The sequence below is a fragment of the Liolophura sinensis genome, chromosome 9 (assembly GCF_032854445.1).
Source record: "Liolophura sinensis isolate JHLJ2023 chromosome 9, CUHK_Ljap_v2, whole genome shotgun sequence".
Lineage (NCBI taxonomy): Eukaryota > Metazoa > Mollusca > Polyplacophora > Chitonida > Chitonidae > Liolophura > Liolophura sinensis.
This window is the reverse complement of record NC_088303.1, coordinates 21778501-21830629: the sequence shown is the minus strand read 5'-3', so window position 1 is coordinate 21830629 and position 52129 is coordinate 21778501. Positions and strand designations below refer to the sequence as shown.

At 39.7% G+C, this 52129-nt stretch overlaps 3 protein-coding genes and 1 long non-coding RNA gene across 4 annotated transcripts; 2 read left to right on the top strand and 2 right to left on the bottom strand.

Annotated features, from left to right (window-relative positions):
* Positions 1-12640: 12640 nt before the first annotated feature.
* LOC135475968 (endoglucanase E-4-like) lies at positions 12641-25386 on the bottom strand. The gene is made up of 13 exons (XM_064755947.1): positions 25369-25386; positions 24151-24335; positions 23214-23469; positions 22546-22614; positions 21934-22104; positions 21100-21284; positions 20700-20859; positions 19277-19388; positions 18496-18655; positions 16938-17082; positions 16015-16180; positions 13285-13475; positions 12641-12729 (listed from the first exon to the last, which is right to left on the bottom strand). The coding sequence occupies exons 2-13, from the start codon at positions 24328-24330 to the stop codon at positions 12683-12685; spliced, it is 1842 nt and encodes a 613-aa protein (XP_064612017.1). The 5' UTR covers positions 24331-24335; positions 25369-25386; the 3' UTR covers positions 12641-12682.
* An 851-nt stretch (positions 25387-26237) lies between these two features.
* On the top strand, positions 26238-28701 carry LOC135475969 (uncharacterized). Its single transcript, XR_010445081.1, has 3 exons — positions 26238-26293; positions 28111-28310; positions 28585-28701. It is a non-coding gene; the product is annotated as an uncharacterized LOC135475969 (long non-coding RNA).
* Positions 28702-28749: 48 nt separating this feature from the next.
* LOC135475695 (endoglucanase E-4-like) lies at positions 28750-35039 on the top strand (the record flags this gene model as incomplete). The annotated part of the gene is made up of 10 exons (XM_064755627.1): positions 28750-28894; positions 29424-29594; positions 29829-30013; positions 30535-30694; positions 30802-30913; positions 31968-32127; positions 33183-33327; positions 33753-33918; positions 34471-34661; positions 35029-35039. Coding segments are annotated over 10 exons (1446 nt in total), but the record flags the coding sequence as incomplete, so codon positions are not given.
* Positions 35040-39854: 4815 nt separating this feature from the next.
* LOC135475694 (endoglucanase 4-like) lies at positions 39855-49019 on the bottom strand. The gene is made up of 10 exons (XM_064755626.1): positions 48900-49019; positions 44564-45521; positions 44059-44232; positions 43440-43624; positions 42919-43078; positions 42427-42538; positions 41781-41940; positions 41020-41164; positions 40608-40773; positions 39855-40068 (listed from the first exon to the last, which is right to left on the bottom strand). The coding sequence occupies exons 1-10, from the start codon at positions 49017-49019 to the stop codon at positions 39855-39857; spliced, it is 2394 nt and encodes a 797-aa protein (XP_064611696.1).
* Between the last annotated feature and the right edge of the window lie 3110 nt (positions 49020-52129).

The window sequence follows — 52129 nt, the reverse complement described above, 5'->3', positions numbered from 1 at the left end:
GTATATTGTAACAATTTTCATTATGATTGATTATGTGTGATTGTTGTCTTCAAAAAAATCTTTTCCCAATTTCCATGGTATTTGTTACGTGTCTTATCTGTATATCTGGCTCTAGATTCTTGTGTTTTCTGATGGATCTGTAAATCAGCTATGAGTTGATATAATCAGATTCCAAACAATTCCGATATTGGTTTTCTTTGTGAAATACTCAGAATCCTTTGCATGGCTACAGAATTTCCCTGGGGGTAAAGAAAGTTTGCCAGTAAAACAGTTCTCACTGCAAAGAGGTGGTCTAGCAGACATGACTGTATGCAAACAACGCGGAAAACCACACAGACGGACAGAGTGCTGAACTAACACCGGTGTTTGTTTGTTAGCCATCCTTCGCTCGTCTGCAGTGCCTTCCGACCCCAAATCAGCCGACAAATCAACTCACTGACCTCTGTACCATGTACATTGCACTACTAGGCCTTTTAAGACCAAACACTGGGGAATTTTCATTTCTTTAAAGGGATATACTACCGACGTGGAAAAACGGGCTGTTATTTTTGATATCATCTACATAAAGTTGAGGCTTTCAGATGTCTACTGACATTTATCTGATTTTGAGTGAACAATCGCATGTTCAGTCTTATTCGGGGTTTCCCTTCAACCATTACGAATTCCTTATACAGCATTATCGATCGAAAGTAAGATCGTATTTGGTTTACTGGGCTTATAATTCCCTTTTAATCCATCCTATTGTTTATATGTGCGATTCACGAGCGAACGTTTCATACAGCGTATATGCAATCCAGTTAACTTTTCTTTCCAGGTGTAGGTTATCCACTACTAGTCTTTCTTGCACATCTGGGCCTGGCTGGCAAAAGGGCACAGTTGATTTTTACTCGGAAGCTGCTACCTGTCCTTGTAATCTTTTGGGAAGCAGAACATTTGACCCTAAATCCGTCCATAGAATGACACCAGCAGCATATTCGTGATTTACTCTTATCCCAAGGGTGACATCGTAGATCTCAGTGATTCAGCCTAAAGCTGGTAAAAGACTGGCACCCTAAAAGACCCTTAATATATTTTCACCACTACACATTGATATATACTGATACCGTCATACATTGTAAAGCTTGATTTATTAAATTTGGCTGAGTTCAAGTCCAGTTCACAAGGGCTTCCACTCTGGTCATACATGGGAAGGTCATCCAGCAACCTGCGGATGGTGTTTCTTCAATACGGAGTAAAACTACAATCCAAAAGTAAATAAATATTAAGTTTGGCAGCATCAGAATATGATCCATATACTACATACTATGTAGTTTTGTTCCAAGTGCTTTGAATGGCAGCTTTAGAATATTCATGGTAAATGATGCTTGTACTCAATTGTCCCACGAAATTTCCACCGACGACAAGTACATTCTGCGCACCGACCCAAAACCCCCAAACCTCTGACCCTTGGTACATTTCCACGTCACACAGGTAATCCAGTTAGGATCTTCCCCCAAGAGACGGGAAGCCTGAACGCTTCTGGACTGGCACGGACAGTCAACAGGAGGAATTGCCGCCGGGAATTAAGTTAACTTGTCCGGATACTCCAGACTATTTGTCATCAGAGTTAAACTGTTGTCAAAGATGCTCGCTAAAGAAAACCGTAAAACCCGTAAAACTGGGTAAGCAACAAACAATTCAGTCGCGTGTAACCTAATGGACCATTCTGTGGTGGCACAGTAATATTACTATTATTGTATTATATTACAACTAGTGGTTGTAGCATAATATTACTTCAAACGCACAGGTTTCTCAATGTTCTCGACAAGAGCACCGGCTCACAACAAACTGGTATCATTTTGGTATTATTTTATGGAAAGTGACACTTTTCTTGATTTGATTATCATTCCTTGCATCCCCCCACCCTTTCACTTCATAGGGGCTTCTGATTAGTCGACTGTCAGTGTAATGAATATTTTTTGAAGCTCATGTACATATTTGCATTACCCAAAATTGATACTCTAAAACTGAGGTCGTTGATACCTGTGCTATGACGAGTACGGAAGTGTGGACGAAATCTGCAGTCGTTGATACCTGTGCTATAACGAGTACGGAAGTGTGGACGAAATCTGCACTCGTTGATACCTGTGTAATGACGAGTACGGAAGTGTGGACGAAATCTGCAGTCGTTGATACCTGTGTAATGACGAGTACGGAAGTGTGGACGAAATCTACAGTCGTTGATACCCGTGCTATGACGAGTACGGAAGTGTGGACGAAATCTGCACTCGTTGATACCTGTGTAATGACGAGTACGGAAGTGTGGACGAAATCTGCAGTCGTTGATACCTGTGTAATGACGAGTACGGAAGTGTGGACGAAATCTACAGTCGTTGATACCCGTGCTATGACGAGTACGGAAGTGTGGACGAAATCTGTAGTCGTTGATACCTGTGTAATGACGAGTACGGAAGTGTGGACGAAATCTACAGTCGTTGATACCCGTGCTATGACGAGTACGGAAGTGTGGACGAAATCTGCAGTCGTTGATACCTGTGTAATGACGCATACGGATGTGTGGACGAATCTGCAGTCGTTGATACCTGTGCTATGACGAGTAAGGAAGTGTGGATGAAATCTGCAGTCGTTGATATCTGTGTTATGATGAATACGGAGGTGTGTACGAAATCTGCAGTCGTTGGTACCTGTGTTATGATGAATACGTTGTTATAGACGACAAAAGGTCCCACTAATCTGTTGTCTTGTCAGTATACTCAAGTAGCTATTCCTCGCGAATCATCTCACGTCACTGGTTCAGAATTACTCAAATACCATGTTGTCATCAGATTTAGTAGACAGTACAATGAAAACAACGCAAACGGATCAGACTGAGAGACAATGCGAAGAGGCCGGGCTTTACTGTAGTAATAGGTGTGACCATTGCCCACCATCACACTGTCGTCACTGCTCTGATTTTACTCTCTAGACATATATATTGGAAATGCTTCGTCCACCAGTAGAATCATGGTTTGTGCGAGATTACCTCGTGCGAATACTAAGCCTTTTACCAAAGTTGACAAGTGACATTTACCAATAATGTGGATAGCAGCTACACTCACCGGGTTGACTGTAGATAAGAAGCCAAAGTGTGTCCGACAATTGCAGTTGCAGTGAACTACATACATATGTATAGGTATATCAACATGCAGTGAAATGCCAAAGTGTGTCCGACAATTGCAGTTGCAGTGAGCTACATACATATGTATAGGTATATCAACATGCAGTGAAATGCCAAAGTGTGTCCGACAATTGCAGTTGCAGTGAGCTACATACATATGTATAGGTATATCAACATGCAGTGAAATGCCAAAGTGTGTCCGACAATTGCAGTTGCAGTGAGCTACATACATATGTATAGGTATATCAGCATGCAGTGAAATGCCAAAGTGTGTCCGACAATTGCAGTTGCAGTGAGCTACATACATATGTACAGGTATATCAACATACAGTGAAATGCCAAAGTGTGTCCGACAATTGCAGTTGCAGTGAGCTACATACATATGTATAGGTATATCAACATGCAGTGAAATGCAGCCAAAAGTGGCTCAGTGACCAGGGCAAAGCAAAAAAGGAAAAAGAGAAACGAACTGATGTTGGAGTTAAGAAAAGTATGACATTTAAAACGATATTGCTGTCCAAAATGGCAACGACTTTAGTGGTGATAGATTGTCGTGTTCTGGTATATGCTGTGCAGTGAAAGGCTGGCTGTCTGACGTTAGCTTTGAATGTGTTTCATCCCACCTTAGGCAAGACAGTTTATAGACAAGTTACAAAGAAAAACCTATACACACTTTGGAAACGGATTATTTGTTTGATTTGACAGCCTTTTTGTCAATATTAACTCGGCCATTTTAATGTTTATATTTCCTGTCTGTTGGGCGATTCGGTTTTTAAAACGATCCTTTGACGTGTAATAATATTCATTGCTGCAATGGCGGGCATACTGGGAAATGTTTTTCCTCTCTAGGTGTTTGCACTTGGGACAAACCTTCACTCTTCCAGCAATGTCCCTACCGGATACCGGTCAAAAATAGTTTCTCGCAGGCTTCCGGAACGCATTATTATGCTCATAGGACGAGACTATATTTATTGAAACCCTGGGTTCTACGAAGACAACACAAATGAAAGGCTACAAAATCCGTCCGCACATAATACTTGGGCATTTTCCCAGCTGGCCAAAGATTAGATGATTTCATCCAACATTTCGTTTGTAAAATCAGTTTGATTTATTAATCCTGTTGTACACGTGACTAAATATCATTTTCGCGGACATTCATTCATTGACATTTCCGACTTTGCAAAATAAGACTCATTGAGAATAGCCATTTTTTTCTTGATAGACGCAACAATCGGTAGGAAGGTGGAGTGAAAGGGTTGAGGTGGGATTTGACGGGCGAGTCAGTGTATCAGGATATCAGATATAATGAATTAGGGGAGAGCTTCAACTCCTGAGGTGATCATATGTGGTTCAGACTGATGTCCCATATTTGTTGATCGATCAGTTGTGGTTACAAGACTGACGGGCCGTTTTCGGAGATAGGATAAATATTGCACCTTTCATGTGGGTATCAATTTTTGACCTGATAACATGATCAGTATCTTTAATGGTCCATTTTAGAGGGAAATCCATGGATCTTTGACATTCTATAGAGGTGGTATTGGAAATGTTGCTGGATTGGGCAGATAAACGAAGTTCGAGAAACAAATGTCTTGGTCAGTCTCCTTTTCTGGAGCAAAAAATGATGTCGTTATGTAACATCTTCATAAACAAACGTCCAATATGTCGACCAATCTCTGCATGACGAGTTTCCTCTTCGGAATGTCAAACGGAAAAGCCAGATGATTGCGTCTCAGTAACGAACATATTTACCACACGAAAGCTTAACCTTTGAGGACGCAATGTCTTCTTTTCGAGGTGGGATATGTCAAATCGAATTTCAGACCGCCTAGGTTTCCTTGAGTAGATTATCTATGATACATATCCAGCTTCACGACGTCAACAAACAATATGGCAGTTTGATCTCCGGTAGCGCTCTAAGTGCGTGATATCGATGCTTCTCTGTCTTTACCCGTGTTTGAATAAGGTGTTCGTAGTTGGGAATTCTGTTTGAATAGATATTTGTCCCCGAGTTTCAACCAGTAACCAGCCTTATCAAGTATTTCATCTAACAGAAGGAAGAACTTGGCAAATGCAATATGCATAGTTCTTTCCTAACATCACAAATACCGCTGTGCCGCTGTATAGGCGGTTCGAACCATCTACATCATATGGAATATTTAGTTTATCAAACAGCCTCCCTTGTCGATATTATCCAATCTACACCCACATTAGATACTGGCTTTATATCACGTATTATACTTTGTCAGACAAATGGCACCCACTTTATGCACTGGAAGGTTTTTCTGGTTCCGCCTCTCATCTGACTTACTTCGATGTATGACTTCTCTGTGTTTTCTGAAATCGTCGTATTGTGCTGTGAATGAAAACTATTCTCATGGACCACAGTTTGTAAATTTCTAGAACGGTAGTAAATATACTATGCTTTTACATAACTTTTGGCACTCCAAACAATTCCATTTCACAACTCTCACGTCTGTACCTCCATCATAGTTTGGATTTCATCACAGGGCTGGCAACTGGATTGTACAACTTGCGTGCTCTGTAAATACCAGAATCAAAAAACAGCTATACTATCTGTGTTAGCCAACTAGCCTTAATTCTAACATTGGTAATATACTGTGAATAATATATTACATACAGCTAACAGAAATTTAGAGGTGAAAGTCGACGCTGATTTCATGGCACTACTCCTTTTCACATAAAATCTGGTCCCTTAAGGGTTGGATCAGCTTTCTTCTCTAATAATGTAGACACCAAGAATCCATGTAAACTAAACGCTGAATTAAACTATTTTCTTGTTGTTTTTTTACACCACCACTTCATGTGTCACCGAACACCAAACATGTAGACATGTAAAACAATTGTCGTCTATCTGCTTTTGATGATTCGATTCGTTAGTGCTAGTCTAGCATTCTCATAATTAGTTTCACGGACAAAATTTATTAAGTCTCGCAGGCTCGATACCAGCTCTTGTAGCTTCAATACGGGAGTTTCAAGTCCGAACTCTTTTGTCCCCGAAGCTAAAAACAGTTGTTTCATGAGACTTGTGAACAATAATAGGCAATCTATGTAGACATTAATTTACCGATCACTTATCTCACCGTGTTTCAGAGGTACAAATGGCACCTATTTCTTTTAGGAGCTTCCCAAGTCCACAAAAGTTCAGCCCTTCAATTTTCTCCATCTTTTGTCCACTTGGACGCGCATGTTATAGTAAATGTGATCCTAACATTTTTGAAAGGTCCCATGATACAGTAGGACTTTTTTTACTTTTTACTTTTTATTTTTTTTATATCTTATTTAATATGGCGTTAAACATCAATTAAATAAGTGAAAATAGCCGTGAATAAAAAAATAAATGATTAAAGTAAACTGGAAATGTCCTGATCAGACCAGTAAACGGTAAACAGGCAATGTTCTGATAAGAGCAGTAAACAGTAAACTGGCAATGTTCTGATAAGACCAGAAAACAGTAAGCTGACAATGTTCTGATAAGATCAGCAAACAGTAAACTGGCAATGTTCTGATAAGACCAGTAAAATGAAAATGGCAATGTTATGGTAAGACCAGTAAACCGTAAACTGGCAATGCTCTGATAAGACCAGTAAACAGTAAGCTGACAATGTTCTGATAAGACCAGTAAAAATGAAACTGGCAACTTTCTGATAAGACCAGTCAATAGCAAACTGGCAATGTTCGCGAACACTTCCTGACACGCCAGGGTTCCGATGAAGTGTGGTGCACAGCAGTTGTAGTGATTCCAAAGCGGAAAGCCTATCTATAGCGCATTTGTGAAAGGTATACTCTGTGTTTAAATTCATTTAAATGTACATTTCCGGATATGTCAGTTATCAATGTAATGTAAATTCACATCAGAAAGCGTTAAGAAATAAATACTGTTCGAAAATCTCTACTTCAGGTAAGTTTACAAAGTAAGTATAAAGTCTATCGCCGGATGGATGACGGAGTCTTAATGTGGACAAAGCTTCGGCGCCCTGAGGTTAAGTGTATAGAACAGATACCCTGATTTTCTGTCTACAATCTCCACTGATCTTAGTGCAGCTGACATACAAATAGACCCGTATCTATGTACATGTGAAATAAAGTCCGTTTAATACGTAGATAGACAAGTACCAGTCGCTCTAGGTCGGGCGGTGTTTGTGGAGAAAGGCCGATTTGTTAGCCGCGTACCAAGCGTGCAATTCTCTGCAGTGTCTCGCACAAATTGGAGTCGACGCGAAATTGTAACAATATTGAGTCACGGTTGAATAATTCGACTTCTAACTTCGACTTCAGTTAGAGCTGATTAACAAACTAACAATCACACATAAAGACAACGCCCTCAAGGGATAAAAACACATTAAAGGGAATTGTACGTTTTCCGCTGGATTGATTCGACCGTTAATAGATGGAGCGATTGAGCGATGTCATGACACGATGGACAGATGGAGCGATTGAGCGATTGAGCGATGTCATGACACGATGGACAGATGGAGCGATTGAGTGATGTCATGACACGATGGACAGATGGAGGAACGGGGCGATGCCAAGGCACGATGGACAGATGGAGAGAATGAATACAGTGTTCCAAAGGTTTATCCTAAGACTTCATATCTGACATTACAGTTTGTAATCTAATATACAATGTGGAATTTAGAAATTAACTGAAAACTAGTTCGTGGTGTTTGAGAAAACCCACCGAATCTAAACTAAAGGGGGATGATTATTGCCAGTGTATACTCTCATATAATATTTAAAGGGGTTCTGTGGTTCTTATCTTCATCTTAAGCCACATACACCAAAGCACACATTTTGTTAGGTGGAAGTCTCGTGGGATTCTAAATACGTCACAGTTAGCTACGTTATTTACAGTTAGAATTTGTTCCTTATTTTTCACGTGAATCTGTTACATTTATAAAATCGTGTAAAACATGTAAACTGTTAATGTGCATAAGACACAGTATAATCAATGTCAATGATCAATTTACGTGTTGGCGAAATAACAAAATACCTGAAATTCAGACCGAAGAACGTCCATCTGTTGACAAAGGAGCAGAAAACTATGAGAAAGAATGTTTACTGATAGTTTTGTTCACTTAGCGCGATCAGTATTTTAATGTTCATTTGATCAGTCAGCACGCAGTGCCTAACTGTAGACAATATATTTGGTCAGCCAGACTGGTTGGTGTATGTTGTCATTAAGGCCTGTGCTACTTATATAAGGCCTGTGAGCTTATATAATTCAACAAATAAAACTATATATATATATTGATTTTTTCCTTTGATCATATTTATTTATTTGTTTGGGGTTTTGTGCCATATACTTAAGATTGTTTCACCTATACGACGGCGACCACCATTACTGTGGGACGGTTGCTGACAGACCTTCCCAGTACGGCAGCAGAGGAATCCAGCATGAGCTGGACTTAAACTTACACCGTCGACATTGGTGTGAGGCTATCCCCGCTCCGCCATGGAGGCCCCTTTTCCTTCATCATAAATGCTGATCTAAATACTTAAATAATAAACCCTTGTGCAAACGAAAACAGCGGTGGTTATTACTGCATACCCATTCCATAAACATTACACTTTCTAATACAGCGCGTCCAAATTCCACCATAATGCTGGTCACCGTCGTATAAGTTAAATATTCTTGAGTACGTCGTAAAACACCAAACAAATAAAAAAAAAAAATAAATCTAATGCAGCTCTCATTTGCTCGCTTGAGGATTTAAGCCAGGAAGTTTGTTAGGTACCTGGCGAATGGAGATTGTTTCCTTAACGATAAATCTGACAGCCTTCACATAGGTGAAATATTTTTTGGTACCGGTACGGTGTGATACTCCATTCATATAAATATTTCAGCAGTAAACAATATCCTTTGCAATTTTTTTAACCTCATACAGAAGTCCAACATATACTTGCTCCCTTTTGAATTTCCACATGATTTCCACGAGTGAATTTCTGTATTCAGGAATAAAAATCGCGAAAAGTCGTTAGCCTGACTATATAATTCTTCTGCGTAAATCGACAGTGAGGTAAACATGACTTCCCAGCGAATCCTCGAGAATTTAACCCTGGCTTTAGAATATTATCATCGGAATGACTTTCCTTGCTCCCCGGAATTTTGCGAGGTTCAGAAGATTGCTGTCTAAGTGTCAAGGTCAAACCTTCCCAACATGTAGCAGAGATTCGGCAAAAGAAGAGGATTGTCACGGCAGTTTGTGAGATACGGAAGTCGCTAACTGGATCACTCACACGGCTTCATTACAAGCCTGCGCCTATATTTACCAAACATTTTAAGACTAAAGTAAGAACTTCAAACAATGCTAGAATTAGAATATTTTGCTCTAGAAAATTTGAAATTTGTACACTGAATCTTTACTACAGAACAATGTAGCCTACGACCCACAGTATCAACCCTTTCCTGTTCTGAGTTTCGTTTTAAGCCCTAAGTTTATAGCTTTAAGTCTAAAGTCATTAAATAAATACGAGCCCTTGAAGCAACTGTGGCGATGCGATGATGCATTCTATTTTTAAAAGACAATATGTAGGGAATGGATAAAAGATGTTAAAAGATTTTATGTTGCTTGTTTCTTGCAAAAATATGAAAAACTGTGCCATTATGTTCAGAAACGGTCGAGTCGATCCTAAACACTTACTCATCAGACGATCAAACCGATATTCATTTGAGAATCTTATTATTATGACAAACACTTTCACATATCCATTGTTTTAAAAGAAAAACAGAATCAAAACCATAAAAAGAGTCAGAAAGTATAATTGTAAACGAAAAATCGACAGATATTATAGGAAGACAAAGTTTCCATGAAAAGTCGCCTGACTTTATTGATTGATCCTAATCACGCGGCTGCCGTCGTTTCTTGAGAGTCACATGCGCGGCTGAGAACGTCCGACAAGCCATTCCTAAACATAATTAACATTTCTCCGAGGTCCTTGAAACAAACATTGACAGAGATGATTCGCCATGCGCACAAGGTGTGTTTAAACCCGACCTGAAGCCCCTCAAAGCCGACGCCTTCCGAAGGGGCTCGGGATGTATCTGTAAAGTAGTCAGAGCTAGTTAAGCCAAGTAAACGCTGGAGGATTGTGAAGTCCACGGCTCGAACTGTCTTAGCAGCCTAACGGACATGCGCCGCGACATGCAGGGAAACATTTCGACACTTGACATGACAGGAAAGTGTTTTTATGCGTACTGTCTATGCATGGTAAACCAGATGAATATCCGACATGCAGCAAACAAAGCCGTCTCGATGATCCGAAAGTATTTACCTGGAGACATATAGCAAAATATTCCTCTCACGTTTGAACTATCGTTATATAATCACGTGATAAGTTTCATCTCGTCTTTGCATTGAATACAAGGCCGAAGAGCCTAATCTCGCGAAGGCACACTTCCAACGACATCTTACGAAATAGGACTTACGCTTCATAGCCAACTTTATAATCCTCAATGACGGACTTTCCAAAGGAATCGCATTTTTATTATAATCTTCAGAATTTTTTCAACAGATTACGCGAAATAAAGTCTTGCCAAGATTACGTGCATGCTCAGACCTCCCCCATGGTCCGAACTTAGACGAACTTCTTTGTTATGTAAACATGGGTTTCCCGTGTATTAAATAAAACCATGCTCTTTTGTCTTGCACTTCTTTACTAATCCTATGTCCATGTATAACGGATTTATTTATACCCAGTTTGTGTTCAAATGAAGGATTTAGAAACTTTCCCAGACCCCATGTGCTTAATCTCACTTTGAGTTAAGGTAGGCAAAGGTGTTTGAACGCTCTTTGATAAAAGTAAAAAAAAACTTTTGAATCATGGGGGGTGTCATGAATTAGCTTAGTTTGTCAGAAAGAAAACATTAAACATCGATGGGTAAAGAAAAAACAACTCTGCTACTGTTCTCGCACGTTTTGTAGCTCGCTATAGCTAAGATGAGCATTCAATAGTTCAGCATAAAGTCTAAATCCTGAATTTAATTGTCTTCCTTTAGTTTTTTTTCTATTCAAGCGTATTTCTCAAAATGCAAACTTCCAATATGGAGTAAATATCTGTAAATACAATTTGACTGATAAGGAGTTACTTTTCTGTAGCTTGAAATGCTCACAAATGAGACAAATAATTAGACGATATTACACTTTGACCGATAGTCTGACTCTGGAATCAAACCCGGATCTGGTTATTAAAAATGGTACTTGTTGATGGCGCTCAGCACGGAGAGGTTAGAGCAAGGAAACAGGACAGGTTGTCCCAGTGTCAGTATAATGTGAATGAGAGGGGTGTCGTGTCTGGTGTCTTCGGCATGATACTTCAGTGGCGGCGGCACTTTGGCGGCAATGGACTCGCCGTGCCATTAGAAGAGACAGTATATGTACACACACCAAATGACTCTTCGTCGCCATATGAAAAGTTGTTAAGTATGACTTAAAACCCAGAGCTTTATGTATGCATACGCTTCTACCTTTTGGCGAATTACAAAGGGAGCGTTAACAACCACACCTGGCTAAGATTTCCCCATAAAACCCCCTGATCATTAATGTAAATTTTCGTTTTAATCTCCATGCTGTCTGTCTTTAATTATATTGTATTCTTGTATAAACCAGGATTCTGCTAGTGGCAGGGGCCTGGTCCCTTTGCGCTGTTTTGATGTTCTCGTATGTTAAATGTGATGACAACAGAGCATTTGAATCATTCTAGACCAGTGACGTCTAATAGGTTGCAATAAACATCACTGTATATTTTTTTAGCTAATTCTACTGAAGCCATTGTGCTAGGGGGCGTGTAATTTGTTATTATCTAAGTATCTACAAAAACAGTTAGAATAAAACCCTGACTGAGGTAAACTGACAAGAGACCGTATTTCATGGGTTACGTGTTACCATTTGCCAGCTATCACACTATCGTCGCTACTCTAACTTTAGTCTCTATGCTATACGTCTCAAATTATATTAAATACATGCATAAAATAGATAAAACTGTCGACGTTGAATCTGAGGTATGGCACCACCGATTCCACAGTCGTAGCATCCAGCTTCAAACTTTCTTTTTGAAAGAAATTTAAAGTTTTGTGTAAACAGGTACCAGGCCACCCACCCGGGATCACGAAGCGATCTTAGACTTACCGGTAAGTCATAATTTTTAATCATTAAGTTTGTCATGTTCTTTTCTGTTATTTTACCTGGAATCTGTTGTATAATAACTTGCCCAGAATTTACGTTGCCAGCAATATTTTGACTTTGTTACATCAGAAATAACAATTTTAAAGTGATTCTAAGTCTAAGCGTAAGTCTACGATCGCTTTGTGATCCCGGGTCAAAAGGCTCGGAATAATTTGGGTATAATCTGGCCCCGATCTTCTGATTCCATCTAAACTGTATAGAATTAAACACAAACTGTGGAGATATCAAATACTTACAACATCAAAAGTTTAAAATGAAAAAAAAATTACAGCGAAACAATGGCGCAATTTCTGTTGCAATTTGCTGTACGATGGCTCTCTTAATATTCTGATGGAAGGTCGCCCTTCAGTGCCAAGTGTAACAGTCCTGTGAATAAATGAAAACGGACAGTTAGTTCTGTGTCATTACAATCTTGCATCTGTGACTTAATGGTTTTAATCCGCACACCAGATCAAACAGTTACAAGTGCCATCGAATGATGCTCAAGTAAGTCGACTTTTGAATTTTAGACACCCTATATTGGTAAAGCAAATACTTCTGTTAGTAGTACTTCTCAGACTTCACATTGCTATACCATAAGGAATATGTCTTTGAATAAATGGACTGTAGCCAAAGTACCTCGTTATCCATCAGTGCACTTAAGATTTACGCATACCAAATTGCGTGTCCTCCAGGTTTTAACATATTCTTCACTTATACATTATTTATTTATTTATTTATTCATTCATTCATTCATTCATTCATTCATTCATTCATTCATTCATTCATTTATTCATTCGATTGTTGCTTAACGCCATGCTCGAAAATCACTTATACGATGGGAGATAGATTTATTAAGGAGAGGAAACAGCCAGATCTGGATTCGAACTTCGTATGTTGTTGTTGTTGCAGACACGTGTCTACCTTACATTAATACTGTACCTGCTACAGCTGATTGGAAACCAGCATTGTAGTCACATGCCACCTCGTTCCGCACATAATCGTCTCTCTTGTCCGTGTACACGTCACCCTCGTCCGGACCCCCAACTAGAGCCCCGCAAAGGGTTTGTGGGTTCGGGGTAGACGCCTGGAACTGCTGCCAATCACATTTCGTTGGGCGACTGGGACAGGAACTGGATCATACGAATATGGTACTCAGTTTAAATCATTCCACATCAAGCCGCTTTTGAAATTTTCACACCAAACAGTTTACCATGCCAGGCATCAGCTAGGAAAGAAGGGATTTTACTTCACAAATTCAACTTTACATCATACATTGTAAATACATGTTAACTGTTCTTGGACCTATCTCTTGGTACTTCGAAACGGGACTGGCGTTATTTATCTGGCGATATAATTTCAGGTGTTGTTTAAGTCGTCCAAAACAAAAGTACTGTTCATTTCTTAAGATTGTTTTTCATACTACAGATTATTATTGAGCCTCGGGTCGTTTCCACAAAGCCGTTTGTGACTTATGTAAAAATTAAAAATCTGTTCACAATGCCCAGTTTTTGGACGTGAAATTTAAGCAATTTGTCTTAAGGTAACATCGATAAGGTAGACAAAATTTTAATTTCTGAAGCCGAAAAATAAGCCTTAAGATAGCATTATAAATTTTGGCTTAAGTCAGAAATGGCTTCGTGGAATCGGCCCTTGAAATAGTCCGAAAAAAACAGTATTCTTCTGACCTGATTTACAATAAAACCAGTCATAAACCAAATCTATTAGATCAGTAAGGTCCATGTGTCCCGACAAACAATAGCATAAGCAGTAAATGTTCTCTCTGTATATATCCAACTGTTCTTCGCTTATGGTTCTTATCGTGTACAAGACCATTAAGAGGGAGTTCCAGGAAATGTTTAAGTGTTTATTCTGTATTGGTATTCGTAATATGGTTACTGGAACTAGATGGCCGTACCTACCATTTTGTTTGAGGCACACAGTTGAGAAGTGACCCCAGTTATTATCTCATTCATGTTATACTACTTTCCGAATTTCACGGCAATCAGCTGGAAAGTACCCAAGCTTTTGTATGCTGGACACAGTTTCACGAAATGGAAACTATGGTGGCAACAGCGGTCGCAATGTTTTATACACAAAGTTGAAATCCAGCCCAAGCAGCTCTCGCACTTATTGCACATGACTGTCCATGTTTAGGAGGCAATATGTCAAAGCTTTTTCAAGCTATTGTATGGACAAAGTTAAAAAACTAGAAAACAAACATGATGGATTCGGCTATTTTGTGTCATGCATATCGCTAAATACCAACTTTCGTTCACGTCATACTACTTTACAAGTACCAACTTTTGTTTACGTCATACTATTTTATAAGTACCAACTTTCGTTCACGTCATTCTACTTTATAAGTACCAACTTTCGTTCAGGTCATACTACTTTATAAGTACCAACTTTCGTTCACGTCATACTACTTTATAAGTACCAACTTTCGTTCACGTCATTCTACTTTATAAGTACCAACTTTTGTTCACGTCATACTATTTTATAAGTACCAACTTTCGTTCACACCATACTACTTTATAAGTACCAACTTTCGTTCAGGTCATACTACTTTATAAGTACCAACTTTCGTTCACGTCATACTACTTTATAAGCACCAACTTTCGTTCACGTCATCCTACTTTATAAGTACCAACTTTTGTTCACGTCATACTATTTTATAAGTACCAACTTTCGTTCACACCATACTATTTTATAAGTACCAACTTTCGTTCACGTCATTCTACTTTATAAGTACCAACTTTCGTTCACGTCATTCTACTTTACAAGTACCAACTTTCGTTCACGTCATTCTACTTTATAAGTACCAACTTTTGTTCACGTCATACTACTTTATAAGTACCAACTTTCGTTCATGTCATTCTACTTTACAAGTACCAACTTTTGTTCACGTCATACTACTTTATAAGTACCAACTTTCGTTCAGGTCATACTACTTTATAAGTACCAACTTTCGTTCACGTCATACTACTTTATAAGCACCAACTTTCGTTCACGTCATCCTACTTTATAAGTACCAACTTTCGTTCACGTCATACTATTTTATAAGTTAGAGTGTAATCAAGTATAGCGTTCTCGAATTATTGCCTGAATACAGTCTGCGTGACGGAATGAAGGAAACTTAGTTCCACGGGAACAAAAACGGATGATGTTTGAAATATGCAACCCATTCACGGACTGTACTCAGTGTCTGAATAATTAGCTACTGTTCTTTCCACAAACAAGACTTCCCCTGACGAACACAGAACATAAACGTTTTTGTTTTGGATTTGTTGAAAGAAAAATTCAGATAAAAATTTGAACTAATACTATGGACTTTTTTTTATCCTATTTTAGCGGATTCAGATGCATTGTGGGTCGAAACGGTCTGTTTTCATAACTATCAGTAAAACTTCTTTCTCTCTGTGTCTGAGCGAAACTAAGCCTAATCGAAGAAAGGCTACTACCAGATTTTTGATTTTAATGAAATTATCTGGACACAGTTTAAGAAACAGGGAGTAGAATTAGACTGAAATGTACAACTTTCAGGCCAGAGGCGTTACAAGCAAGAATAAGATTTACCGTCGGAAACGAATGTAGCGTTGATCTACCTATATTTCGGTCTACCTAACAATAATATGTTCCATTTGTGCTCAATGTACTTCAAGAGCTTACCTTCCCCTATGGTGAGGGTCCTTTGGGGGGTTCACGCCGAATCCCACAACGTAACTATGCCCAGTGTCACCCAACATATAGTTTATTTCCTTCTCTGCCCATTTCCGGTAAGTCACAGGGTTAACGCCATAGTCAGCCAGCATCAGAGCTATGAGGCAGCCATTTGCTGAGAAATGAAGCAGATAACTCGGGTTAGACAACCACTATCTCTTTCTAGTAAGGTGGTAAACCTATAACGATAAAGCTTGTGGGCGGAAAAAAAAAGTGCATAGACAGTTGAAACAATAAGACTTGTGATATTCTGTAACATACAAGAAACGTGATTGAACACTCTGAAACCATACCAGTAAACCTTAAGTTGTAGGCCCACTGTAGCCTATCAAAATAATGCACTAAAGCAACAAAGTGAAGCAAATGAAATCTGAGCTAGCGGTATACTGTGAAAAAGTAATAAATTACGGCGCTTTTTGATGCAAAATCCTCCGTTGTAATAGTACTTTCACCAGGGAAGGTCTCATTTCTTTTTCAACACTTATATCATAAGCAGTGAGATTCGACCTTATAGGTTGTCTATAGCACAATGGAACAACAGATTATTTATTTGTTTCATTCCTATTGATGTTTCACGCCGTTCTCAAGAATACTTCACTTGTACAATAGCAGCCATCGTTATGGTGGGAGGAAACCAGGGTAGAGTCCAGGGGAAACCCACGACCATCCGCAAGTTGCCGACAGACCTCCCCACGTACGGCTGCAGAGTACGACAGCGTAAGCCAGGCGTGAACTCATAGCGATTGCGTTGGTGGGACGCTCTTGAGTCACTGTGCTGCGCTAGTATGCTAACCACTAGGCCACGGAGGCCCCCCCCCCCCCAGCAGAATGAGCTACCAGCATATTTTACATGGCTCTGTTTAGTTTCGTACCAGCATATCTGAGAGGTCCCCAGCGATCCCGGTAAGCCAGTCCTTTGGGGGTGTATCGCCACTTTCCACCAGGTAGCCAGCTGTTAAGGGCGGTGTTGATGTCCGTGTGGTATTTGTCCTTACCCGTCAGTTTGTACAACATCACCTTGGAAAAGAAAGGAGAAACCCCATGATAAATTATGAGGCTTTGTGGTAACGGTTTATAACACATTAGGAGAATAGTGTCGAAAAATACGGAAACGGTATACAATACATATATGTCTAAAAACAAAACAAAAACACATCAACGCGTGGTTTCATGATTAACAAATGAAAGTGTGGATTGGTGACAGCCAAGGACAGATTCTGGACTGGTGACAAACCAGTAGCCATGGTGAAAATTGGATAATAACTAATAGCCAAAAAAGAACGAAAGGGGACAAACAAATGGTTAAGATGATGAACCAATGGCCGAAACGTAGATTTTAAAAGAGTTGCCGGAGTGGAAAATAGCGAAACGGGAGAAGAGGTAAATACCGCCGTGTAATTTGTATGCGATATACCTTATTAGAGTTCAAAACTACACCAAACCGTGCAAAACACCGAGCCTTGCGTGCGAGCTGAACAATAAGTGAAAATTTATTGGTTTGATTCAATACTTTTTGGACATCAGACAAAAGGGAGGCAGCTCAAAATGAGAAATACAAGGAGTACTAGAAAGAGTTATTACCCCTTAGTTAGCGCTTTATCACATGAGGGGCCTATGAATCGAATGTTGTACAATGTATAAAAAAGACGATATGTCCACGTGCTATTGATATTAATATGTAGTCTCTGGTATAAACTGGCCAGTACTTTCCTACTTATTTTTGCATTTATTTGATCTCTGTTTACCTCTCACAAGTATAGGTTAGAGTTCGTTACGTAACATCTGCACGATTATGACGGTGTGGAGCGAAACGGTTTAGACGACTGATTGTCCCTAATAGATAACACTATGCCCGTTTCCTCCCGCGCTTTCCTGCTGTAATCTGCCAGCCACGTAAAGAGCACTGCATGAGACGCCTTGCCGATGTTTGATTGTGTTCATTTCACGTTTCCCGCGTCAGATTTGTCAATCAGTGTATGCAACGGTTGCTTGGCCCCGCCCAGCAGGTCTTCATGTAATGATTTTTTCCCACGGGAATAAGTACTTGGAAACTTAACACTGTAATTGGCTGAAAACACTACCCAGAGCCAATCTGTCGTGTAAAATCACGTGAGCAGTCAGTTTTACGGATGGAGGAAAGCGGATACAGCTGACCATTCCCAGGTACAAGTAGTTTATACTTATTACACCCTATTAAACCAATCGCCTGACATAAGTAAAGCCACCAACTGTATCACTGCTTCAACAGCATTTCGAAATTTCTACGCGAGATGAATAAGACCCCCACCTTACCGTGACACCTCTCCATTCACACCCGTTAGACATATCGACTCAGCTTGTAACAAAAATGGGTGTGTTAACAAACTAAAGTTTTCTGACTGTCGTGTCACTGGCGAAGTCGTCATTTCACTCTGAATCCCGAAGACCTACCTCGACGCCAATTTTCTTGTCGTCCCAAGAAAGAGCCCATGGTATTTCCGTGATGACATCCGGGTACTTGGTCTCGGCGTCCGTCAGGTATTGTGTGTCGTTTGTGGCAATATAGAGCCAGCATGCGGCCCACGCCACCTCGTCCACAAAATGACTAGACCTGTACGTATAAAGGGTAACAACCATTAGCTGTGCAATATGTTTCTTGACGGAACTTGTAGACTGTTTATTTGAGTTCTTTCAGTGTCAATGGTACAAGATATTTGTAGTTGTCTATGACTTTTCGTTAATCATTTGAAATCCCAGTAACTAATAATATGGTATTTCTGACTTTATTATGTACTTATAGCAAAAGAGGAGAGTCCATGCAGATACTGATTTAACCCGTTAAACTATGGACTTCGTGTCTTATGTCACTGGCTTAGGCTTTTTTCCCCTTCGGTCATGACTTCAGTTGTTTTCCTTGTCTCTGACTCTGTTAACGTCTATAACAATACGTTGCCATGTTTTTATTTCAGTTTCATGTTCATCAAGGTCTGGAAGCAACCCGCAGATGGTAGTGGGTTTCCCCCGGGCTCTGAGAGGTTTCCTCCCACCATAATGCTGTCCGCCGTCGTATAAGTGAAATATTCTTGAGTACGGCGTAAAACACCAATCAAATAAATAAATAATTAAAGTCATCATCGATAATGGCGCACATTTCAAACTAGATCTTCTACCGTAATCGGATGAAAACAGTGCTTTGTTTCCTTTGTTAGCTTTCATTTTGTCAATGAGTTACCTGTAGTAGCCCGATGCCTGGTTCACACTGTTTGAATAAATACCGGGAAATTTGTTGGCGAAGTCATACAGCTGTTTAGCATGCGTGAGTAGTTTGGTCGCGTATGCTGGATCTGAAACAACCCACAAGCACATGTTCCCAGTGGATATTAGACTATATGATGTATCTTAATATGCGACTGTCGACCTAAACATTTCAATACAGTGGGAAATGTTTATTATTGCATCAACGATGTTGCGAAAATTAAGGAGCAAAACGCCGCAACACTTTATTCTTCATTAAACACATTTTCTCCGATGTTTTTAATTGTTAAAGTTTCCCTTTGGTGTGTCCAGACCACTGTTGTTCGGGCTACTAGCCATCGTTCAAGGAGGTCGCGTCATCGATTCCAGCTGTCACAGCCTTATGTCAGTGGTATTGCTTGTCATCATGGCAAGGTGGGCAGGTACCCACTTAGGTGTTCCCCAGTTTCTCCAGATCATAAAACCTGACCGATGTTTGTGAAACGTTTGTGAGTACGGCGTAAATACATAAATAAATAAATAAACATTTAGTTGATAATATGCAGAAATACTGCAGTATTTTACACCATATGCTCAAAAATATTTCACTTATACGACGGCGGCCAGCTTGACTGTTCTAAATAGACAAGCTTTGGAGAACCATCAGTGTGGTTTTTATTATTTGATTGTTTAATCTTCTGTTTGATGTTTGTTATTTTACTTCTATCGAATGCGTATTCATGAGCGGAGAACTCGTTTTATATACAGCTTACACAGAGACTCAGTTTTGTTACTGTCAAGTAACTTCTAGATTTTCTAGAGTTTATAAGTTTTATAGATCAGGTTGTTATTAACCACACTGGAACTGATTTCATTTATTTTTTTATAATAATTTAATATTGTATTTTGAAACACCCATATATGGAAAATCCTGACTCGAAAAATTAGCCATAAAAAACATTAGGAATAAGAAAAAGATATGTACATCTTATGTCTTTTCTCACAAGTAGAGCAAACATTGGATTTAATTTTGTTTATAATTTTCTTATGATAATTTAATGCTGTATTAAAAAAAACATAAATAGAAAATCTTGAAAAATGAACCATAAAAAAACCATCAAGGCTGAGAAAAAGATATATACATCGGCCGTCTGTCCTCATTCGTAGTGCGACACTGATGGTTGCAGTATTAGGGCCTCCACGTATGCTTGCTACAATTCACCCGGCCTCTCACTAGGTGGGTTTGATCAAGTTTGTTAATTTTTATTGAACACTTCATCGGTTAATCCCAAACACGAATTTGAATGAAGTTATCCCAAGGGACGAGTTTTATCAGACCCTGAGATTTAAGGACAGTGCTGTGAGGCCAAACGTTAACATGTATGTATATGGACAATTAATCGTGGACTGCGACCTATTACCTCTCTCCTTAAACACCAGGTATCCCGCTGTCATGGCGGCCGCTGTTTCCGCAGCTGCGTCCGCTCCGGGCTTTGATTCGTCAATTTTAAATGCAGGTCTGTTCATAGTCATATCTTCTGGTCGTCCCCAGTAAGCGTGGTCAGGTCCTCCATCACCGACCTGAGCCAGCACAACTGCATTATCTAATATGTTATGTACGTGTTCACAAATTAACAGACAAACAGAATTAGTTAATTAAATTAATTAAGCAATTTGCCAAAATAATAAATTGAAAAATTATTAGTTTATCTTTGCTCTGGATTTGCAGAGAGAAAATTAAGGTACCGGTATTTTCACAAGCAGATCTTCCTTTCTTTTTTAATAAATGTATGTATATAAAGACATATTAATTTCACCCACCTGTACGTAAAGTTCATGAGGAGCAGTGTGAGCCTTCAGGAAGTAGTCCAGCGGCCATTTAATGCAATCATACATGTACTCAAGCTGCCCCGAAGCTACATACGCATCTTTCCATTGGATGAGACCCCAGGCCAACAATGTAACGGATGAAGCCATTGGTAAACCAAACTTCACGTGGTCTCCGGCTGAAGGTAATAATGGTATACTTGCTATATTTAACTGAAGAATCTGTCCCAACGGCGAAAAGTAGTGAATGATCAGGTCAGCTCAGCACCATATAGCCTGTGCAAAGTACATAGCAATGCGCTGACACAGGGCCTGTATGAGTTAGTGGCTTGGCTGATTAATACATAAAATGTCGGCTTCCAAAACACACATCTACCAGTAACCTGCGGATGGTCGTGGGTTTCCTCCGGCCTCCGCCCGGTTTCCTACCACCATAATTCCAGCCGCCGTCACATAAGTGAAATATTCTTGAGTAGGGCGTAAAGCACCAATCAAATAAACAATTAAATTAATGGATTAAATCATACTGGCCAAGCAGAGGAAAACACTCACCTTAGCTAGGCACCTGGCAAATGTCCTGACCCAAAGATGTAACCAGTGCAGCATATACAAGAAGTACCTGATGCCATGGTTACATGTTCTAAAATGTCATGGAATTTTGCCCATAGAGTATTACTTCGTTGTGATGATATCGTATATTTATGTGCTTTCCGTGCAAGCTGGAAGAACCTAGATTCGTGAAGTGGGTATACCAGGTATATGCATATCATAAGAACCACAAACAAATAACAGAGTTTGTCCCCACAATTATAGAATGGATTATCTTACCATCATACCATCCGCCTGTTAGATCGTGGCCCACGTCGGCGCCATCTTTCAGGGCGGAGTCACCTCGCCAAGTGATGCGGTTATTGTCTGGAAGTTTACCAGATCTTTGCGCTTCGAAGAACAAGATGGAGTAACCAATCACCTTGGAGTAATCGTACTTCATTTTTGCATCTGAAACAGAAAGGTATAGAGAAGGTTGGCCAGTGAGAATTGAGCTGAGAAATACAATAGGTGAACACTGAGAGCTGAATGCAACACTCAAGCTTACCACACAATAGTCAGATATGGTCTGAAATGTTGCACTCTTGTTAGCACCCAAGAATTGCCTAATTATCTTGTTAATAAACTTCTACATAGGCGCAGAAAGAAAACTATTAGGTGGTGGGTGATCAAACATCTGAGAAAGCTAGTGATAACTGGATCCGAACATGCGACACCAGTGGCTGAGGCAATGAGAATCGAACGTAGAACTTTTGACAGTTAGGTCGTCAAGATTCGATTTTGTTCATAAGGTTTAATACTTCACAAGGAATAAAATTTACATGTATATCAACGAGCCTAAAGTGTTCATTTGAAAATGAAGGTGAATGGCATTTGTAGTGTGTGTATTACCGACTTTCTTGGCGTGTGCCCGTGTATCACAGAAGGCGGTATTACTCTCCGGAGCGGCCGTCCAGGTGACTGCAACATAAAGACGAATACCCTACTTAAGTTCCTTGTAAAAATTGTCCTCGCGAAATGAGTCGCTGAAGAATACAGAAATTACCTTACTTAAGTCTACCAATGGCCACCAAAAGAAATGACCAAGTAAGGACAAAATGGAAATTGTTACAGTCAAACACAGTAGTATTGGGAGGAAAACATCCAGTAGAATTAATCTCTGTTTACCACTCTAGTGGAGCATATCTAGCCCCACGCCTTTAATAAGCTAGAGTAGTATTAAGTTATATACTCGAAGATACAAATTGTAAAAATATAACATTACCCGAATAGTTATCCTGAAATATAAGCAATATTCATTGTTTCAGAAAGCGCATTTTATGTTCTTTAGCATCAAAGAATCACACTGAAACAAACTCTGCCACATAATGAACATATCTAGTTTGTTTTTGGGAATACACGATTTTACGGTGTTATTTGGGAAAATGGAGATACGAGATGTTTCAAAAATGAATATTGTACATGATTATAGATTTGAGGCCCATACATCTTAGCAGCATATGGCTTCAGGGTTGGATAGGGTGAACGTCCTTTCCCTGATGCTGCTCAGAAACACTTACCCCCAGGGCCTAGCGTGACGGTCACGTCCGGCCCGTGGGAGGCTTGGCCTGTATTGCCGGTCATGGGCGGGAATGTGGCATTAGGATTCTGTCCTTCAAGGAAAACTGACCCCCGGGGTGGACTGTCCCCAGTCACAGTTCCCAAGAAGTTCATCTCCAGGTCGGCCCCTGGCTCGAGATCTGCATCCCAGCTCTTTCCCTGGATGATGTATTCTTTCTTGTCATCGCTGGTCGACACCACATCAGCCTTCCATATCTACATGTAGACAAAAGTTTAGAAAATGCGTGTTACTGGTATTCATAAATTTAATCTCACCTTTATCATACTATTTCCTTCACTTTTCATTAAATAAAATTTATTAGGCGAATAACTGATCGGAAACATGACAATTCACCGGTTCTCGGGCCCTTTGTAGCAGTAAGCAGTTCGGTGCACTCGAAGGGCTGCTGAAGCCTTACATGGAGATCACTGGCCCTCCAACACACGGATATGCACGTTAACCTGACTCTACGATTGGAAGTTCCCCTCAGTTACTTGCCAATGGTTCAGTAATGATTTCTAAGACATATATCAATGAGTGCTATCTTATAACGTAAAATACAGGAATCATTGCGTATGATTGGTGTACTCCGAATTTTCCCAAACATCATAGGGCAGATCTCAATAGTACCGCTAGTACTGCCAAGCCAAAATTTGAAATGTTAATTAAACGCTTAATTTTAAAAGTGGGAACACTTAACAAGGGTTATGTTAAGACATATATATTTAAATCTGATACCATGTGACAACAAAATACCCTTAAAGTTTTGGCTTTTCCAGGCATCGCTTTTTGAAAAAGGCTTCATGTTCCTGGAAAAGCAGGGGCGGCGGACGATTATTTGTTTCACACCATTACACACAACGATAGTATTATGTTTTGTTAATCTACGCACGTACCTCTATACTCTCTACTGGTTTGTCGAAAACGATATGAGCCTTCCAGCCGTTGTAAGCATGATCGGCGTGGACTGAGAAGACGCCATTGAAGCCGCCTACCCAATGACTGGTGACCTGCAGTGGCACGGCTGACCTTGACAAGGTCACCAGGCAACTAAGCAGTAGCCCATAGAGAATCATCCTGTCTGTAAGCCACATACAAGAAATCGTGTAGAAGAGCCATTTTTTTTTTGTGGAAAACCTAACACAAAGGACGGGCAACAATAATGATCAGTAATTTCGGTAATCGATAGGGATGAAGTCGTGTACAAAAGGAGCCGAAAGTCTTTTAGAATCTCAACCCAAAGGACAGGAAACAATAGTGACCAGTAGCTTCTGCGAGCGACATGAATAAAATCGTGCAGAAGGTAAGAAAAACTAGTAATTTAGTAAACTAGTAATCCCAAAGGATGAGTAACACTTGTGATAAGTAATTTCTGTCATCGACATGCATGAAGTCAGTTGTAACTTGTTAAACATAAACAGCTTGAGTTAAGTACTACAAAACACTTTTATATCATCATAATTCTTTCTGCTTGTCAGTAAGATTGATTGATTTGATCTGTGAACCTGTCGTTAATCAAGCAACATTTCCAAATATCAAGTGTGACATGATACAAAGTCAAAACTGAGCATAATTGTGTGCTTATTACAACTCTTTTACAAACAAATAATATTTCCCCACTAAACATATCCGTTTTTTCTATACTGTGGTTTATTTTGTAAAACTAGACCAGAGGTCTGTGTCAGTTTATAGTAACGTGAGGTAAGTAGCGTTTCTACATAGTTGGGGTAATGTCTAAGACAAAATGGATGATAAAAGCGTACGGTTTTGCTGAAAGAATATTAGTGTATTACACTTTAGCAAAATTAAGGTGTTGAAATGAAACTATATACAGTTTGTATACAATTGTATTAAATGTTGATTTTGCTTGAAGTTAGTCAATTTCTGATGGTACTCCCTACAAACACGAGGATATCACCCACCGTTAATTTACTAACGAATTTATTAGTGACAAGTTGCTGTGAATAACACAGCTCTGAAGAGCTATTTGTTTCTTAAGAGAAAATAAGAAAAACGTATTTCTGATATGATTAAGAATATTCTATTTCATCCAAAATAAAGTTTGCAAGGTTTGTACTAATACATATGAAAAAATAAACTTATTGTAAACTTACTCGCCCTGTCTTCTCCCTCGGACGCTTTCTGAATAAGTATTTTAAGGTGGAGAAGCAGTTAAGGATTTACCACGTTGTCCAGGTTATCAGCTGGGTTAACCATCTGTTCTGTTCCAGGAGAAGTGAAGTAAATCTAAGAGAAAGTAGTCCTCTACTAAGACACGTGCCTTAACAAGACGTCTGCTCTGGTTCTTATCGAAGATGGGTTCGCTGATATGAATGGAACTTGGTTAAATTCTGATAACGATCAAAAAAGACCTACTTTCTGTCTTGTTGGACTGAATGACATGTTATGAAAAGACTCTTTCTGTTTCACATCTTAAATGTAACGCCTTTTCATTTCCGGCGTTCAAATTCAATACGTTTACTTTCATTCACACAAAGCCTGTGAGTACCAGTATTCTAGGTCCTCCGGCAACTTGCTTATTTATATTGGCCCTCTCGTAACTGTTGCAGATGTTGTATTACATTGCTCTGCAAATAAGTGTGTCCGTACAGGAGATCTATATTTTCTCCCTCAAATTGACCTTATTTAACCGTTGTTATAGTCACAACAGTTACTTTACAATTTAATGTAATCTAGAGGTATGAATTTCAGTTAATTCATATTGATATATTACCAGCCAATTAGGTACCTATTTTCTTGGCAGCTCTTTTGAAAATGAGAAGTTTGCGCAATACTCAGTAAACTTAAATATTGAAGAAGTAATAACATGATGAACTAATTGAAATGTTACGTAAAGGTGTGTTTTAATCGACCTTGACCCATATTATGGATTATTTTTCGCGACAAGAGCACGTGACAGGGGCATGAATGACAGCATTAGATTTTTATCTGAACAAGTGTACAGGCGAGTGGTGAGAGGTGGGACAAATACTGACCAGATTCTGGGAAGGAAGGTCGAAATATCTCGTGGATCTACAGGTAATGACATCATGTTGTATATAGACCAAGAGAAATAACTTACGTCTCTACTGGGACTTATAATGTTGTCCGGATTACGCATTCTGTTGCACAATATCGTTTGATTATTCTTGTTGGATCTCGCTATTGTTAAATATATTGTGATTATCGGATAAAAAACAAAATTTACCCTCATGGAGCACATGATTATGGGCAACTGTCGATATGATTATGTGAAATGCTTCACTTCACATATCTCTAGTTTTAAGTTTTTTACGCTTGCACTCCTGTTAATATACACAAGCTGCACTGAATGGAAATGTCAAGTAGCTCTAATTCATCTTTTGACCAAATGTACAAGGAAGTATTTATTGCAGTCATAAAAACCGAAATATGGGCTAATGAAATATGAACAAATCGGTTTATGCGCAAGCACTAAAGATCAAAAGATATACGTAAGTTTTGACATCGTCATGCGACCTATTAGGAGAATCTTGATCTACATGTACTTTCTAATCTTGGCGTCAACAAACATCTACGTTTCGGGTCAACACTCGCAGGGCCAATTCCGAAATTTATGTTCACGACAAACCACCAAAGAGCTAAGAAAGTATATAAAGTGCGAAATTAGGACGGATTAATGCGCGGGAAGTCGTCAACAGTTTTCAATGATGAAAACAGCCTAAGATAAGTGGAGTTTGTAGTCTTTTATAAAATTGAGGCGCTATGGCGAGATGTATCATCTATACTTGTCAATGTCCTTGATCTAGTTCCATACGTAATGCACGACTAAAACGTATTTTTTATTTTATTTTATTGAAACAGCGCAATGTCATATGCTATCATTTGGAACTTTTTCTGGCTTTTTTATATATCTCTTCAGCTTGTGCTGCATGTTGATTTCTTTATTTAACGCATTGCTCAGGACTAACACAATGACGGCAACTTTATTCCTGGAGGAAACTGGAGAAACCGTGAGAAACCGAACGAAACCGGTACAAATAATTGACCTTTAGCAAAATAACACAAAATTAAAAAATAAAATATAACACAGTTTTCTACACTTCATTTAGACAAGTGATCAGAAACATGTACGTCATGTTTGTGGCATTTCATTTTCAGCCGAACTAAGGCCACCTACATGTAGGAGGCGCTACAAGAACTACTGGTGGCTTATTGACTATAATGTCCAGTTAAAAGAAGAGGTCGCCACTCGCATCGTGTCAACAAACATGGCTTTCTAATCGTCTTACAAAGAAGAGTGGCTCCAACGCCCTGTAAAGAATAGGGGCCATGATGAGAATCTCGAAAGAGTCTTTGTCCAAGATTCAACACTTGGTGTGATCTAGTGGTTGAGAGACATTAACCACCAACCATGCTCTCATTCTGTGGAAACTACTGCCTTTTCGACGTCTAAAGTTCTGTTTTCAGTGCAATTTTTGCATATGAAAATAACGCTAAAATGATTTGGTTGTGTTAAGATGCAAGCTTCATAAAACTGTGTAAATTATTTTTGTATACTACATACTTCTCTCAAAATATTTGAATATTTTTCACAGTGGTGGTTGAAAAGATTAGGGTTGTCTGATTCCTGATTTCAGCACCTGCAAGTATTTGTTCATTTTGTCGTTTTACGAGGCATTGTGTCATATAAGATAAAAATAACTGATTGACTGATTGTTTGATTTCACTCAAAGTAGAATACATGTATTAGAAAAATAAATGTCAGTCTTAATTAATGCTGGATTTCTATTTGCAACCTTGTTTATGGGGGGGGGGGGGTATTAGAAACGAAAACTACCTACTGACATTTGGAACGCCATTTCTCTAATTTTCAGAATTCTGATTGAAAATGGTGAGGCTCTTGGTTACGGGCCTCATTTTCATGACATGTATGGGCGTGGCTAGTTCGGAGTCCATGTCAATCACGCAGACCTGGCCTGGGCATTTCAAGGGAATGTTTAAAATTCACATTGACGCTGCACAGAAAAGCTGGAAAGCTCATCTGGTCTTTGACAAACCAGTTCAAAACCTACAGGTGAGGTTTTACATACACGATAACAGTCATACATATCGGTGGAGGAAACCAGATAAAAACAAATTTTGCTTGTGAAAAAGTGACAAAAATGATTATAATATTGTCATGAATGTAATATAAATATATAATGCCATATGTTGATAAATGATCAGTTTTATGTAAGCCTAACGATGCTTGCTGGGTTTACTCGTTTGGATTTGTTCTCAATTCTTATGAATTATTACAATAAAGATGTAGTTATAATATATAATTTTTTACTTGTCCTGCCCGCCAGTCACCTCATGCTAAGATCGCTTCCCATTCGTCAAGCGGAGAAGAATGGGTTGTGGAGAATTTTGGATGGAATGGGGACATCCACGAGGGGGATTACGTCAGCATAGATATTCTGGGGGAGGTTGATGGTGACGCACCGAAGGGGACGGCGTTTATCGAGGGTCAGCATGGAGATCCGGGCTCCACGGGCACAGTAACCTTCGGGACGGCCCCGGTGACCACGCCATCTATACCCGGTGTATCCGGATCCGGTGGCCTTCCAGGATCTACAACGTCAAACTGTGAAGACTTGGTAAACGTCACTGATATAGGTACGGCGCTCTTATATCACAAATTATGGTGCTGGACTAATGAGCAACAATATACAGACGACCAGCTGATATTATGAAATGTACGGTAATTTTGGCTACTAAAAGGGATTTCTTCTATAAATGTAAGTCTGCTAGCAACTGTACTGATGGTTGTGGGTTTCCCCCGGGCTTTGTCCGGTTTCCTGCTACGATAATGCTGGCCATCGTCTTATAAGTGAGATATTCTTTAGTGCGCCTCGTAAAACATCAATCCAATAAATAAATTAATTAATAAATCAGTGAATATAAATTAATTACCGTGACTCATCTTCTATAATGTGTCTGTAGCTATAGTCAATCAATAGCACTTTTCAAAGGGAAAATGTTTTTCATTGATCCTCTTTTACTGGGATACTGTTGAGGTAATGCAAAATCCAGCTTTTCAACGAGAATTTTCTCAAAAAGATAGGATCCACACGTGAACACGAGTCTACCTGATAACTTGATAATTTCACGTCAATAAACTCCGTCTGATCTAATGATGTTCTAGGTGTTAACACGACTTACGACTACGGCAAGGCCCTGGCCTACTCCATTCTCTTCTTCGAGGCGCAACAATCTGGTGTACTTCCGGCGAGTAACCGCATCCCGTGGCGAGCTGATTCCGCCGTAACTGACGGCCAGGACGCCGGCCTTGACCTCTCAGGAGGATGGTATGACGGTGAGTTACAACAGAAAGACTGATAAACTTATCTGAAAATCAATCTCACAGACCAACACTTAAATGGGTTTAATTCGTAATAAAATTTTTCAGTAAAGGTATATACTTGGTAGGCTAACACGTGAATTAATGCAATCGTCATTTCCTGACTCACATTACCAGTAGGTCGAACTTGCGAAACATTCTTGTGCATTTCTACATAAAAGTTTATTTGACATGTGTAAATGTTTTCAGCTGGTGATAACGTTAAATTCGGTCTTCCAATGGCCTCGACAACAACGCTCCTCCTGTGGGGACTGATTCGGTATAAAGACGCGTACATTGCCACAGGACAGCTGGACTTCATGTACAATTCCGTGAAATGGCCACTGGATTATTTCATCAAATGCCATTCCGCTCCAAATGAGCTTTATGTACAGGTGAGATACTTTTGAATTCAATATTTTCACAACTAATCTAGGTATCTTGACCTTTTAAGGTAATTGTCTCACAATTTTGACTTTCGTAAAGGTCGAGGTAATTTGGTATTATAATTTTAAATTTTGAAATTTCTTACTATTTCTTTTGTTATTATTGGCATTTTTATTCACTTTTTGATAATCAACATAAATACATAAACATTCATTAAATTGCAAGTTTCACAAAAAAATAAACAAAAACAAAATATAAAAAATACACGTTGACTGCTATAGAAGTTAACCCATAAATATTTTATAGATTTCCCTGGTCCATTGTCAGATACAAAAAAAAAATCAAAAGACGAATACAGTTTACCATTATTTATTTGCCCCAAGAATAAATACATAAACTACTTCACTAAAACTACAAATCTGATCTAAATAGTAAACGGTAGAAAGACCAGAATATTTCAATGTTTCATTCACACAAGTACAAACTGCTGACCCACTTTTTCTGTTATGGCCATAATGATACCTTGCAGGTTGGAGACGGCGGGAAGGACCACGGTTTCTGGGGGCGGCCCGAGGACATGACTATGGCGCGGCCGAGTTTCAAGATCGACGCCGCACATCCGGGCGCTGATGTTGCCGGGGAAACCGCAGCAGCTATGGCCGCCGGCTATATTGCCTTCAAAGAGGAAGGTAACATATACAAAATTTGAGTATAACCCTATTCACTCGCTCACAGTTTCATCACCAACTATTCTTAGTTGTTATATGTTAAAACTGTGGTATTGTTTTGTTTGAAGACCCGGCCTACGCTGCCAAATTGCTGACTCATGCCAAGCAGCTGTACGAGTTCGGGGACAAGAACAGAGGGAAATACACAGATTCGGTCAGCGCTGCATCCGGTTATTACAGGTAAGATGTCTTCCACATCACTCATTTTCAAGGAGAATCTGGGACGTCTTCATAACGGCCAAGTCAGCTGAAATAGGAACGGCATCTCCATTAACACCCTTTCCTGTCCTTTTCCTGTTTGCATACATATGATGCGGCTGTTCAAATTCTAAATAGCTCTGATGACATTTAGTCATTCAGACGTAAACCAATAGAATTGATTTTTCATTTCTTTTACTCTTTTCCGCATTTTCGGTAAGATATCCCCAAAACAAAGCGTGTAAATCTTACTTTTTATGATAAAGTGTTTACACTCCAAGTAAAATTACTCAGATAGTGTACATGCCAAATAACAATGAAAATGTTTTAACTCAAATCTACCATGGGTAATAACCTGGACACGCGATTTGTAGAGGTCTTTCACTGAGTAAGGTTCACGGCTTATACCCACAATACACACGACGGGCACGCCTAATCATTACTCGTGGAGCCTTGGTGATAATAGGCCGTCGACAACGCTGGTGTGGTTTTGTTTGCGCAGTCTTGCAAAGCTCTTTACCAACTTGCCAAAGATCTGTGTGTTTACCCTAGGCACTTCGGATTCTTTTGCTTAGAAAACTAACTAACATGGGATTGGTGAAAAACCCTTTAACACGGCATTAAGCAACAGTCAAATGAGTAAATAAATCACGGCTATAGTCTGCTTCTTTTAACCAGTAGCTTATATTCAGCTCAAACATGGCATTTTCTTTTGAATAATTATGACACCTGTGTCATAATTATGAGGCATCTTTATGATGCAACGAGGTCTTGGTATCGAAACCAAGCTTATGGAGTTTAACATTATGAATTAGAAAAAGTATTTTAACTTCATTTTCTTTGTAATAATATACGAACGTCCTGCATATTAATGTGTAGAGCTTGTGTTGTTACGTGTCACTAACGAAAGGCTAATGTGACTCATTTCACACGCAGCTGAAAATAGGTGACTGGCTTAAAGAAGCAAACGATAGTACATGCACTCTTCCAATCACGTGATCTCTTGATTCGGCAAGCTGTCAACGTAACATTTCAGGTCGAGCCATTATGTTGACGAAGTAGCCTGGGCAGCTTGCTGGCTCTATCTAGCGACAGCAGACGATAAGTACCTAACGGCAGCTGAAACACTGTACCCTGATGTCATCGATGAGGTACCATGGGCCCTCTCCTGGGACGACAAGAAAATAGGAGTAGAGGTAACGAATTCTGTATGCAGTGGGATCTATGTGTCGAAACAGACACTCATATACCAGCCGTGAACCAAGATGGACTTCCAGGCCAATAATCGCAAGGCCAATTCCCAAAACGACGCGTTTAGACAAACTACCAAAGAACTCCCTCCTGAAGTTACTATGACCTAAGTTGTGTCGTGTATTGTTCAATGATGTTTTGCTACCCAACTAGTAACGTATTATTCATCCATTTAAGACAATGGTTTATTCCACTTGGACCCAGACCCGCCAATGCGCGGGAGTAGGTGCCCGTTATCACCTCGAATGTAACTCCAGCTATTTCATAGACTAATTTTCTTTAGCTCTGATGACACCCTGTTACAACTCTGGTGTTCGCCTTGCCCTTAAAGTGCAATTACGTCGTTCACGTGGAAGATGACGTCAGAAAAACATTCTGGCGTCTGGTAAACCCTATTTGCTTGTGAGATCGAATGGTTGAAAATATTTACATATAATAGTTAGTGCTTTTCTAACCACCATCATATATTTCGATTCCTCTACGGAAAGAACAAATAAGACTATGTAAAATGTATAGAAAATCTATAAATGTATTGATTTATGATGCTCCAGTTATCAAAATGTATGGAAAATCTAAAACAATAGCCATCAAAGACTTAAGAATGAGTCAAAACACCAGGATCAGACTACTGTTTCACTGCGCGTGTATATGCTGGAAAGCCACAGTAAATGAAGGAAAAAAACCCAGTAAAAATCAGATATTGTAATAAAAACTGTATCTCGGTATTATTTAACAATTGTGCCTTTATCGATCTGAAGGAGGAAGACACGTTGGTTCAAGTCCGGTCTCTCACGGTGAATTTCCTCAACTGTTCTCTGGCACTCGGTAGCATTAATCGATCGAAGGGAAATCACTTTCCACCATCAAGGCAGACACATTGAGTTCGGTGAAGTTAGCACATGATTCCATCACAACATTCAACTCCATATTCAGAGCTGCACGAATATGGAACACAACAAACACAAAACAGTACCCATAATTACTTTTGCCCCTTCCACAGACTTTGCTGTACAACATCACGGGCAAAGACAAGTACAAGACTGACATTCAGACAGCCCTGAAGAGTTGGCTCCCTGGAGGATCTTGGAAGTACACGCCCAAAGGTCTCGCCTTTAGGGACAAATGGGGTCCTCTCAGATATGCTAGTAAGCTGACTTACTTGAGGTCCTTTCCAATAGTTTTCCATCGGGCTCAGTCCAGATTCCTCCCACCATAATGCTGGCTGCCGTTGTATAAGTGAAATTTCTTGATTACCACCAAGTAACAGTAACACCAATAAAATAAATAAATACATTTATTATTTATAAATTTATGCCGTTGTATAAGTGAACTGTCTTAAGTACCACCAAGTAAAAGTAACACCAATAAAATAAATAAATTCGGATAGCAGACACAATCAAAGCCATCATTCCAGTGTTTGTAGTGTTGTATTTGTGCACATATATCAACCCCGTAGACTCGAAGGTTCCTAAAGCCGACTTCGAGTTTCAAAAAATAACTAAATGAATAAATCAAAGATAACAATTAAACGTCGACGTTTTGCTGTATTGTTTTCATTTCATTTCCACAGCAAATGGCGCCCTAATAGCTCTGGTGAACGCAGACAATGGAATTAACCCGGTGATGTACAGATCCTGGGCCGTGAAGGAGATTAACTACGCTCTTGGAGATACAGGACACAGTTATGTGGTTGGATTTGGTGTCAACCCCCCTCAGAGGCCTCACCACAGATCAAGGTGAGATTCAGGTACCCTTGCGGATATCTGGAGAATAGTATACACTTTACAGTCTAATCACTCAATGAACCAATCGCTCAGTGAACTAACTGCTCAGCCATTGAACAATAACTCAATTATTGAACCAATCACCCAATCATTGACGCAATCCCAGTCAATGAACCATTCACTCAGTGACTGAACAAAAATCACTCAATTATTGACCCAATAATTCACCAAAACATTGAAACAATTACTCTATCGTTGTCACAATCAATCATGCAGTCACTGGCCCAAACACTGAGACATTGAACCGATCACTCAATCATTGATCCAATCACTCAATCATTGACCCGACCAGTCAATGAACCAACCCTCGGCCACTGAACCGATCACTCAGCTATAGACCTAATTACTGAAGCACTCAATCATTGGCCCAATCACTCAATCATTGACCCGACCAGTCAATGAACCAACCCTCGGTCACTGAACCGATCACTCAGCTATAGACCTAATTACTGAAGCACTCAATCGTTGGCCCAATCACTCAATCAACCCTCTGCTGCACAACAGTTCCTGTCCGTTTATCCCGGCTACATGTGACTGGGGGGCGTTTAACAATGCTGGGCCAAACCCACAGACGCTGTGTGGGGCTCTGGTGGGAGGACCTGATGTTGGAGACGTCTATGTGGACAGCCGAAAAGACTATGTCCGTAACGAAGTGGCCTGTGACTACAACTCGGGCTATCAATCCGCTCTGGCCGGTAAGCATTAATGGGTTATATAATTATGTAATCTACCTTCGTTTAAAGACTGGCTTGTTTCAACTTAACAAATGCGGTTAGATGTATAAAACGATCAATCCCATACAAATCACCCAAAGAGGCTGACTACTGGTCGTATTTTATGTACTATCCGCAGTTGAACTTGAACATAAAACTCTCTTCGTCAGGGATTATGAAGCTGAAGACTTAACAGAGCATAGATCACTAGACCGGACAGGGCACCAACTGATTGCAGTAACTTAACATTTCCACACTGAGGTCCGAAACAATCTTTTTTCAACTCACTATAGTGGAAATTAGTTCTATAATTTTGAGATAGATTTGTTGTTTTTTTTTTCAATTCTAGATGCTTACTAAACATCCACCACTTAATTATTCGTCTATTCCGAACAATAGTGAAGTTTTCAGTTATTATTTTCCAGAATTATTTTGTCACTAAGGGTAAAAGCTGTCTTACTGCATCATGTGACTTGTTAAGAACGTTAGATAACTTCTGATGACAATAATTTAAAGATCACCTGTCTTACAGTGTTCCAAGGAGACAAGTCATAGGTCTTTATATTCAGGAACTTCTGAAGTTCATAATTTTCAGCTCCTCAATATTCATCATCACTGATCTATTCTAAATAACTTTTGTGAAACTTTGTTATGGTAAATGTGATCATTTATAGTTATACGTCACATGATATAGTTTTACTTTTAGGGATAAAAGATTTCTAACTCAAAACTTCCTTATTCACCAAGACGTCTTCCGAATGTTCTCTGATTTCAGGTTTAATCCACCTTGCCCTGGTAGGAGAATTACCATCACATTATTGAGCTCAGTTCCGCTCAAACGGTACCCTGTACAATTAATCTGAATAAAATTCTTTTTCTGTTCATAATCATTTGACGTCCCCAGAATTTCTTTCCTTTGTTTTCTTCTTGTGATCAGTGCAGACTTTCGCGGAAAAGTTACTCTGTTCTTACAGTGAGGCGCCCAACTTGTACCAGAACGGCTTAATTGTCACATTTTTAGATTTATGCGTCGAAACAGACATTTGTTCCCCAGTGACGCTCCAGGTTAATAATCACAGCCAATTCCCAAAACGACGCTTAACACAAACCACAAAAGAAATCAGAAAGCATATAACGTAGGAAATGTGTACGGAATCTTGCACGGCGAAGCAGTCAGCAGTTTTCAATGATGTTGAAAAGATGCAAGGTATGTTCTAGCTGAATGAGTGTAATCAGTATTGAAATCGTGTACCATGCTAGTATAAAGGTTGTCGATTAGAGAAATATGTATCTGAGTTGAGCTTTGACTGAAACTGTTCATATTATCCAACATGACACCTATTTCATAGCGCCTTTTTCCTGTCCTTTCCTGTTAAGAATTTATAACAGGACTTCTTACCGGTATTTATTCATTCTATTGATTTAAAAGAAAATTTCATTTATACTACGACAACCCGGTTTATGGGTAGAGAAAACCGTAAAGAGCCGTAAAAACACTTACCTTGGTCAGGTACCTGACAAATCTCCTGAATTAGTGCAACCGCCCCCACCCCCACACACACACATCACCACCACCACAATCCCCTCCCAACAGGAGCTGGATTCGAGAGGGCCATCTCACTGGTCTAGGGGCAGTCCGCTGAAGTGAGGGCCGACACCTTAGGTAAATGAGCCAGCGAGGGCCGATACCTTAGGTAAATGAGCCAGCGAGGCCGATACCTTAGGTAAATGAGCCAGCGTGGGCCTTTTCAAATGAATCGGCTTAAGCAGACAGTTGTAAATGTTTGATTTCAAACAAGTACCCGTGATAAAACAACAACAACAAAAGTTCATTCTGCAGGATTCTAATTTTGGTTTAAATGGCTGTCAGAACTGCACCATAATACCATGTCCCACAACTCCTGTAATCATGTCTTAATTATTAACAGTAATAAGATTTAGAAGCAAAACTGTACAAGCTGCAAGTTTCTGTATAAACTTACAAATGTCAAGAATTCATTAGTACTTCGTTACATGATTAGTAAAAAATTATAAACAAATAAGTAAACTATTATACTGTATATTATGCAACAATCTATTACAAAGATAAGTATGCACTATGTTACATATAAAAAGGTTTCCTTACATCATTCACAAAGAATAAGGTCTCCTAAAGCTTCTGATTACAAATACAACTTATGGCTTAGGCCACTATTTAAGTGCATCCCATCACTATTGAATATTATGATACCTTTTTTCTTTTGTGAAAATTTTTAAGAAGTAGGCCCGCTTTAGGAATGAAAAACCTTCCAGGAAATAAACCTCCACCTGTTTGAGGTACGACACGGTATGAGTTGTCACCCTTAGTAATTTGTGATCAACTACTCTTTGTATTTTAGTCTCCAGCTATCTCATGGGAGAATGGTATTGCACATAACTTGAGGAAACCATAATTACGCATGTGCACCAAGAGGATAATTAGAAAAAGCAACCCACGGAGTGGGTCTTAGCCAATTTATTGAAGACATGAATCGTTACAGAAGTTATCACTTAATAGACATATTTTCATCGTAGGATGTTACCGATTTCAAAAGGCCAAAGAAGTCCTGTGAAGAAACGTCCGATATCTGTGAGAAATGTGGACACTTGTGGACAACATTGTCGTGTTATCACCGTATCACAAGTGTCTGTCCAATATCGACACGTGAACAACGTTGTAACGTCGTCTTGGATATTTACTTGTGACCTCGACACCCTGTGATGACACTGATTGGGCAAGACAACCGCAGCGGAATTGTCTGTCACATGATCAACGTGATGAGATTGCATTTGCCTCATTGCCATCATGATGAATTTGTCTGACCCTCGAGATCATGGTGGAGAAATTGTCTGAAACTCATGTCTAATGCGATGAAATTGTTTGAGCATCCGCAGTGAAATAGTCTTTGCAGGGTGGCCACAGTAGTGAAATTGTGTTTGCCTCCTGGCCATTGTGGTGAAATTGTGTTTGCCTCATGGCCACCGTGGTGAAATTGTCTTTTTTAATGGCCACCGTGGTGAAGTAGTCTTTCCCTCATGACCAACGCGGTGAAGTTGTTTTTTCTTCATGGCCACGGTGGTGAAGCCTCATGGTTACCGTGGTGACATTGTCTTACTCTCACGATCACCATGCAATATTTCTCTCACCTTCATGACTCAATTGTCTGAGTTAGTGACAACCGTGGAAAATTTTCCGGAAATCGTGCATAACATATAGTGGATTACGCGATCTCTGTCGTGAAATAATTCAAGTCGGGTGAATAGACAATGAATATGGCTGGGTCACCTGGTCGTGATGAAATTGCGTCACGTGATGTTGAAATATTATGCTTTTTTCACTATCAGTCGTCACTTTTCAATTGTCCTTAGGCGGTGATCTATAGGCCTGTTTCATCACCATGACTCACCACATTTGAAAGTTCATTAACACGTTGTAAATGTTTGAGACCCGCTTTGAATATAAAAATCTAACGATACATTTTTGCAGTTTATCAGGAAGCTGTATGTTCAAAACAATAAGAACTGCCCGTGTGGAGCTTACATAAATATTATTGTGGACAAAGTGTCGTCTTTATCGGGATTCATGATGTTCACCCCAGTCAGTCTGTTATAAAACCATCCCAAGACCCTTTGAAAACTACAACTTCCACAACTATCATACGAGGAAGATGTTCGTGACAGTTCAAGTCAAAATGCTCAACAGTTTGTCAAGAATTTATCAAGAATTTGTCATCAGTAATGGTAAAATCACCATAGTTCTGCCCGATTTTTGGTTCAGCAGCCTATGACGTCACCTGGTTCACCGGGAAAATAAGTTCTCACCCAGTTACCTGAAGTCGTGTGTCTCGATGATTTTAATACTACTCAACGATTCCATAACTGAACCATTTTTACTGTTCAGACAGTTGTGCAAATAGCTCTTGGAGCTATGACATACCCTGTGCACACCAGCTGATCAGTAAGCCGGCAACTCGCCAGTCATAGAGAGGTGAATCAAGCCTACAACAAAAATGTTTATTATTTGTCTCAGTATTTATCCGTTCAGTTACTGTTTGCTTTTTTCTTCCTGGTTGCCTTTTCACAATGTAATGCGGATTAGGATGAACAGAACTCAGAGTGTTACTGGTAATTTCCGCATGTTTCGAAACTTATTTACTTGGCTTTACCAGGGTTTCAAAACATTTGTTGAAATCTGCTTGGCCTTACAATGGTTTCAAAACATTTGTTGAAATTTGCTTGGCCTTAAAATGGTTTCAAAATATTTTTTGAAATTTGATTGACCTTACAATGGTTTCAAAACATTTGTTGAAATTTGATTGACCTTACAATGGTTTCAAAACATTTATTGAAATTTGCTTGGCCTTACAATGGTTTCAAACCATTTTTTGAAATTTGCTTGGCCTTACAATGGTTTCAAAATATTTGCTGAAATGTGCTTGGCCTTATCATGCTTTCAAAGCATTTGTTGAATGTGTTTCATGGACAGTCTTTCCTGTCTAATGCCGGTATGACAAGTGTGGCTTACCAATTGCTGTTGTAAACAAGTACAAAAGCTGACGGTCAGTAGATGTCAAGATTTGTATGGATGCTTCCTTAGAAATTGGTCCAGTTTAAACACCACTGCGCATTGCTCACTGAACGTTTGGTGTTGCTACTCAGCACAAAGTGGTTCCTTTACAGTTATTTCAGGAATTTCCATGGAAGTTAAAGTACAGAGAACAGCGAAAGAGTTCCGAACCAAAAGTTGTTCGGCCTCTAACCACTCTTTCCGAAGACCCTTTTTCACACAAGTTAACAAACCAGTTTTTCGCAACTTTCCTCGTACATAACATCGCCGTATGACGCTATAAACTGTAGACAACGTCAATTACCAGAATATTATGGTAAATCTGATTTACGAAGTTCTGTTAAAGTGGATGTAAACCTGTAGCTGTTTACTGGAATGAGGCGCAGAGAAAAAGTGTAATATCCTCCGATAAACGTGGATCTGTAAACTAGCATCGAAACCATCCTGTGATATCTACAGCAGAGCGAGGAATGTAATATTTGACTTGATGGACTGCACAAGTCTCTGATGCCGTGTACGCATTTATGTGATGTGGCCTTAATCATAATTAATCACAGTTTTAACAGAATTTAACACGAAAACCTAGCGCACTAACTGGCACCCTCTAGCTTACCTGCCAGTGCGGACTGATATCCCGCGTTGTAATCACATGCAACCTCACTACTGACATAGTCCTTCCGGTCGTCCTTGTAGAAGTCATTCTCATCCGGGCCTCCAACAAGAGCGCCACATAGCGGCTGAGGGTTATCTCGCGTTGTGTTGAAGGTTTCCCATCCACATGGAGCTGGCATATCGGGGCACGAACTGATAAAGAGCAGAGCAATGATACTCTAACAACCTAGATCTTTTAGAAGGTATGTGTAAGTTTTAGTGTAACATCGATTACAAACATGATCTGAACACTTTCAATACAAATAAAAAGATGTGCGGAAATAAAGCTTAGACCACGTTCAAGAAACTGCGGAGGCCTATATTCATTTTTATGAAACGTTTTAAAACCAGTACCATCGTAATTCTGGGATGAGATGTGATTTACAAAACAAAGTTACCAAAACTTGATTTACAATCTGATTTAACAGCGAAAATCAGAGGAAATCTACAGTCCTTGTCCAGATGCCTTACAAATTCGGGTTTACATGCTTCGTTTATAAAAAGTCAGATGGATTTCTTCTAGAAATTACAACTTTCACCAAGACGTGATAGACAAAAAAATATTCATTTCTTGCATATGCATGCTCTAATTAGGGTTTTAAATGAAAATTTGCTTTACAATGCCGTCAATCTGATTCATTCATAGATTCGCAGAATTATTGATTTGAAGCAAATTATTATCCATCTCTTACCTTGCCCTGTGGTGGGGATTTTTAGGGCTATTTTCGCCAAAACCGACCACAAAACTTTGGCCAGAGTCTCCCAGTGCATAGTGCATCTCGGCCATGGCCCAGGGCCGGTACGTATCCGGGGACAGCCCGTAGTCAGCCACCATCAGGGCTATAAACGCGCCATTCTCTGAAGAAGAAAACAGACCAAATAATGCCTGGAACAACAGCCAGGTCAATTTATGCTGAAGTTTTAATGCAGACTTCCCCAGCGGTGGAGGTAGGCGAGTTGCTTGTGAAGAGTATGTTACCTGCATACCGCAGACTTCCCCAGCGATGGAGGTAGGCGAGTTGCTTTGTGAAGAGTATGTTACCTGCACACCGCAGACTTCCTTAGCCGTGGAGGAAGGCAAGGTGATTGTCAGGATTATATTACCTGCATACCGCAGACTACCCCAGCGGTGGAGGTAGGCCAGGCCTTTCGTCGTGTAGTTCCAACCACCCCCAGGCAGCCATTTTCTCAGAGCATATTCCATGTCATATTGGTACTTGGGATCTTGGGTGAGATTCCAAAGCAGAGCCTAGAGATCACAAATACATGTATCTTAATTTTTATATCATTCAGTATTGTAGTGATTATTTATTACATTAAAATCTGATAGTGAGGATTTGTTTTGATGACGGCTCCATTTTACCAAATCTTTATCACACTAAATACACTTAATGAATATATAGATGTCGCGTGAAACCATCTGAGAGTTCCTATATACCTATGTACCTATGCTCTAAACGATATATGCGAACGTCTGTTTTGTACGGCGTTGATAGCGTAAATGGTCATAAGAGTCAGTTTCTTTGAAGCAAAGTTTAAGATTGGCAGGTATCACGCCATGGGCCATTAAATGTAGGAGCAATGGGAAAGACAAACACACATTATCAGTGGCAAATATCATACTCCACAGGCAACGTAGCGTTCTGCTGCACGTTCATGGTGTGGATGAGCTTGCCAAAAACGGTCGACAACAAAGTCTACAGCGTACTATATTTTCTTGTGTACCGCTCGATAAAACATACCTAGACCAACTGGTAAGCTAAACACGTCGAATTCATAATTCTTTCACTTAGAACTTCTGGAGTTCTACGTTCTTAGAATTCTCCATTTCAGTTTGCTAGTTATGATAATTTCACCAAACTCACCTCGACGCCGATCCTTTTGTCATCCCAGGAAAATGCCCAGGGAAGAACGTTTACGGCAGCAGGATACAGATCCACCGCTTCCGTCAGGTATTTCTCTTTCCACGTGGCCTTGTAGAGCCAGCAGGCGGCCCACGCTATCTCATCAAAATAGTGACTAGACCTTTTGAAGGAAAACAGACGGTTCATATGTGACACCCAAATCTAAGAAACGTCCATAAACTTAAAAACCTGTAGCCCATGAATAGCCTACCTCCATGGTATGACTCGGCGTGACTCATCGCTTTAGGTGCGTCTTTGGTGATGTAACATTAGCCTACTAGTGAACTGTCAAGTCATATTTATGTGAAAAGTATTCATGTGAAAAGTAACACTATCAAGTCATATTTATGTGAAAAGTAACACAATTAACACTACTTGTAGAGTGCGTACTTGGCGCTACATAGGCTCATACAGAGTGGGTTAAATGTCATTGCTGTTATTGTTACCGTTCCTCAGCATGTCTTTCAGTTACGCACCGCCATTAGAATTTACCCGTTCTTGGTAACAGCGGATGCAATATACATACATGTACAAAGATGCTGGACAAAGTCATATTTTACTGAAAAAAATTATTTGAATTCGTAAATGTTAGAAATATTTATCTTACTCGTAAAAGATGCTGGCCTCAGGGACACTATCTGTGTATAAGCCTCTATGCTTGTTGGCGAATTTGTACAGTTCCTCAGCATGAGCCAGCAGCAGGTCGGCATAGGCGGGATCTGTGCAACAATGACAATAAGACAACCTCTACAAATGAAAGTTACAGGAGTTGTCTGCCAGTAACCTGCGGATACTCGTGGATGTCATCTGGGCTCTGCGTGGTTTCCTCTCACAATAATGCAGGCCGCTGTCGTATAAGTGTAATATTTTGAGTACGGAGTAAAACACCAAATAAATAAATGCAGAAATGAGGTTAGACTTTGATTGAGGACAAATTATTGGAAGATTACAGCATTTCACTCACTATATCCACCACCCTCTGGTTCTTCAATTGCTTTAAATCTCCAGGCGATGATTTTGCGGAGTGGGAGTGGTATTGAGTGCTAAAGTTCTTTAAAAATTGTTCTTTTGTATATTGTGATAGTGCAAACGTTGCTACCTCTCTTCCTGAAGGCGATTGAACCTGCCGCCATAGCAGCGGCTGTTTCAGCGGCTACGTCAGATCCAGGATAGGTAGCGTTAATTTTAAAACTTGGCCTTTCCATGTACATATCCTCAGGTCGGCCCCAGTACTGATGATCCAGTTCTGCGTCACCAACCTATGACGTCACGAGAAATACATTTGTTACAATTCTCGCCTGTACATTTAGCGTATCCAGCAGAGAGTCTATGTTTGTACTTATTCTCACAGAGGAAATGTTTTAAAACCATTTAATTATATTATAATCGATTTGAATTTTGGAACAAAACTAACACGCTAATGCAGATGGATACATCTGGCAAATTGTCTATCAAAATAAAACGTTCAATGTTAGCAAATTACAGCTTATATAATACCTCTGTTTACAATGCGCACATTTATTCCCTATAGCTCGGAGAAGAAAAATGTATTAGGATGGGCGGGATGGGGTGCAACAGATCTTGGACATCTGTAATCCGGGGTTTGAGCACTGTCCTTACCTGTACATATAGCTCATCCGGAGCTGTGTGACATTTGATCAAGTAATCAAGAGGCCATTTCACATTGTCATACATATGTTCCAGTTGACCCGTAGCTTCGTATGCGTCAGGCCATTGTAGAAGGCCCCAAAGAAGCACCGTCGTTGATGACGCCATTGGGAAGCCAAATTTAACGTTGTCTCCGGCTGGAACAATGACGTATTACATAAGCGAAAGGGGCTAGCTTGGTTGAGGTAACGGGCCTAGTGACCAACGTGCCTGAGGCTCTTTATACACCGTTAATGTTGTATTGGACATTCAGTCGTCAAAGGTTACTGGACATTATGAGATCAACCATTTTAATACCTCACTGGCTGATTTCCAAACAAAAACAATGATTCCTTTGACGGGGACAATGTGAGCATATATAGTTTGGATAAAGGGTTTCTCCTCCCGTTTATTTCAGTTCTTCATTGCTGTAAATGTTTTACGGTATATAGCGATAATTACTGGAAATAATTTTAGCTACAAATTCTTCTGCCAAGTATAAAGCGTTTATTCGCAGCCGAACCATTTGGTGCCGGTAGAGACCATAACTAAAAGTTTTCTCTAGTTGTCACAACTCTATGCATCCTCTTACCGTCATACCATCCTCCAGTCAAGTCCAGTCCCTCATCTTGCCCGTCCCCTAGGGCTGAGTCACCCCTCCAGGGGATGCGAGAATCTTCCGGTAACTTGCCAGAGCGTTGGGCCTCATAGAACAGAAGCGAGTAGGCCAAGGCGAGTGGATAGTCATACTTCCTGGGTGAGCCGGCTGAAACAAAGGTGAAGTTTTAGAGGGAAAGCAAATTGCTGTTAACTTGTCAACATTTCCCACTCTTCTTGGGGTTAAGCCAAACCCATGTGTTTTATTTGTCAGATTTGTCGAAAGTCTGTTAGACTATCAGCGAAATGCGATGTGATGATTAATTTACCAGTAAGTCTGATAGCCAACATATTGTAGTAAAACAGACCACGTAAATCAAATGAAAAAAATTAAGAAAAACTTAAAGTCAAGAAATAAACTATACAAGAGCAGTAATAGACAAGAGAAAGAAATCAAGCTTACATATATACTAGAGTGTTCCCGCAACTTTTTAACTTACGAGGTTGAGTGACTTTAACCAGGCGTTCGCAACTTTTGGGTCCACTCCAAAGAAATGATGTTGTTGTTTTGACGGCTGGTACCGTCGGTCGCGTCGTTCGAAATGGGACTGGTGTAGATTGGGTAGACTGAAAAGCAGCAGCAGGTGGCTGACTCGTTTGGAAAACCGCCATAGGCGGCTGAGTCTGGACAAAGTCCCCTGCAGGCGGTTGATTTGAAACAAAGCCATCAACAGGTGGTTGAGTTGGAATAAAGCCATTTGCAGGTGGCTGGGTAGGGATAAAGCCATCTGCAGGAGGTTGAGACGTGGGGGCGTAAACTGCCGGTGGTTTAGTCGTCGTTGAGTCGCCTGCAGGCGGTTGAGTCGTTACAAAGCCTGCTGCAGTTGACTGGGGTGACTCAAATCCTGCAGTTGTCGATTGACTGGAATGAAATCCAGCTGAAGTTGGCTGAGTAGTTTGAATGGCTTCTGTGGTTGGCTGAGCCGTTTGGAAATCACCTGCTGTAGGAATGGTCGTTCCAATGGCTGCCGTTGGTTGACGAGTCGTTGGTGCGGCTACGGTTGTTAACTGAGTGGTGAAAGGAGACAGATCGTTGGATTCCGTGTCTTGTGGAAAATTCTCTGTGATACCACTTGGAGCTGGTGTGGCCACAGGTACGGACGAATCACTAAATGCAGTTGGTGGAACTACGGGCAAAGTTTGTGTGACAAATTGGGTTTGAGTGCTTGAGATGAAGACGACTGGGTCGGCTTGGGAATACCCATAATCGTCTACTTCAGGGGCTTCTACCATGGCTGTACCCCAGATATCGTCATCGGCAGCGTCGTACAAGTCGTAGTCACCCTCAATGCTGATGGGGATATATTCATTATCCCCCACCTGAGACCAGGAGAATTTGCCGGAGACAGACCACTCCACTCCGTCCCTCACATGAGATACATAGATGCCTTCGCTAGCCTGAAAACAAAGCAGTCCTCACACAAGTCAGTTGCAGCATACAGCTTTTCATTTTTGTATCAGACAGCTTGTTTAGTGTTAGATATATGAGTACAGTATACTAGGGAGTAATAAGTAGGGTTGGCTTTCTTAGCGTTCGTCTCTAATTACAGTGACCGAAAATTCCAAGAACATTTAGCCTACCACTATTAATTCCTTTCAAAAAGGGAAGTATGGGTGTGATAATCTATTTTATAGTATGTATTTATTTATTTGATTGGTGTTTTACGCTATACTCAGGAATATTTCACTTATACAGGTTACTGGTCGACCTTCCCACATGTGGTTATTTTATAGAAAAAACAGTAAAGCTTTCAGTAAAACTAAATATATTGATATACGGGTAAAAAGTGTGGCCTATTGAATTCATGAGGTGATATACTGATGGACCAATTAGGGGAACGCTATTGATGGACTATTCAATAGAACCCTACTGATGGGCAAATTAGGGGAACCCTAATGATGGACTAATTAGTAGAATCCTATTGATTGATTAATTAGAATTCTATTGATGGACTATTTAATAGAGCCCTACTGATGGGCTATTTAGGAGAACCTTTCTGATGGACTAATTCGGAGAACCCTACTGACGGGCTAATTAGGGGAACCCTAGTAATGGACTAATTAGAAGAAACCCGTTGGACTAACGTGGAGAAACCTGATGGCTAATGAGTAGAACTCAACTGATGGACGAATAGAGAGAACCCTATTGATTGACTAAATGGGAGAACCCTAGTGATGGACTAATTAGGACAAACCTATTGATAGATTAATTACGAAAAACCTATTTATGGACTAATCAAGGGAAACTGTTGATGGGCTAATTAGGAGAAACCTACTGAGGACTAATCTGGATAGTGCCTCTGACGGACAAATATAGAAGGATCCTACTAATGGACTAAGTAGGAGAACCCTATTGATGGACTAATTTGGATAATTCCTCTGATGGACTAATTGCAGAGGATTATTCTACTGATGGACTAATTAAGATAATCCTACTGACAGACTAATAAAGAGAATCCTACTGATGGACTAATTATAAGACTAAGAACAATACAAACCAAATGTTGAAAAAAATAATAATATTGAAATCTTCAACATCCAGTTTCAAACCGAACAGATGGCTACATTGTAAAGCCAAGGCCTTATTCAGTGCTGTCAGGCGTAACCCTGGCGTCCATATTACCTAGCGTTATCAGGCAACCTTATATATTTGGAAATGATACGTACGAGGATCTGTTTCGTTTCATAAAAAAAAACTATTAATACTTTGCTTCCCTGGTGTGACTTCTGTAGGGATCTAACACTGAACATATCAACCTTGAAAACTCTCAAAAATATACACTGTCGGAGTTTGTTTTGTTATGAATGTCTACACAGCCTATTCAATTAAATCACGCCCGTGCCTGGTAATGGCCTTGTAACGTGGGCGAGACAACAAATATAAAGTCTTCATGTATTCCCTCCTTCTTCGTAAAGAGTAGAATTTGTCATATCACATGTTTATTTACAATTTGCTCGTTATAAAACAGTACTGAGTGTCTACAGAGTTAAATTTGTCCCCAGGAAAGATCAGTCTACAGTATGCCTCTATTGCCTTCTGGATTTACATTAGGTACATGTAAGTTTTTTTCAAACATTATTATTCTATATTTACTTTCTTGTTGTCGTTTCTACAAATTTCACGAGTGATCCAACGAAATGGATATATGGATGTACTTTATCACACAATTTCTATGTTAATTAATATTTAAATGACTTCTGACAATGGTTTGTAAAAACTTTAATAACGGAGGACGATGTTTAGCATCATTGCATAGATCTATTACGGTGCTATCCACAATCATTGTATTTTGAAACTTTTATTCATTTAGAATGTATGGAAAAAAATTAACTGGCGAAACCATGTGTCTCAGTATAAATCAGATAAATCCATTTACACAATGTGATTTATCTTAACAGTATTTATTTCATTGCGTGTGACTAGCGATTCGAGTTGAGGGGAATATATCATATCAAAATCATCTAAATATGAAATAAATTACGGCGCGTTTCACTCGGATAAACTGTTCGTGTATATGTACATGTGTTTGTAGCATTGGCTATTGTAAACAATGGTTGGTTAAGGTTTAATTCATTATAATTACAACTTACCAGGATTTAATTTATTTTATGTTATAACATACCAAGGTTTAATTCATTGTGATTATAACATATCGAAGTTTAATTAATTATGATTATAACATATCGAAGTTTTATTCATTATAAGTATAACATATAGAGGTTTAATTCATTACAATTATTACACAACGAGTTTTCATTCATTATGATTATTACATATAAAGGTTTAATTCATAATAATTATAACATATTGAGATTTAATTCATTATAATTACAACACAACGGTTTTTCACTCATTATAATTATAGCATATAAAGGTTTAATGCTCCGTAAATATAAATATCAAGCTTTAATTCATTATAATTATAACACATCAAGATTTCATTCAGCATAATTATAACATATCAAGGTTTAATTCAATATAACAGGGGCCTCTGTGGCTTAGTTGCTTAGCGCAGCGTAATGACTCAGGAGCCTCTCACCAATGCGGTCGGTGTGAGTTCAAACCCAGCTCTTGCTTGCTTCCTCCCCGCCGTGGGAAGGTCTGTCATCAACCTGCGGATGGTCGTGTGTTCCCTCCGGGCTCGGCCCGGTTTCCTTCCACCATAATGCTGGCCGCCGTTGTATAAGTGAAATATTCTTGAGTATGGCGTAAAACAACAATCAAGTAAATAAATAAATAAATTCAGTACAACATATCAGCACAATCAGGTCGAAGTGCCATTAATATGATAATGTTTAACAGATGAACAAATCAAACACCGGTACAGTTGTGCTTTACTTATACGACGGCGGCCAGCATTATGGTGGGAGGAAACCGGGCAGAACCCAGTGGAAACCCAAGACCGTCCGCAATTTGCTGTCAGGCCTTTTCAATCAAATAAAGTTAATGTATAAATACATGAGATGTAAGTAGATACATATGGCCAGGCCATTATATAATATGCAACAACACGTCTATACATGTACATAGACATATATACTCCATGAAACCCTATAAAGTTTGTCCGACAAGCCAGTATGGTTTTGTTGTATCACCTGACTTAGTGTGCGTTGAAAGGCTGTCACGTATAAGAGCTGGATGTAAGATTAACCGTAATTATGTAACACAGTAGGCCTAACATCAGCTTCCAACAGTGCCCAATGAGAATACGAGGAAAACGAAGATGCGGCACACCAATTATTAATGCCATACATAACAAGGCGAACCGTTCTTACTTCAAGGTTTGAAATCGGGACGTTGAAGATGAGATGTACTCTCCAGTCATCTGTGGCTGTGCTGGCGGAGAGTGTGAACTCTCCATAGAAGTGGCCTTCCCACGTCCTGCTGATAGTCATTACGGCAGCCAATGCTCCGGAGAGTGCATAGATGGAAATGAGTTGAATCAGGTGTAAAATCATGACGAGTTTTCTGAAATGTGTAACACACATAAATCAGACATTAAGACTGGTAATGTGATGTATTTTTCACACAGAATGACAAAAAATATTGCGTAATAAAATTAAAGAAAATATATTACAAGGTCCTCTTGCATAACACCCAGCTACGGAAGAATGGTATGGATCGACATTTGTCCCTTAATGTATGGAAAAGTAGAGTGAGAAAGTCTTTCCGGTTTCTCATTTCACGTGGCTAATAGCTAGAAATGCGTTATTTTAAGTGACAGACATTGAATTGTTTTTGGTATACGCTCGGTCCCAACTTAATTCTATCACAAATACTTGGTTGGTGGGTATTTGGTAAATTTTAAAAAAAACATAATGGAATTTTATGGGCAAGATTTTAACGACAGAAACTGAGCCACCAGAAAATGGATGGAGGGACTGCAAATCTCATCAGAGAGAACTGGAGCATCTGTGACAGATGTAAGCATTTTCTGTTGGACGCTCTAGTATGTATATAATATAGATATAAAATGGCACATAGGCTTCATTTGTAACGTGTAACCAATCGGGGGGGGGGGGGGGGGTTGCATTCAGGTCAACAAATTCTCCTGGATATTGCCTGGTTTCTGGACATTACCTAGTTTTAGGATATTCCTGTTTTCTGGACAATGTCTGCTTTCTAAATATTGTCTGGTTTCTAAATACTGCCTGGTTTCTGGGCATTGTCTGGTTTCCTAATACTGCCTGGTTTCTGGGCAATGTCTGGTTTCTAAATACTGTCTGGTTTCTGGGCATTGTCTGGTTTCTTAATACTGTCTGGTTTCTGGGCATTGACTGGTTTCTAAATACTGCCTGGTTTCTGGGCATTGTCTGGTTTCTTAATACTGTCTGGTTTATGGGCATAGTCTGGTTTCTTAATACTGTCTGGTTTCTGGGCATTATCTGGTTTCATGATTTTCCCTGGTTTCTTACATGAAAGTCTTTTCGTGCACAGTCCAGTTTCTTCCATGTGTTGCCTGGTTTCCCCCCTTTGTAACTCATAATTGATACCACAAGTAGTGATAGTCTCCTTGCCATCGGAAAACCATGAATATATTATTTATTTGACTGTTGAATTTATAACGCAGTACTTACGAATTTTTCACTTATACGACGACAGCCATTAAAAATGTATTGAGGAAACCAGGTCCCCTAAAAACCACGGACATTTAACAAGTTAACGACGTACTTTCTCATCAATAGGCTGTGCACACCAAGGGCCTTCTGAGGTAGAAAGTCAACGAACTTTAGACTGAGCGTCGTTAGCCGTTTACTGTCACCAAAGCTTCACTATGGAATCTACAAACTCCTTGACCATGGCCGGTTTTAAAACCGCACCTCGTGTCGCAGAAACTGAAAAGCAAGTTCCCTTATCCACTAGGCCACGACATGTTCCCTCTATCCCTCAATATAATATGGATGACTATCCCAGTACTGGCCCTAGTTCGGGCTAGTTCATAACTTGACGAATACAAGTGCCCGTGTATGGAATGGAACTAGGTATATAGTATGCCTAATACTTTACCTGACTGATGACGAGATTGCGATAACAACGTGCACCTTGTCGTGTTCCATGCAGATGAGTAGAATTCCAAAGAAAGCCCCGGCAGAATCACAGAAAAGACAGTTATTACGTATTCGTTTGCGCGGTGCCGAATGACAGAAGGTGAATGAAGAGTGTACGGGACCGAACTATAATTGATTCTGCAGGTAATCGGATTTATTATTGCGTACTTTCCATGGGCTCTAAGCATTGGATATAGCTGTCTTCTGTTAGAGGATGCATGCGGCTTAGGTACTGCGAACACTGGGATTCTATATTTACTGCTGTCCATAGATTAGGGTGTCACAAGGTACTGGCTGCCTCCGTTATCGTCCAAAGCAAGCCGGAGTCACAGCTCGCCGTTCTTACAGCTACGTGCTAATCCTATACTGATCGGGATTTTAGGGATCTTGCCACGACTGTAATGTCATAAAGCTTTCAGCGATAGACGACACACAGACCATTCTCAAACAATCTGATGACATTTCTTTGCAGGTTAAAAGAGACCGTGACAGTGTTTTCAGATTAGTGACAGCGTGAGTTCAAGGACAATTCAAAGCGAGGACTATGTATATATGATTGTTCCAATATGAGCTTCACCGCATAATTAGAAAGGTTTTATACGGCGTTCAGTCGTCTCAAATATCACGTACAGAAATACCACGTGTAAACAGTGGTGTCACGGACAGCTGAGTGTAACATCACCAATCCCCTCTAAATTGTATAACATCGGCGTGAAGAAGCTTTTCTAAACCGAATTAGAAGATTCAAGCTTTTCTGTTCTTTCTTAGCACACCCAGGACGCGTCATCAAAAGGACAAGACCTCGCCATTGTTTTATTACTTTTATTATGTGGCTACTTTTGCAGTCACGCTGTCACGTGACTGGAGAAAGATTAAGATTTTGGCACACATCAGCATATAATAGGTATAAAATCAGCCTGTAATCGTTGACACGGCTAAAAGATGCCTGATTATAGCCTATTTCTCTGCTAAGCTATGTGAACTCAACGTTGAGGAGATTACGTACAGTGCAACCTATATATAGATTCACATGCCATAAGAGTTCCACACTAAAAAGAAGTTTTGTGGAAACTTTTCGCCAAAAACATCGCTGGTAATTACTATTTTCCTGAGAAACATTTTTAGTTGAAATAACATAATTAAATTGTATCTCTCCATATCCTATCTTTCAGTTAGCCTCACCTGTACGCACACTCAAACAGCCTTATAGGCAGGCGTGTTAATCCTCCGGTTTTGCGTGTCTCGGCTTAAGTCTAGTGTGAGGTTCTTTTGGACTAAGTCTGTACCTGGACAAGTAATACTTCCAGCAAGATAGCAGTTATAAGAACTACTACAAGTATATTGCTTCCTTGTCATGCCCATACAGAATAAAGGATACGCAACAAAATAATAGTGTGCACATATAAATATATATACGCATTACAGTGTAACTTCTTATTTCAAAAAATCGAATTGAT

Excerpts from the sequence above, each read along its gene's own strand:
- LOC135475968 (XM_064755947.1), bottom strand. The coding sequence starts at position 24,330 with ATGATTCTCTATGGGCTACTGCTTAGTTGCCTGGTGACCTTGTCAAGG. Across the intron at positions 22,615-23,213 it reads CGTCACGCTAGGCCCTGGGG|TCACCTGGACGGCCGCTCCG; the intron begins GTAAGTGTTTCT and ends TTTATGTTGCAG. Across the intron at positions 16,181-16,937 it reads GGGACCTCTCAGATATGCTG|CAAATGGCTGCCTCATAGCT; the intron begins GTACGAAACTAA and ends TTCATTTCTCAG.
- LOC135475694 (XM_064755626.1), bottom strand. The coding sequence starts at position 49,019 with ATGACTATCAGCAGGACGTGGGAAGGCCACTTCTATGGAGAGTTCACA. Across the intron at positions 41,941-42,426 it reads GAGGCCAGCATCTTTTACGA|GTCTAGTCACTATTTTGATG; the intron begins GTAAGATAAATA and ends TTCCTTCAAAAG. Across the intron at positions 40,069-40,607 it reads AATCCCCACCACAGGGCAAG|TTCGTGCCCCGATATGCCAG; the intron begins GTAAGAGATGGA and ends GCTCTTTATCAG.